The sequence below is a fragment of the Emys orbicularis genome, chromosome 1 (assembly GCF_028017835.1).
Source record: "Emys orbicularis isolate rEmyOrb1 chromosome 1, rEmyOrb1.hap1, whole genome shotgun sequence".
NCBI lineage: Eukaryota > Metazoa > Chordata > Testudines > Emydidae > Emys > Emys orbicularis.
Window position 1 is genome coordinate 93485822 of NC_088683.1, and position 59573 is coordinate 93545394.

Genomic DNA, 59573 nt, shown 5'->3' on the forward strand with positions numbered 1-59573 from the left:
ACTACTCATGGGCTGAGGCTGATGTGCTGAGAGGTGTGACACTGCACCCCATATTCTTCAGAGTGATATGACATAATTATAATGTATTTTATGCAAGATAAGTCATGTGAGATGTCATTGGAAAGGTTATGATTTGCTGAATATGATTATTCTATTTGTACATGTATCATTTTTGTATCTGAAGTTATGAATATTTACTATGTTTCTGCATTTCAAATGTAGTTACACCTGGGGAACGCCCGCTAGACAAGATGGTTTCATTCTAGACAGTGGGTGGGGAATGGGCCAATAGGCCTTAGGAGAAGCTTACATCCCACCTGGGGAGCCTTCCTGAGAATGCTACAGACAGCCTCGGAGTAATGGCTGCTAGGACCCTGCAAGGACATGTGATGAGACCACATGTCTCTAGACTCCATCTTGGGATGTCAGTGTTTTTCCACAGACCAGTCTAGGAACCAAGCATTGAAACAAACGGTTCCTGCCATATGCAAAAGCTATATAAGGCAGGGAGTGACATCATCTGGTGTTCTTCGCACCCCACCCAAGAAGACTCCTGGAAACACCTGAGGAACAAAAACTGAACTGGGGGAACGGCTGGACCCAGGCTAAAGGGATTTCTAGCCTGTGAATGGAACACTTGGGGATTCCGAGCTGTAAACAAGTGCAGCTTGCCCCTTAAGAATCTGCAGCCTGCTTGTATCATCTCTTAGGGTGAGTATCTGCTATTCATATCCAATCTATTTAGTATATTAAGTTTAGTTTGTGTTTTTTGTTTATCTGCTAGCTAATCTGCTTTGATCTGTTTGCTATCACTTATAATCACTTTAACTTTAACTTATTTTTGCTTTATCTAAACCAGTGTGTGGTAATCATAATTCAAGGGCAAAAGGCTGTTGCATATTCCTCTCCACACTGATGGAGGGGGCGAATTTTATGAGCTTACGCTGTACAGTTCTCTGTAGATGACAAGATGGCATAATTTTGAGATTATACTCCAGAGGGGGTGCATGCCTGAGACTGGTAGTTGCCCTAGCTGTAGCCTTCCCTGGCAGGGGCTGGTCAAAGAGTCTGCATGTACTGCACCTGGGTGTGTCTCTACCTGTATGTATGCTGGTGAAAGTGCAGGCTGGAGAGGGCTTTGCAGCTTGTCACAGCAGTACAGTATAAAAGGGAGCCCAGGTTGGTGGGTCAGGGGGGTTCAGTGGTACCCCAGTTCCAGGTGGCACCCCAGAAAGAACCCGTCACAGGAGGAATCTCCCCAGCCTGGATCTGATTGGGGTCTCATGGCTTTCTCCATCAGGTACTTCTTTAGCTGAAGTGTTTGTCCCTCTCGGGAGAGGGAAGGAGCAGCAGATCCTGCACTTGGCAGAGATACGTACCTCCCCAAGGCAGTAAAGACAGTGCTCGTGGTCATTGCTGACCGAGGAGCAAGGACAGGAGACATGATTCTTAAACCTCAGAAATCTGGGTATAGTCCTTCTCTCGAGAGTGGGGAAAACTAATCTACACTAACTGTAAAGAGACTACTAAAAACACTAAGAACCATCTACAGTTATATTTACAGATAAGAAAGCTGGTGCTAAGACAGCTTCAGGCACAGAGGATTCCAACTCAGGCCATGAGGCTGTCAGGAGGAACATGGAGAGGTGGACAGTCCGCACTTCCCCTTATACTCTTCGTGCTGAGCTGGAGGATCTTTAGAGAGCAGCTGTGGACCAATGGACACTACTTGCAAGGTTTTCCGGTCTCAGGCACATGGATACCCATGTGTGGAATACAAATAGGGACCAGCGCTCAAAGAAGAAATAATAGCTACAGCGCTGCTTCTTCACAGATGTTAACGTATCTCACAAAGGAGGATAAGTTCCTATGCCCCATTTTGCAGACTGGACAGAGTCTGAGACTCATACAAGGCCACTGAAAAATTCAATGGATAAGCTGGTAACTAATTCCATATCTCTGGCTGCCCAGTCACATGCCTGTAGGTAGAGAGGAAAATACCTCGCTTTCCACTAAACTATTCCTCTCAGCTATTGGCTGGCGCCAATCTAGCCACAAAACAGCCTGTTTGAGTCCAAAGGTTTCCACAAAGCGTCCCCTCTGCACGTGACTGCCTCTCAGGTGCCAGGGCCGGATTTTTAAAGGCATTTAGGCGTCTGGTGGGAAAATCGCACCAGGTGCCTTTCTGCATCTTTAGGCCCAAAACACAAACTACTGAAAGAATGCACTGTAGACAGGAAGGTTTCCACCCAGCCCTAGTGAGCAGCGCTATCAGAGCCTCATTATGAAGTGGACCTGTTCTGCCTCTAATTTGTAATAATAATATTTAACTCTGCATAGACTTTTCACCCATGGCTCTCAGATGTACCGTACAAAGGGAAAGCAAGCACCATCCCAATTTTACAGATAGAGAAACTCAGGCACAGAGAAGTGAAGTGACTTGCCCAAGGAGCCTCCTCATTCATTGCTGGTTTGTGACATTGTTCTCATTCTTCGACTGCAATCTGTGAATAGCCCGTGGTAGTTACTATGTTCTTATAGGACTGATTAGATGGTGCCTCCCCAAGCCCATTGCCTCACAGAACAAAGCTCTGGAAGCTAGGAAAGCAGAGGGCAGTTAAGGCACAAACACAGGGACTTAAAGGATGTTTTATTTTGTGGGAGAATGAAAGTATTCAAAAAAGGAAAAATATTTTTTCATAAACCCTGATACCAGTTTCACAGGATTGGCCTCATGGTGACGAAGTCAAAGTTGTAGAATTCTGGCAGACCCTGATGCCTGGTCCCATTGAATTGTTTCCAGCTGAAAACAGGAAGCCCATCCTCTACAGGTGGGCCATTGACAGCACAGGCTGCAAACACCGAAGCCATATGGAAATCTGCCACCTGTGAAGGACAGGGCAGGATTTTATAGCTAGAGGATACATTGTTCTATCACATTTTAAGTGTTTAAAAACTATGGAGAGGGAGGGCATTGCTCAGGTTGGTCCAAGTGGGTATACGCAGGAGTAAAGGAAAGAAACTGAGCAGAGGAAAACTTATGCTAGTTCAAGCAACATCCCCCCAAACAGAAAGGTTTTTTAAACCAAGCATTGCCCACACCTTAAGAAACCAAGGACCCAAGGTGACTTACAGCCCCATTGATGTAAAGGCAGCCGATCTGCCCCCTGGGGAATACCCCCAGCGTAAGGGTCTCCCCAGCTGGTGGGGAGGGGACATGGCCAAAACAGTGCTGTGCTCCAGCTGTTCTTGGCTGCTGCAATAGCCCCCTGGGGGATTTGGTGAGAAAATACAGGGAGGTACATGTGGTATAAAGCCTCCTAGCCACCTTCCCACTCACATTTCTGCACCACGTGTAACTGCCAGAACGGAGGCCCCTGGGGTCCCTGCTGAGCCCTGCTATCTGACAAAAGTCAGGCAAGCCAGGGAAGAGTGGAAATCCTCAGAACTGGGTCTGCCAAAGATTTCTGATGCTGCCTGTCCTTGCAGCCTCACACACAATCCCGGAAACGGGCTAGCCCTGACAGGCTAAAACACCTTAGACCTTGTCAGTGTTTTAAGGGTTAGTATTAACTTACCTAGCATTTGTACTAAGAACAAAGCTGCCATAAATCCTGCCTGTAAAAATCAGTCCTTTTTACTGAATCATGGGTTAAAACTAAAAGCTACCTGACCTTTGCCAACTTCGTGCTGAGAATAATTATACAGGTTAAGTCTAGAGCAAAATGACTCACTGAAGAGTAAGGCATTAGCAAACACAGGGGTCACTGGGGGTCAGGAGGAAGAAACATTCCTGCATGGTTCCAGGGAACTGGCCACATGGTTTCCATTAATGAGAGCAGACAGCTGCTTGGCAAATTCCCATTCCCTCTGTGCCACCCTGAAAATAAGATCACTGAGGGCTCCAGGGCCTTTGAGTGACAAGTACACTCCTGAGCCCTACCTACTGCCGGGCTTTAATCGAATTTGGGTATGAACCCTTAGTGCCCTAAGGGTGAGCAGTCTCACCACAGCATTCTGCACCTGGATACATAGGATAAGTATGTACCCACGTACCTCGGGTTCCTGCATCCTCCCACCCACAAAACGTATGGCTCACCTCCCTCTGCCATCTGGTTCCACGCCTCTTGCTCCCTGTGTTTAAGTGAGACTGACCTCACCTCCCTCTGCCATCTGGTTCCACCCCTCTTGCTCCCTGTGTTTAAGTGAGACTGACCTCACCCCAGCTAGCACTGACCCTGGCTCTCCCAGTGAAACCTGGAAGAGAAGGACCGGAATGCAGCTGCAGGGAGTGGAGGCAGCAGGAAGGAGATGGGGCCAACCAAGACTCACAGCAGACAGGTGCTTCCCCTCCACCCCACAGCACTCCCTTGTGGCCTCAGGAAACCCTGGCAATTAGCTGCTTTCCAAAGGATTAGCTATTCCCAGATGGTGCAGAGGATCAGAGATCCTAGAGACCACATAACACTGTACAGAGCAGTCAGTTAGGCTGGCAGGGCCCTGGCTAAGTAGGCAAATACAGCAGCCAGTCTCCCATAACCCTGCCCTGCAGATGCTTTTCTTTAATCGCTGGTAAGAAGTGTTGCCCAGGATAGTGTTTTATTCCTGACTCTCCCCCACTGTCGCAGTTTGGGGGACAGAAGGGGCAGACTGGGAACCATCTTCTGCAGAGTATGAAGACTTGGTTGGCAGGTCCAGAGCAGGCGCCCTGCTTTCACTCAGACAGTATGTAAGGCAGGCCATGGGCTCTAGGGGTCTTTACCTTCGAGTCATAGCAGCCTGCTGGCACTGGGAGAGAAGGGTTCAGGTCTTCGCGGCAGCAGATAGTGTTGCACGGATTGAGCTTGGCATAGGGCTCCTTCATGTAGTCTGGGAAATAAATGGGGAAGAGAAAAGAAATCAAGTCAGTCTACTCCCAGGGCCATCCCCAGTAGGGGCTAAGGGCTCCTCCCTTAGAGTCCTGAATGGAATATTCTGCAAGCTGATGCAACCCTACCTGAGAAGTTGTAATGAGAGCAAGCCAACTCGTACAAGAGAATGGGGGAGGGATCAGGAGAGAAAAGGTAGTGAGCAGCTCTGGTCTTAATATTTTAGTCTAGAACAGAAGAAAAAAGTTTACAAAACAAGAAACTAAAAATGAAGATGGCAAGGAGCAAGGTCTAGCAATACCCCCTGCAATTGCAGGAAATCGGGGAGTGGGAGAAAACTATGCCCATCTGATTGCAATAGTGTATTGCTACTCAGGCTAGGTCTACACTGCAGCGGGGGTCCGACCTAAGATACGCAACTTCAGCTACGTGAATACCGTAGCTGAAGTTGCGTATTTTAGGTCGGCTTACCTAGCGGTGAGGACGCGGGAAAGTCGACCGCTGCCGCGCTGCCGCCGACTCCGCTGCCGCCTCCTGCCGAGGTGGATTTCCGGAGTCGACGGCAGAGCGATCAGGGATCGATTTTACCGCGTCTTCACTAGACGCGGTAAGTCGATCCCCAAAAAACCGATTGCATTGAAGCACATTCCTTCTGAGAGGGGAAAGTTAAAGGAGTCTTTTAAAAAGATGTTATGCTAAATCCTCTATGTTAGTATTATAGACACATTGCCTGGTACTTAAGGCTTTGCAAGACCCTTTCCTTGCTCCAACTGTGCTCAAGAACAGTTCTCCCCAGAGAGCCTTAGCAAGTCTCCTAATTCTGTTGGTGCACGGGGTTTAAAAAACAAAAAAAACAAAAAAAGATTTTCAAGTCTTATCTCATACCTAGATTGTAAGCACCTCAGGGCAGGGACTGTCTCTTTGTCCTATGTTTGTACAACACTGAGCACAATGTGGTCCTGAGCCATAACTGGGGCTGCTAGGCAACACCATAATACAAACAATAAATAATAAAAATCAGATCAAAGGAAAACAAATGGGCTTCTTACTGTTATATCTCATTATATACTTCATGGACTCCAAGTCAGTCACTTTCCCTTGGTCCCGTCGGAAGATTTTTGCTCTGGGAGCCAGCTCATAAGAAAAGTCCAAGCCGTATTTCTCAACGTACTTTGCATACCCGCTGAGGTTGTAGATGGTTTCATGGAAAGGGATGTTGTAAGAAGGCCAGTAGCCTGCAAGGGAGACAACCCATTCTGTTGTTTAATTAAACAAACTGTGCACTCGTTTAAAAAAATGTTTCAATTGCTATGTTGCCTTAACAATGCCAGCTAGGGAACAGGAGCTAGATCCAGTCTGACAGCAGCACAACATATCAGTCGCCATTGGGAGCAGGTGAGTTAATTCACAAGTAATTCCACTGGAGAGACGGTGCTAACAGAGTCTCAGGCCTCAGGTTTCCACTTTGAAGGCTTATCCCACAAAGCAAGTTTGAGCCAGTTGCAGGCTAGACTTACAGAAGTATCTTGTGGTGCTTCGAGGGGAGGTCTGAGAGGTTCAGGTCTAAATAGTGCCCACAGGCAGAGCTGACCACCTGTGCACCCTCATGATCTGCTGAAACAGAGGATGCAGCAATAGTGCTCATCCACAGTAACATGTGTCTCCTGCAAGCACATCTTGAAGCCAGTGAGCTTCTTTCTTGAAAGAAAAAATGATTCCTAAAATGAAAAGCCCACCAACCTCGCACACCAAATAGATGCATCAAAGCGGCATGCTGGAAAGTTGAGAAATGTGCCAAAGCACCAAACAAACTCAGAAGTGAGGAAAAAATCATGTGCCAAGGCACTGAACCAACAGGCACCCAAGACATCAGGGATACAATTAAGGCCCTGAAACAACAAGCAGAAAGAGAGGTCACAGCAAAACAAACCATGAAACCAAAGAGGCCAGCAGCCTTCGACTCAAGTAACCCAGAAAGGAGCCACAGAACTAACTGTTATTATAGACCTGACCGGAAAGCAGATCAACAAAAAAGGATACCCAGAGAAACAGGTGAGAGCCAGAGTGGAGAAGGCTAGAAGGTTGTGGTAGCTGATGGTGCATATTGATCAATAAGAGAGAGAAAGGGAATCTTGCACTTGCCACCACCATCATTGCCTCAGCGAGCCCAAAGCCAAAAGACTTAGAGCCAGGAGAGTTCTGTCCTATCTCACATAAGACAAAGGTCAAGACAATCCTGTCATGAAAGTACCTTTAAAGATTAGTGTATCCAACTGAAATTACAGGGAGATTATTAGGTAGGCAGAATGCAATTGTCTGTAGTACAAATAAGTTAGGATGCTCCTAAGTTTGCAAAAAAAATGCCATGGGATCATTCAGGACCATAAATAGACAGGACCTGGCTCTGAAGTGTAATCCTAGGAGAATTAAAACGTGATCCTTTTCTGTCAATTAAAAATGTACAGTAATGTAGTCTTTTCCCCCATGGGGGAAGGGGGAGGTAATGGGATGGCATATGCTGAAATGTGGCACCTAGAGCTACACAGCAACCTTTATCACCAGCCAAGGGCACTGGTTTGCTACTGACAAAGGGAGATTGCCACCTACTGAGTCATCAACACCCAGGGTTTTGCTTGGAGGTCTCTCACCTAAATACTGACTGATGTATCACCCCTTGTTCTGAGGAGTTGGAGTGGGGGAATCTGATTGGTTGATGCTCAAATAATAAGTTGGGGCTCATTAGGCAACTGTTACAAAAATACAAACCAAGCGTTTAGACATATAAAGTTTTGAACTAGTGGCCAATATGTCAAAGCCATGCACTTCTCTGAGTAGGTGATTTGCAGTCTTATGTCTCAATACATACGTGGCACAGAAGTGGGTGTCCTGTATAACTGTACAGCCTGCATTGGCTGACATGACACGTAACTTAGTTGAAGGGAACATCCAGTGTCACATGTTTCTCTGCGCAGTAAAAGAGAGATGTCCTCCGTAGATTAATGCACTTGAGCCATCCTCCAAAGAAGCAGCTGGCAAGATACGGGCAGGCCAGCTTTCAGGCACGTTCATTTCCAAACAGAAGGGAGTTAATTATTATTTAGCAATAAATTCTACAGTTGTACTGTCTCAAAGGAAGGCAAAGAATGCAGATGCCTCTGCATCCCCACCCAGAAAGCACTATATTTAAAAACTACAGCAAAGTAACCCACGTTAAGTTCTCCTCGAGTAAAGCCTCTCCTCACCATTCCCTGCTTTTGCAAGGCTGTAAATCCCACCTACACAGTGCAATGCCCTCATGTACCAGCTCCCGGGTGAGTTTCTGCTCCAGATAGAGGCCTGCCGTTGCTGCAGGCTAGGCCATGCAGAGCGCACAATGAGCACTATGTAGAGCTGGGAGTATGGGGGGAGGCTGGCCCATGCGTAGAGCAGGGACTCTGCTGGGTCTCTAGGAGGAACTTTCTTTTTTACTCTTCCTGATTGTGAAGCAGCAAGGGACTGTACTGAGTGTTGTGTGGGGAGCCAAGGACTGTCTTGTGGTTAATGCACAAGACTCAAGAGTCCAGAAATCTTGGCTCTATTCCTGGCTTTAATACCAACATGCTTTCTGACTGCAGGCAGACAACCTCTTGGGACTCTGTTTTCCCATCTATAAAATGGGGATAATACTTGCCAACCTCGCACAGGTGCTGGAAGGCTTAATTCATTACTATTTGCAAAGTGCTGTGAGATCTTTGGATGGAAGGGGCTATGTAGATGCAAAGTAAGAGGTTCACAATCTCGGTGTCTTACCTGACTCATCTTTGCTCCAGAGGCCAAAGACAGCGGCAGTGGCCAGCAAATCCTTCTGCATTTAAGGCTGGCTAAGAAATTGCATCCTTTTCTCTCAGATATGAACCTCGCCTCAACAATTCGTGTCTTTGTCACCTTAAGGTCTCCATTACTGCTACCTGATGTACCTAGGGCTACCCCTGAAGGTCACCTAGGAGCTTAAGCTAGTACAAACACAGCTGCCTGACTTTTGAGTAGGACAGGGAGGTTAGAGCATATTGCCCCTTTGCTCTGAGCTCGGCACTGGCTGCCAGTTCACTTGTAACTAAAACTCAAGGTGCTTGTTGCTATCTGGATCTTGGCTTTCAGAGACCGCCTCTCCACCTTTACTCTGCAGCATCACCTGTGTTTTGCGGGAGCACGTCATCTGCCTGTCCCATAGGTGATGCTCAGAGGAGACAAGTGTTGGTTGCAATGGAGAAATACACTTAGAAATGTGTCTAAGCCCAAGTCTGGACAACTTTAATGAACACTGCAAGATTCTCCTCTTTGCTCCAGCTTTCCCTTAAAATAAGTCTTGAGTCCCTTGTCATTCAGCTCACTCGCGCTGCAAGAATGCTTTGAGGACTATTATTTTGATGCTGCAGTGTATATATTGTTCTCTTGACACCACCTTTCATTGTTGAGTCTCTTCTTTCCAGAACTTTTGCTTGTCCAATCTTTGTGATTTCTTCACTGCTTTGGGCAACTACAACACTTATTTTTCCACTTTCCCATCAATCTTGGCTTGTTTACACTTTTCCTGTAACGTTCTTGTTTCATGGCATGTCCAGTTTTTCCTTGTTTGTTTACGTCTTCCAATAACTTCCTCCACTGTATTTTGTATCACTTCCTTGAATATTTCCCATTCAGTCTGTAGTGAGATTTCTTCATCAAACACAAATTAATGAAACGCCTCGCAAGCATCAACTTGTACGCCTCTCTCACATAGCCAGCTTTATCAAGATCAAATGTGGCTCCAGTTACACCCCTCTGTTTCTTGGATTTTAACTTACTACTAATTTTTCCCCTTAGTCATTCATGATCACAGCCACATCCTGCACCTCTATAGACTAACATTCAAAGGTGCCCTTTTATGCATTTTACGGATAATAATGTGGTCAGTCTGGTTTTTAGTTTGACCATCTGCTGAATTGCACATAATCTTGTGCATATCTTCAGGAAAAAAACAAGTACCAGCAATAATCAGATTGTGTATCTCACAGCAAGTTCGTTTGCCATCCTGATACCATGTGGTCCCAACTTTATTAATTTGCTTACCATGTCCACTACTAACCTTTGCATTCATATTTCCCATTATAAAAATCATATCATGATCAGGAATCTCAACTACAATGCTATCCCCCTGTTGTAACAATCCATCCTTCTCTTCCACTTCTGCTGCTTCTGGTGGTGCATAACAACAGGTTACAGTTATGCATAGTTTATTGTAGGCAGTAGTAAACCTTGCTATGACAATCTGCTCAGACACTGGTTTCCAGCTATTATTTGAAGTAACTATTCTCTTGTGCACTGCTATTGCAACCCCATCCCTATGCTTTGCTTGTCCACCTGAGTGTCCTGAATAAAGGAAAGTATAATGTCCAATTGTGAACTCTCCTGTACCCGGCCAACGTGTCTCCTGTTTGGCAGCAAAGGTAATGTGTAACTTCCTTAAGTCCTCCACTACTAGCTCAGTCTGGCCGGAAGCAAACAGTTCTAACATTCCAGATTGCACTATGTATAATATATTTAGCTGTTAACCAAAATCCATGACCATTTCCATTTGTTAGGCCATATAAATCAGTCTGGCTTGTAGTATTGTTTCTATAACAAATCAATTTCAGATGTAATGGCTTGTTAGCACATTCTACCCTGTGCAGCTCATGGAAGCACAATGTGATAGCCTGCTGGCCTGCTAGGAACAGGCACAATCAGCAGTTCCACCTTACTTGCCCTTCAAGGCTAACAAGCTTGGACCGCTTGGATTTGAAATCAGTTTTCCTTCTCCGAGACAGACTTGCCTAAAGAGGTGAAATGAGCCCTATCTGCCCTGGTCTGAAATCAGAGTTCCCATCTATATACAAAAAGGTTAAATTGTACAGAAACACAATCAAGTCAACGATGCAAGTAGTAAGAAATGCTACCAGTGAACCAACAACAAATATCGAAGAGTTCCTGGAAGTATGGAAGGAGCATTTTGACAAAGTGCTAAACAGTGTAATTTTTCCAGATGCAAGCATTCTAGACATGCCAGAGGAACAGGGCAGAATGGATATAAGCACTGAACCACCACCTGAAAAAGAAATAGAAAGAGCAATGAAGCAGTTAAAAATGGGAACGCTGAAGGAATAGATAACATAACAGCTGAGCTGCTAAAAGCTGGTGGAATAAGTGCTATCAAAGCATTAGAAAAATATATAAGGTCTGGAAGCAGGAGAAAGTACCTGATCATTGGGTAAAGGCAATAGTTGTACCAATCCTGAAGAAAGGAGATCCTGCCAATTTGAATAATTGAAGAGGTATAAGCTTATTATCAGTACTGGAAAAATCATGATGAAAGTAATTGTCAACTGATTGTGGCCAGTTTTAGAAGTAGCAGCAGGCAAGGAACAGTGTAGCTTCATACCAGGCCAAAGTTGAATTGATCCGACACACACTCCAACAGCTGATGGAAAAAAAGCGAGAATGGGGATTAAAGATGTTTGCTCTTTTCATCGACTTCATGAAGAAATTTGATTTGGTTTGGAGGGAAGCATTATGGAAAGTAATAAAATCATATGCAGTTCCAGATAGAATAACTGCAATTATAAAAGTTATGTACGAAGATTCCTGTAGTGCCATAAGAACTGGTGGAAAATTAAGCAACTGGTTCAAGTCAAAGTTTGGTGTAAGACAAGGGGGCATGGAATCACCATCACTTTTCATCATGTTCTTAAATTGGACGTTAAAAATGGTATATAAGTTGGAGGGCATGACGCTCGGTGATCTAAAGTTAAGCTCTTTAGCTCATGCAAACAACACTGTACAACTAGCAGACATGTTTGAATTGAAGATGACACTCTTCACTACCTTGGAAAATTGGTGTAGTCGACTTGAACTTACAATAAATGCCAAGATGATGAAGTGGTTGCATCTTGGAAAAGGGACAATATATAAAGTGTTGAAATGCAGCAGTGGTGAAGTCATAGAACAAGTAAAACCTTATATGTACTGAGGAAGATTGATCAGTGCCAACAGTTCCATCAAGGATGAGGTTAAAAGGACATGCTACAACAGCTACACAGAAGTTGATGAAATTATGGACTGATAAAAACATTGTTTGGCACCAAAATGAATCAAACCAATGTACTAGCAGTATTACACTGTGGTCTGGAAGCAGCTGCGTTAAATGCAACAGACATCAGAAGGCAGCTGGAAGTAACAGAGATGAGAGTTCTTTGGAAGATGGCAGGTTACTGTGGAATGATATTATGACAACTGAAGAAGTTAGAAGGAGCAGGATGTGAAGTGATGGTATAGGATTGGCTGCAATCAGAAAGATTACAATAATGACGACATCTTAGAAGACAAACAGGATGCCAAGGAAAATAACGCAAACACAACCACAGTCAGTCAGACCTGAAGGCTGGCCACCAACTACATGGCAGGAAATCGTATGCAGAGACATGACCAGGCTGGGCTTAATGGAGGGACAGGCCACAGACAGGAATGAATGCCGGTGCTGGACTGCTCCCCAGGCTTTGGGATGAGAAGAAGAAGTGGTGTATGTATTTCAGACTCCAGGAAATGGTTGATTTGTACTGTGCTTGATCCAACATATGCAAAACATGATACTTGGGAAATGGCCATGTTATCAAAGCACGTAATGTAAAATGTTATTTATTCCAACATTTAAACACACAAACATTTTCCCAAAGCAGTAGGTTGTTTAAGCCTCACAATTCATTTCATTTTCCACTCCTGCATATTCTCTCCTCTAAAGCCTCCAATCCTTTTAAACTTAGCCATAAACAACAGCTAAAAAACTTCTTTTAAAAAATTACATGCTTTTAGTTTTCCCAAGTGCTTCTGAATTGCACAATGAAACCATCTTTTGGCTCTGCCTCTACCATTCCCTAAAATCTGCTACATGTGGTACAAGAAACATTCAAATACAGAGTTGATCTTTCTGTTTTTTGCAAAAATTTCAGTTTGTGGGTTGTTTTTGTAAATGCACTAGCCGTGACTTGTTCCTCTTCCTGCTCTGATTTCCTTTACCTCTTTAGTCCTCACTGCACATTTTCTATCTTCCTCTCTCACACCTGCTGTGTGGCCACTCATGGACCACCAGCTTGGATGACACCAGGATTTCCTCAATGACTTCTGATGTTACCCATCACTTTTCAGGCCCTTAACTGACCAGAGCCATTGCTAGCCCTGACAACCTGAGGGGAGGAGCCAATTGGCAGCACTGGATCCACCCTCTCTCAGTTGCTCTTTCTGGTGGGCAGGAAGATAGCCACTGAGATCAGCTGCCTGAAGCTGCTAAACAGAGGGATTCTGGGTTCTGCTCATCTGGAGACAAGGGACAAGCCATGAGTCTATTTGCTTGGCTCTCAGGCAAATGTTTAGGCCAGACCTTAAAAAGGATCCCCCTAGGCCCGGCTTAGGGCAGAACATTCTGTACAAACTATGGGGAGGAGTGACTGCAGATCCTGGAGTGAGGGATAGGTCAGGTCCAAATACAGCCTGACTATAGACAGGCTCTGGGAAGTAGCTATAGGTGGGGGACGAGGCCAGCAGCTTCCCTGACTGTAGCTCAACTGCGTAAGTCAGGAAAGACTTAGGGCTTGGAAACACATAGAACAGCTTAAACCATCCCCAGCCAGCAGACGACCTGAATCAGACTTCCCCAGGTTCTCTTGAACTGAACACATGGTGCAAGTGAATGGCCAGGCCAGGGGGCCTGGAGACAGAAGCATAGTCAGAGAACACACCTTAATCTGGTCCAGAGACAGAGGGACTTGACTAGGAAAAACACAGATCATCAACCAAATGGGCTGGAGGGATAATACTGGGCAGGCAACTGGCCTCACAAATGAGGACTTGGCAGAAGCAGGCCAAAAATGAATGTGCCAAGTACAAGTCCAAAATGCAACTGCACAACAGCAGTTCCAGCTCAGTCTAAGAAAGGCTTGGACCAATCACGCAGGGCAGATGGTCTGGTCCCAGTCACTGATGCATCCTCTGCCATCACCACCTGGCACCGTACTCAGGTATCTGTCACAATCCCAGAGCAAGGGGAAGGAGGAACCACCTCTCTAAAGACCTCTCTCCTGCTACCCCACTTGAGATTAGCTATTAGACTCCTTCATTTCTAGCCCCTCGCAAGAGCCACTGGAGTAGTGATGCTAAGCCCATCCACTCAGCAGCAGGAACAACCAGATGCCATGTAAGTAGCCATGTTTCAGATCCTCAGTGAGGATCTGGGAGAAGCAATTGTCCACAATGGCCAACATCAGATTCACTAGTTGGCAAACTTCACTAACTGCAATGAGCTCCCCCAGTCGGAGGGGACTAATGAGGCCTCAATTTGTTAGTCTGTTCCCAATTAAGCCATTTTGACAAGTGAGAAACATAAGGAGAAAAACCACTTATTTTGCAGCTTCAGCGGATTAGAGGTACACAAAACGTAAGATGGATGAAGAAATTTTATAGATTATTCATGATAAGCATCCCCCCCCAAAAGCATTATTTATATTGTGATAGCACCAAAAATCTTCTAGACTCTTCCATTGAATTAGAGAAGAGGGCAGGAATCCAAAACAGAACCACCACAGTTATGATTGATACATCTTCATGAATGTTATTGTATGTGGGTCAATTCTGCAACTCATCACATCTTCAGCTGTGCAACTGCACAATAGAACAATGGAAATAAAAGAGTGAAGTCTGTGGACAGAGCTCAAACTTCCCGCTAAAGACACAAGTGCCTGGAAAATGCTTGTGAATGTGCCCTGATTGCTGATACTGGCTGCTAGCATGATTTCTTACGATGCCTTTGGGTTCAATTTTCAGTCAACCTGTTACTAGCTTTGCTGTGGGCTTAAGGCATCTTCTGGAGAGCAAATATTTGCTAGATGACACAGCCCCATGAATGCTCAGCTCAGAGACTGAGTCTGGCTATCGGAGTCATTTTTTTCTTTTAAACCCATTTCCCTCTGGGGTGACAATCACAAAAAGGTTCAAGTGACTCTCAATGTCACAATAATTCAGCACTAATTAAAAATGCTTCCTCTCTCCTCTGAGAAAAAATAAAGGCGCTCCAGTACAGAGGGAAACCATGCAGGAGAAAGCTAAGTCAGGGAAAGAAGAACAAATCACCAATTCTTACCTTCAGCACATCCTAAAAAGATGCTCATGGTAGCCATTTGCATTCAGGTGCAGCAGGTGGGAGCCAGTTTCATATGGAACAGCAAGGTGCACACAAGAAATGACTGCCAGTGGGATCTAGGTGACATTTACACAAAAAGCTTCCCAACTTGGAGTCCCAGTGCAAGTACCCAACGTAAACCGTTCCCAGATGTAAAATAACACTCCTGTCAGCTTGCGCAAATGGTTGAATTTTCCTAACCCTAAAGCTATCAAAGCAGTGATTACCTTTACGGAGAACACTTGTCTGATCAGAATACTCCACGAGTGTTGGGATCTGCTCAATGATATAGAGTGCTCCATCATCCAGGCTCCCTTGCAGCTTAACCTTCTTCATATCCAGGACCATGTATTGATTGTTATAGGTTCCTAGGGGGCAATTAGGAGGAGGTTAGATCTTTCACCAATGCCTGGAGAAGCTGGGTGGGGAAAAAAAGTAGGGAGTGCTTTCTTTAGTCAGAGGTTCATATAAACTTACTTACCAGAGTTGCATCTTAAGAAAGTTTGTGCCCAGGTTTTGCCACTGTCTGCCATCATGTTGGCAATACGGACTCTCTGCCAAGCAAAGAGAGATTTGGGCACCACTTGTTTAAGTAGAGTTTGGTTAAACACATTGTTTGTGGTCTGCAACATTACCAAGCCACTGCCAAGTAAGTAAAAGTCATCCAGAGACATCAAAAAACCTTAAACAAAACAGAAGACTTCCTGTTATCTTTGTGGGCTCTTAACATGGACCCCAGCTCTGCCTCACAGTCCTATGCTTTAACCAAAAGATGGTCCTTTCTCAAACAAAGAAGGCATATAACATGCATCAGGCATACGTGCTCCAATAGAGCCAGAGCGATTTTGAAGGCTCAAGCCATTATCCTCTCTCATAAAACAGGATTCCTTGGCTTTTCTCAGATTAGAGTACACCTAGAAGAGAATTACTCTACAAATAATTGTTCTCTGAACATACAGCGGTAACAGGTTTTTGCAAGCACAAAACAGGCAGGGAACACTCATAGCTAGAGCTTGAAGTTCTGAGTAGTTAGTTCCAAAAAACAAAATGCAGCAACAAATAAAACCTACCCCAAGCACAGCTTTCTATCATCAGATATGGCAGAAGAGCTAGAGATGCCAAAAAGGTCAGAAGAGACTTCTCTCTTGCTAGTCTATTTTACACAGAAGACACTTGGATACTCCAGTGATGAGAGGCAGTACAAAATGCTTAGGACTTGTCTGTAGTTGTAATTAACACCCTGAGTTATTTGGGAGCAAGCCTGTGTGTGGACACTTATTTGGAATAAAAGTAGATTTTACCAATTTAAATTATATCGGAATAGGACATTCTTACTCTGAAATAAGTGTCCACACACAGGCTTGCACCAAAATAACTCAAGCTGTTAATTACAAACCAACTTAGTTATGTTGGTTTCAATTTCTATGTAGACAAGCCTTAGATATCTATATTCAGGCCCTGTAATGGAGTAATAGCCCCTACCATGTGACTGCAAAGGCCAGTTCCTGTTCCTCCTTGAAGACATAGTGGTCTGATGGACCTGACTCAAACAAGCCATCTTTTAGGATAACATGTCTTTCAAGGATCTTAAGAGTGTGTGGTTGTTTGTAGTGTGTGGTCTGGCTGGCTGGGTCCCCCCTCCAAGGCAGGTCAGATCTTCTGTTATTTTTGATTTTATTCTTAATTTATACAATAAATTGTTATTTAAAAGTGGAATTTTTAATTACAAAAACGTCAAAATCCAGGTAAGCCAGAAAGGATTATTTCTTCCTGGGTTTTCATATTCACTGATTTTTATCCTCCAATTCTTTTTCAATAAACTATCACCTGTCATCCTTTTCCAGTCTAATTACACAGGTGCATATATGCCAGTGTGGCCTGGAATATATCAATATCCTGAGAAAAGAAAAAGTTAAATGCAAGCTACAAATTCAACCAGGGGAAAAATCCCTCAGAAATAAGCACAAGTGAAAACTAGAGATATCAGCAGATGGCTGGAGTTCCATTCATTCATCCTTGTCTTTTGCTCTATGTTTAAGGATGCATGAGAGCTTGATGTAACTGAAATTGCCTTTTTTTGGTCAATTGTTGCCTCTCTGTACAATTCATCTACTTTATCTGTAAACCAGTCTCCCATCGTTATCAGCATCTCTCAAACAAACTTCTCAAATGAACTCTGTCACTCCTGTATCAAAGCCAACACAAGCAATCTGATTACATCTTCTGGATCAGCGCCATTTAGCTTATCTCCAAACAATGTAGGAAACTGAAGTTTCCAGGACCTGGAGCCTCATTCATCATGGCACTATTAATTGCTGAGCAAAGTGAGGCCCTACACTTAACTTGATGGCATTTCTCGGTTTGTCTGCATGTAATGCAATAACTTTTGACCACTGCATCCCATAAATTCCAGAATTACAGGAATGTTCTAGACATCATTTAGAATACACAGGTGAGGCAGCGACTTTAAAAAGGCCTGTAACAGGGGAGCAGAGCCACTCTGGATATAGGGGTGAGGAAGAAATCTCAAGGTTAGGGAAAGGGTAAGAATTGGGTATGAGTTTAGTGGCCCCCGCACTCTATTCCAGCCAGACTCTTCACCCCAACTCCAGCCTGCCCCCTCAACCGGGGCGCTTGTTCCCACTTCAGCCAGAACCCCCCAGCAGGGCCACTCCCCACTCCCCCCCAGCAGGGCCACTCACATTCCTGCTCCCTCCAGGCCCCTCGCCCCTCACATTCTAGGCAGAACCTATTGGTTTTGGTGATGTGACTAATGCTTCTCTGCTCCATGTCCTGGCAAAAGCCTGACCAGGAAGGGTCCAGGATTATTGTCAGTAGACCGGTATAGTTAGAGGTGGCTCTCAATTAGTTTGCTTAAATGGAAGGTTAGATATCAATAAGTAACTGGCTCAATTCACAGGGTCCAGAAATGGCTACTCGACAGCTGGCTAATGTAATGTGTGCTTTAGTTTGGAGGGTACATTTTCTTCTTCAAAGATGCCTATAATTATCTCTTTCAGAAGGGGGGCCCAAGTGATTCTGAGTGGGGATTCCATTAGCGGGAGTCTTTCCAAAGGAAGCAGGCATATTATGCAAGTCTTCTTCACCAAGAAAGCAGTCTCTGTTTTGATCTTTCACACTGAAGGCCTTCTTTGAATTCTTGAACAGAGCTGCACACAGCAAACACATTGAAGAGTCCATGCTGAAGCCACTTCTTGCCTGGCTGTCTTTGTGCTTTTGCTAGACATGCTGGGTGTCACATCCAATGGAACATGATAGCTCCAGGCTCTGGTTCCTGCCTGAGGCTTGGCTCCATGGTCCATGGCTTCCCACAGCAGCTGCAGAAATCAGGTCCTGGCCTGTGGAATTTTTAATTTTATTGGCTGTATTTAGATTCATGTGGTATTCTCCACAGGGGTAACCCAGTGGCTAAAGCATCATTTATTTAGAACATAAGAATGGCCATAGTGGCTCAGACCAAAGGTCCATCCAGCTCAGTATCCTGTCTGCCGACAGTGGCCAATGCCCGGTGCCCCAGAGGGAGTGAACCTAACAGGTAATAATCAAGTGATCTCTCTTCTGCCATCCATCTCCATCCTCTGACAAACAGAGGCTAGGGACACCATTCCTTACCCATCCTGGCTAATAGCCATTAATGGACTTAACCACCATGAATTTATCCAGTTCTCTTTTAAACCCTGTTATAGTCCTAGCCTTCACATCCTCCTCAGGTGTGTGAAGAAGAACTTCCTTTTATTTGTTTTAAACCTACTGCCCATTAATTTCATTTGGTGGCCCCTAGTTCTTATATTATGGGAACAAGTAAATAACTTTTCCTTATTCACTTTCTCCACACCACTCATGATTTATATACCTCTATCATATCCCCCCTACTCTCCTCTTTTCTAAGCTGAAAAGTTCTAGCCTCTTTAATCTCTCCTCATATGGGACCTGTTCCAAACCCCTAACCATTTTAGTTGCCCTTCTCTGAACCTTTTCTAATGCCAGTATATCTTTTTTTAGATTAATACTGCGTACAGATGTGGTCTCCTCAAGATGGATTTATATAAGGGCAATAAGATTTTCTCCGTCTTTTTCTCTATTCCTTTTTTAATGATTCCTAACATCCTGTTTGCTTTTTTGACTGCCTCTGCACACTGCGTGGACGTCTTCAGAGAACTATCCACGATGACTCCAAGATCTCTTTCCTGATTTGGTGTAGCTAAATTAGCCCCCATCATATTGTATGTATAGTTTGGGTTATTTTTTCCAATGTGCATTACTTTAAATGTATCCACATTAAATTTCATTTGCCATTTTGTTGCCCAATCACTTAGTTTTGTGAGATGTTTTTGAAGTTCTTCACAGAACTTATTTTATTTCAGCCTGGCTTTGAAATCTTAATTGGCCGAGCAAAGCCAGGCCTTACACTCAACTCAATGGCATTTCTCTGTGTGTCTGTTGTCACAATGCTCCTCTGTGTGCAGTGTCACATGGGCAGTGTCCAGGGGAGAGAGAACCAATACGGGCAGCATGGTTAGAGTTAAGGTCACTGAAGGGAGTGAGTGATAACTGGCTGAGTTACCACTGATGTCACAATGGTACTGCTCAGGCTCCTCTGCCTGCAGCACCAAATGGGCACCGTCAAGGAGAAATGGTTGTTGATATGAAACGGATAAATCAACAAAGAGACAAAGAGGAGCGGCTGAGACAAACTGACAATAAAATGTAGGTTTTGTGGCAGTATCCTGTAAAACTGCTACAGTTTCAGAGATGAAGAGTACATTGCTACCTCTCCCCACCCCTATTTGTCAGCTCGGCCTATATAAGCAATGAAGTGTACGACCCTCTAGTTGTATCTATTGCTAACTACAAAATAAAGGGTGCTTAATCAAAAACATAATATGTGCTGTGATCCAATGTTAACTAACAACCTATTTACCAGACTGCAAAAGACAGGGTGCTATAATCAAAAAAAGAGTATTTATTGCAACTCAATGTGGAGGATCTGCTATCTTGGGCAACTTGACTTGTGTTGGGGTCAAACAGTACACTAACTGGGGAGGAGGTATATTTTTTTTCTGGGAGGACACCTCACTTCTTACAAAGGATGTGAAGCAGCTTTGGAAAGTAGAAGAACCAAGACTTTTCTGTCATGAGGTAGGCCAGATATAATCTAGAATTACTTTGTAAACTAATTATCAGGGCTGGCTTGGAGGGATGTCTGTCTCTGTTTTATGCCTTTAATGCCTTCTCTTTCTGTGAAATGTCAATTAATACTTATATTTACTCTAAGCTGATTTGGGTTTCCAATTACAGTAGATTCCGCTTATTGCTATTATCCAGCAGTTACTAATAAGCAGAAGGCAGGATTGTGAAGAAACAGCCAGAGAAGGAAGTCCTGGGATTTGCCTTCCATAGCTGCAGCCCTGCAAATCTGTCTAGGGGGAGGGGAGCACTGGGTCCCACGGAGCTACACGGCACCTTTCCCTGTGCTCTCCAGGGGTCGGAGCTCAGCATGTCCCAGTGCTTCCTTCTGTGTGTGCAGTCCCCCAGAGAGCACAGAGAGAGGTACTGTGCAGCTCCAACATCCGGGCTGCAGTTCCCCTCCCTGCTACTGCGCTGCCCATACCTCCCCCCCAGCCTGCAGGTCTTTATCTCCTGGGGTCCTTGTGTGCAGGCAAGTTTGCTGGGATGTAGCCCCAGAAGGAAGTGGCTGGGACATGCTAAGCACTGGCCGCAGGCAAGTTTGCACATCCCAGTGCTTCCTTCTGCAGGCACGTTTGCAAGGCTGCAGCCCCAGGTGGCCCTTTCTTCCAAAAAAAGCTGTTAATAAGCGGCATGCTGTTGCTAATATCCAAATCCCATTAACATTGATGTTAATGAGATGGGACTGGTTCCCAACAATATGTTGCCATTAACCAGAAGTTGCTAATAGCAGGATTGCAACTAGGCAGAATATAGTGTATTTTATCAAGACAGTTTGCTGGCTGGCTCTCTCAGGTCAAAGTTATCTTGGCTCAGGGGAAAAAGTAATAGCCTGGTGTGGGTCATGTACATGGAAAAGGTTGCAGTCTTCATTTGGAGCCGTGACATGGGACCTGTGGGTTCCACTGTAGACCCCAGAGGGCTAAATAACCGAAAGGTACAAGACAGGGCCGCCCGGGGGGGGGGAGGGGGCAATTTGCCCCGGGCCCTGCTGGGGCCCCCACAAGAATATAGTATTCTATAGTATTGCAACCTTTTTTTATGGAAGGGGCCCCCAAAATTGCTTTGCCCCAGGCCCCCTGAATCCTCTGGGCGGCCCTGGTACAAGACTCCATCACATTACTGCAACTTGCAGCAGAAGATTTTGGAAGTTTTCCTTATTGCAGGATGTCCCTAGACTGCCACCAAGCCTGCGTCTCAGTTGTTGTCCATCATTTGGAAAAGTGCAAGAGTCTGTGAGCCATACTGTCAGCTAGTGCAAACTGATGAAGTCACTGGATCTGGCTCTCTTAGTGGCATGTGATACTACACCATAATTCAGAGTCCGCTGAATTTCTCTCATGTAGACACATACCCTGGGTGCCAGGAACCTCACTGTGGCCATGACACCTAACTTTTGTAGCATGGTCTTTGCTGAAATTTGCTGGTAATGGCAAATCCTACCAGATCGTTGTATCAGAGTCTGTCCTGGGACAAGAAAGCTTTAAGAGGAGCCATGTCTACAACATTTCTTGGCGATTTTGACTGTCTCTGGGGAACAAGTTGAGACTTCGGGTCTTCTAGAATGAAGCCTAGTTATACCAGCACCTCGGTGGCTGATTCTTTGATATCTTCCAAGGTGAAGCTTGACAAGCCAATTGGTCAAATCAGGGAAGACTCACATTTCTGTCTTGTGTGAAGAGGCCACAAAGATTGCAAAGCATTTTGTAACACTTGGCACATATGCCAGCCCAAATGGCAACACTTTAAATTGGTAGTTCTGGTCCCATATCTGAAGCACAGAGAGTATGTCTGTACACATGTAAGCTCCATCTCCCCTTCTAAAGGGTGCAATGGTTCTCAACAACATCTTTTCAGAGAGATCTCAGATCCAGGTTGGGCCTTAGCCTTCTGTCTGTTTGGGTACCTAGACAGTACCTTTCCTTCACAACAGGTGACACAGACTGGGTGCCATTCTTTGCCAGTGGGGATTGGAATTACTGTAGAGACTTTCTTCCTAATACTGCTAGAGTGCACTACTGAAAGGAGATAATTTGGTGGAAATTTTCTAATCTGACTTCAGTAGCCCCTCAAAGATGAGAGCCCAAATCTCTAAGAGAAGGTGGTGCTTAAGGACCATTGGGGAAGAGAGAGGACCCACAAGACAAGCAGTCCCTCAACCTCAATTTCATTCAAATGTCATTAAAAAAAAACAACCCACCCCAGGGTTATTGATGTTTGTAGGTAGAGACATTGAGGACCCTTCAGTTTCTGTTGCAAGGGAAACACACCAACTAACCGGAGTGAGTACTGAAATCCTCAGCTAAACAAATTGATGGCCACAGTTCTCTCAGAATTAGATAGCCTCCGCCTGTGTACCCATTTCCACCATTGTTTTTTAAATCATTTTTTTAAGTTTTGAATTTCAGCTTCAAACGTGTGGGATACGAACACAAACAGCTTTGCATTTTGTTTACTTTTTCAAGTCCTGAAGTTTAGAATCATTCCCACCACCCATCCATCTGAACCCCCACCCATTTTTTTTAAACCAAGAGTCCACATTTTAACATTAACTGGCACTTTCTAACATTGCTCTAGAATGAGGAGAATGAGATGTGCTGCCAAACCTTTCTGTGGTAGTTTATAAGTAGTTTTAGCTACATAACTAAAACATGAAGCACACAAAAAGAACAAGAAAAAAAGTCCATCCTCTGAAGGGAGAGTAAGTTTAAAGTTCGTTGGTCAGGTAAAACCGCCCTCCCCCAACACGCACCCCACCTCCACAAATCAAAAAGGAGATTGAAAAATCAATTTGACAACTGGCAACCAAATGTCAAAGATAATGTCAATTTGATACTCTCTAGTAATCCCATTAGTATCAGTCAAGCCACTAAAGTGAAGTGTTCAAAACTGTATTATCACCAGAGACACACTAGTACTGTAGGGCTACGCTTGGGTAGGGTGGGGAAAATATCAGCAATACAGACGAACATGTACCAAGCAAGTAGAATTCAAACTCTTTCATAAGGAACCATATTTGCGCCAGGGGGTTGCAGAATATTTAACAAGTACTCTTCAGAACACCATCCCAGACAATTTGTTTTTTAAAGGATACATTCAAAACGATAAATCTGCAAGAAATTTTCCTCTATTGGCTTCTAAGATATTAAGGTAGGTCAGCCTCGGTGCCTATAGTAACAGTGTCCTGTCTATAAGAGTCCACAAGTCAATGAGATGTGGAGAAGGCACATACAGACATGGATGCATTTATGAACGCAGAGTATGAGGTTTCCTATTCTCACCCCAGTTACCTGGGTAACTGCTGAATGACATCCGACCAGTAACCGTCTTTGGATCAGTGATGTTGAAGTCCCAATGTTTATATATTCTCAACGTAGCTGCATATGTAAACCAGCTGGAATGAGCAAAATAGATGTTCTCATATCCAGGGAGAACCTAGAAAACAGAAGCAGAACAGTGAGTAATCCTGATCATTGTAACACTCTCTATTCTACACCAGTAGAGGTGGAAGAACAATTTGTTGCAAATAACCCATCGGATGGATTTTGCCTTTGTTCAAGAATCATCAGACTATCAAGTTTGAATCTATTGTTATAATGGGACATACTGGCCCATTAAAGCCAGAGATGGGATGCCTGGGAGACCAGGAATTCTGGAGCAGATAAGGGCCCAGGAAATGATGGATGCAGCTGCTGGGAGAGAAGAAGTGGTCCAAAGATGATAGTGTCTCGGGAAACTTAGGCTACAGTTTCTTTAAGGGCCTAGGATCAGGAGCTTTGCAGTGTAAGGTGGGACAAGGCTCCCCTCTCTTTCAGCCATCCAGAATAAGTTCTGGGAAAAAGCATGGCATACAACCTGACTCTTGCCTCACTCTGAGAGAAACATGAGCAGGGGAAGCACTGGTTGCCTGCTGACCTCTCCCAGCCCACAGGAGAAAAGATTGAGGTGGTGTGACCTGGCCTCCAAGTTGGGGAGGAAGGCTGAAGCCTTCACCCCAGACAAGGCACCTGCGAGGAAAGGATTTTTGTTACGAAGGTTTTGTTTTGTGTTCTGTTTGCTTTTTTTTTAAAAAGAATTTGTTGCCAACCTGGGTGGAACCAGCTAAGAGAAATTTACAGAGGTCAGCTGGGAGAAGCTGCCCTACAGTGGCAGCCGGCTACAGCTGTTAAAAATTAGTCACTGACGTTTCTGGGAATAATCCTTGGTCAATTGGCTGTTTACAAGCAATTAGTAGTAAATATTTGAAATTAGTTAGTTTAGTTTTTATTGGACACATGTATTATGATATGTTTCAGTTCTCTGAGTGCTACTTAGAATCAAGTTTCCTGCTTAAATACTTTTTTTTAGAATGCAAAATTTGCTTACTACAAATATTCTTCAATATTAGCTGAAAATATGCTGGTTTTGTGTATGTTCCTCTTGGTGACCTGGTTAAATAGAAAGTACAGAAGGCAAAAACAAGGGACCTTGTCAGTAAAAGCAAATTTGTTTAAAAATTTAAATGTATATTGACATAACATTCTTTTAAAGTATTCACTCAGCTCTAATATCCAGTGTTCATCCAGGAGCCAGTTACAATAAGTAAATATCTGACTCTTCTCCAGGTTAAGCTAAGGTTCCTGAGTTGCGACATTCCCCACACCAAAAGGGAGTGTCCCAGAAGTCTTCAGATCCCAATTGGAACCCTGAGAATTCCCCATTTTGTCACCTTCAACTTTGAAGCACCATCTTGAAGCAAGAGGAAGACCAAAGACAGGGTAGGCCCACTGCTCAGTGAAGAGGGAGAAACAGTAACAGGAAACTTGGAAATGGCAAAGATGCTTAATGACTTCTTTGTTTCGGTCTTCACCGAGAAGTCTGAAGGAATGCCTAACCTAGTGAATGCTAATGGGAAGGGGGTAGGTTTAGCAGATAAAATAAAAAAAGAACAAGTTAAAAATCACTTAGAAAAGTTAGATGCCTGCAAGTCACCACGGCCTGATGAAATGCATCCTAAAATACTCAAGGAGCTAATAGAGGAGGTATCTGAGCCTCTAGCTATTGTCTTTGGAAAATCATGGGAGACGGGAGAGATTCCAGAAGACTGGAAAAGGGCAAATATAGTGCCCATCTATAAAAAGGGAAATAAAAACAACCCAGAAAACTACAGACCAGTTAGTTTAACTTCTGTGCCAGGGAAGATAATGGCGCAAGTAATTAAGGAAATCATCTGCAAACACTTGGAAGGTGGTAAGGTGATAGGGAATAGCCAGCATGGATTTGTAAAGAACAAATCGTGTCAAACCAATCTGATAGCTTTCTTTGATAGGATAACGAGACTTGTGGATAAGGGAGAAGCTGTGAATGTGGTATACCTAGACTTTAGTAAGGCATTTGATACGGTCTCGCATGATATTCTTATCGATAAACTAGGCAAATACAATTTAGATGGGGCTACTATAAGGTGGGTGCATAACTGGCTGGATAACCGTACTCAGAGAGTTGTTATTAATGGTTCCCAATCCTGCTGGAAAGGCATAACGAGTGGGGTTCCGCAGGGGTCTGTTTTGGGACCGGCTCTGTTCAATATCTTCATGAACGACTTAGATATTGACATAGAAAGTACGCTTATTAAGTTTGCGGATGATACCAAACTGGGAGGGATTGCAACTGCTTTGGAGGACAGGGTCATAATTCAAAATGATCTGGACAAATTGGAGAAATGGTCTGAGGTAAACAGGATGAAGTTTAACAAAGACAAATGCAAAGTGCTCCACTTAGGAAGGAACAATCAGTTTCACACATACAGAATGGGAAGAGACTTTTCTAGGAAGGAATACGGCAGAAAGGGATCTAGGGGTTATAGTTGACCACAAACTAAATATGAGTCAACAGTGTGATGCTATTGCAAAAAAAGCAAACGTGATTCTGGGATGCATTAACAGGTGTGTTGTGAGCAAGACACGAGAAGTCATTCTTCCGCTTTACTCTGCGCTGGTTAGGCCTCAACTGGAGTATTGTGTCCAGGTCTGGGCACCGCATTTCAAGAAAGATGTGGAGAAATTGGAGAGGGTCCAGAGAAGAGCAACAAGAATAATTAAAGATCTTGAGAACATGACCTATGAAGGAAGGCTGAAAGAATTGGGTTTGTTTAGTTTGGAAAAGAGAAGACTGAGAGGGGACATGATAGCAGTTTTCAGGTATCTAAAAGGGTGTCATAAGGAGGAGGGAGAAAACTTGTTCACCTTAGCCTCTAAGGATAGAACAAGAAGCAATGGGCTTAAACTGCAGCAAGGGAGGTTTAGGTTGGACATTAGGAAAAAGTTCCTAACTGTCAGGGTGGTTAAACACTGGAATAAACTGCCTAGGGAGGTTGTGGAATCTCCATCTCTGGAGATATTTAAGAGTAGGTTAGATAAATGTCTATCAAGGATGGTCTAGACAGTATTTGGTCCTGCCATGAGGGCAGGGGACTGGACTCGATGATCTCTCGAGGTCCCTTCCAGTCCTCGAATCTATGAATCTTGTGGCCAACATCTACACCATCTAGTGAGATTCCTTCCGAAGGCCAATAACAAAACCTCTCTTAAAAAAAAAAATGAAAATCAAACCAAGACTGCCTGTTGATCTAGATGGCACTCCCTCCTCCTCCTCCTCAGAGCACTGTGCCCACACCTGCAGTGTTCCAACCCCCTACCAGCACAGGGAAGGAGACCACCACTAGAAATGAAAAACCAATTTCTAACCATTTTTATATCACACCCATTGCCATAGTACCATAGTGCTTCTCCTGGATGATAGTGAAAATCACCAGTTGCACAGCCTGCTATAGCATCTTTAACTGCCCAAATTTACACAAAGAGGCTACCTCTAAATCAGATACAGGTATCTCCCGTTCCTCCCCCCAGAAGGCTAAAACGCTGCCTCAACAGTCTTCCTGATCACTACCAGACCAAGGGACAAGAGACTGGGGCTCTGGAAAATCAGATGCTGCCCTTTTCAAAGGTAGCACACTGCAGAGTCACATGATCCACCATTCTGAGATGTATTGTACCCCTTAAAAAATGCATGGGAACTTCTTATCTGTCTCTCCAACATGGCTTTTAGCCATCTTCAGATATTAAACAACTTCAATTTAGAGACAAATGAAAGACCAAATACAAGAGTAACATGATACAAAAGCAAGAACTAGAATGATTTGTTAGAAAACTTATCTATGTACAGTATCAGTTAAAACAAAATGGAATCAAGATTGATGTGTCTGTAGTGCCCAGCATGATAGGGCCCTGACGCCTGATTGAGGCCCCTACATGTTCCTGAAATATAAATAATAATGAGGATTACATCAACATAATCATGATACAAGTCTACTCAGGGGCTGGAAGTTATGAGAAATTGTGTTGCCCTCACCTTGATAAGAGCAGAGCAGTGACCCATGTCCCACTGATATCTCCCAAAGCCTGCTGGGTCACCCTTATACCAACCCACTGCTGAATACGTGAATAATGAAGGAATAAGGTCCAATAGATCTCCAACTGCATTCAGGAAGCGGACATCAAAGACACTCAGGGGCTGGGAGGCAAAGAGACCAAAAAAAAAATAAATTATTTTCAGATGGAGAAGTGAGTGAGTGAGCAACTTCAGCTGTTAATATAAGTTTGTTTTTCTTTCACCCCCAAAGGAATAATTAAGTTATTCCCTTTACATAAAATATTCACATGTTCACATAATGCCTTTGCATTATACTGCTACAGAGAAAACAACTAAGGAAGAAAAGAAGAGGTTAACAAGAATTATTAAAACCTGTTGTATCTGTACAGAAAGCCCGGAGTCAGCAGATACTGTACTATTAGGTTTGAAAACTTAGTCAGTTGTACATTTATCTAAATGCCTTTATTAATGACCCAGATGAGCACTCAGGTCTCACAAAGACTTTGGGCTTGTCTACATGAGAAAAAAAGCTCACAATAGCTAATGTGTTTAGCTATTCCATACTAACTTCCCTGTATATACAAACCCATTGATAAGACACATCCTGAGGTTGGAGAGGATGGAGATAAATGATGCCTGGGGAGTTAGGTAAGCTTAGTGATACTAGCCAAATGTGAAAATCCTTCATGGTTGTTAACACCATACCCTTAGTGTAGACAAGGCTCAATAGGGTGACAGAGTGCTTGTGCCTCGAGGAATAAGACTGGGAGATTTGCAAGGGGAAGCATCTAGGTAGGAAAGAAGTACAGTGCTTCCATGAAGCCTTGTTCCTAACCATGAAGCTGGCCTCCCTTAAGAGAGGTGGAAGAGAAGAGAACAGTATTCTCTCAATTGCTACCTATTTTCACATGGAAGTCAAATAGAGAACTGTATTGCCCACGAGCTATTCAGACCATTCTGCTTTTGCAGTGGAAGTAATCAGCAGAAAGAATGTAATACACTGCTTTGTGCACAATGAGGAAGGGAAAAACTTTCCAAAACTAAAACTTTTGCCAAAAGTTCCAATAATAAGCAAAACTTCCCCACACAGCTAAGATCTTCTATAGCAGGTGACCCTAATATTGGCTGTGATTTAGAGGAGGACGGCTGAGACATACATTTAACTTTTATTATATTGCTTTATCCTCTCACATTTTTTAGTGAAAAGATATGGCAGGGAGGGGCAGGCAAGGTACCTCAGGTCTATAAACAGTGGGATGACTCAAATGTTGATTTTTTTTTAAAACAACTCAACAGTGTGATGTACCCAGAAGAGGGTCCTGTCTGTATATATGACAACTTTAGTTTTTATATTAAATTACACATGAGAAACCACTTTCAAAAATAATCAGGAGTTGGACTGAGAGATTGCAGGGGAGAAGGCCTGAGAGGCTGAGTAGGAAGAAGCCCATGGAGGCAGCAGCAAGAAGTGAGATGGAGCTGTCTTTGGCTGCTGGTTATAGGTTCCCTGGGCTGGGAAGTGGTGTAGTGTGTTTGCCTGGGTTCCCATACCAGCCACTGGTATGATGGCACGAGGCCAGAGAAGGGGAAAGGACCACAGGGCCCAGCACAGGAGCCGGACACCAGATATAAGGACTAGACTTTTATTTTGTTGAACTGCATGTCACCTTGGAATGGGTGGATTTAAATCATGACCTGGCTGTAGGATCATCATAGGAGGAGGCTGACCTCCAGAGGACCAGAGCATCTGTCGGCAGGGGGTGCCAGACAGGGTGAGAGCTGCCATGCCTGACCACAAGGAGCAACTCCAGCGGTGAGTTGACCCCTTCACAGTGATCTACTTAAAAGGGCCATGTTTTTTGGCACTGTGTACAAGGTAAGTGATTGTGATGATGCATACACCATTGCTGACTGGATCAGCACAGTACTTGTATACTGTCTGCATGGGATTTTCAAAAGCGCTCAGTGCTGGTCTAATTCTTTCCCCCACTGATATCAATGGTAAAATTCCAAATGACTTCAATGGGAGCAGGACTAGGCTTTAGAACATCCCCCATCTGGCTCTAAGTCATGACCACCCAGAACCTGGAACAAGCATCCCCCCTAGGGAGACAGGGGAGAGGGAGAAAAGGGGACATCACAAGCATACTCCTACATGTCTAAAGTCTTCTGATGAATCCATTTGCTCAGGAATTAACACGTCGTCTTCAGGATTCTGGGAGAGCCTCAAGACACTGATCGAATTCCTGCAGCAAATCCTTTGAAGTCCAAAGGATGCTGTATAGTTAGGGCCCTACCAAATTCACCATAGGCGCCGACTTCCCCTCTACCCAGGGGGTGCTTGACTCCCACTCCGCCCCAGGCCCACCCCCACTTCACCCCTTCCCTCCAAGCCCCCACCCCGCCTCTTCCCGCCCCTGCTCCGCCCTACCCCCGCCCCCACTCCACCCCTTCCCCCAAGCCCCCACCTCACCTCTTCCCGCCCCTGCTCTGCCCCACCCCTGCCCCCAATCCACCCCTTCCCCCAAGTCCCCACCTCGCATCTTCCCGCCCCTGCTGGGCCCTCAGTCAGCAGCCGCCACTCTTTGGCCGTCCAGCTCTGAAGTCAGCAGCGCAGAAGTAAGGGTGGCGTGGTATGGTATTGCCACCCTTACTTTTGCACTGCTGCTGGCAAGGCGCTGTCTTCAGAGCTGGGTGCCCGGCTAACAGCTGCTGCTCTCCAGCCACCCAGTTCTGAAAGCAGCACAGAAGCAAGTGTGGCAATACTGCGACCCCCCCTTAAAATAACTTTGTGACCCTCCTGCAACTCCCTTTTGGTTCAGGACCCCCAATTTGAGAAACGCTGGTCTCCCCCATGAAAACTGCATAATATAGGCTAAAACCACACAAAAGACCAGATTTCACGGGGGAGACAGATTTCATGGTCCGTGACGCGTTTTTCATGGCCGTGAAATTGGTGGGGCCCTAGTTATGAAAGCTTGTGCACTCTTGTCTGAGAGTCAAGCTTTCTTAACATAATCTCAACAATTCTGGCCTACAAAGAAGTCTCTTTCCATTATTCTGAATGGACACTGTCCTTATTCTCTTTCACTGTCTGGCCTCCTCTGCAATAAAGGCCCAAAGCAAATTCTACAAAAAAAAAAAAAGGTAGGGTTACCATTCGTCCAGATTCTCCCGGACATGTCCGGCTTTTTGAGTTAAAAATAGCGTCCGGGGGGAATTTGTAAATGTCTAAAAATGTCCGGGATTTCCCCCCCCCCATGCAGAGCAGGGCACGGCTGACAGGGCAGCCGGCGGATCCTGCCACTCGCATGGGGCTCTGGCAGCCAGAGCCCCTCCTCCGCTTCCCCCTCCGGCCAGGCTCTAGAGCTCCTTCCCTCCCCTCCTCTGTCTCCCTCCCCCCCACTTATCAGATCGCCGCCTGCCGGGCTGTTCACATCGGCCTCCGGCAGCTCTCGAGCTCCTCCCTCCTCCTCCTCCTCCTCCCCTGCGGCCCAGCGCACCGCACGGTACGGTACGGTAAGGGGGCCAGGGCGTGGAGAAGGGGCAGGGGGGTTCTGGAGGGGGCAGTCAGGGGACAGGGAGTAAGGGGGGGGTTGGATGGGTCGGGAGTTCTGGGGGTCCTGTCAGGGGGCGGGGAGCAGTTGGATAGGGCATGGGAGTCCCGGGGGTCTGTCTGGGGGCGGGGCTGTGAATATGGGGTGGGGGTGTGGATAAGGGTCGGGGCAGTCAGGGGACAGGTAGGGTCCTGGGGGCAGTTAGGGTGGGGGGTTCTCAGGAGGGGGCAGTCAGGGGACAAGAAGCAGGAGGGGGTTGGGGGTTCTGAGGGGGGCAGTCAGGGGGTGGGAAGTGGGAGGGAGTGGATGGGGGCGGGGCAGGGTGGGGGCGGGGCTAGAGCGGGGCTCCCCCCCCCCCCAGTGTCCTCTTTTTTGATTGTGGAAATATGGTAACCCTAAAAAAAGGGCTTTACTATTTTAAATGTTTCTGCTTTGCCATTCACCACCCCCAACCTCCCCACTTCCTTGCAGTTCTTAGGCAAAGATTAAAAAGTCAGTTACTGAAGTCCTTGCTTTCACTGTGTGAAATGCATTAGACATTTTGGGACAGATCCTTAGCCATTGTAAATTATTGTAGCTTTATTGAAGTTCATGGAGCTACACTGTTTTACACCAGCTGATGATCTGGATCTTGGTAATGATACTTCCAATACTAATTCTAATATGAATCACAAACAACTCTGCCATAATACTGTCACACATACTCTAAAATGAAAGACTAATTTAAAAAAAAAAATCCAGGGCTTCAAAGGTTTTTTTTTGAAAGTTACCTTTGAAAATAAAGGTGAAAGCTTTAGTGACCTCCCAGTTTTTTATTCACAATATTCTTGCCACTTTGAACACCCAAGAATTATTTGCCCACAAACCAATTAAGAATGCAATCTTCCAATCTGAGTGTGCGTTCTAAAATCATTCCCAACCCAACCAGCATTCAAGAAGACAGAGTTGCAAATTAGTTTTAGAGAACACTTCTCTGATCTGCACTGAAGATTTGTTTGTTACATCATCCATACCGAACATCCACTAATGTTAATGGAAGCTTTGTATGCTGAATTGGTAAGCAGAGACCCTTGTCTTTAAATATCTTCTATGTCTTTGACTTTGAATTACCCTATCCTTCCCTTCTCCCCCTAGAATCACTTAGAGAGCTTCATCACTCTTACTCTTTGCTTGTGGTGCTTAGCCCATTCTTGGGCTCCCATGTACAGCCCATCCAGCTGTGCAATAACATAGCCAGCATGCCTCCAGAAGGGGTCATCCTTATTATTTTTGATTTGTTGTCTGGTCCATCGATCCTGTTTCCTGAAAAGGAAAAAAATTGGTTTTACAGGGCACTCTTCATATTCCATGTATCCTACAAAGAACACCACTTTATACCGTAATTAACTAAATAATAGAGTGGATTAACCATGGGCAAATGTAGTTGTGATAATGATGCTCAGCAATAGCTGTCTCTCCCCCCTCCACCTCCCAGACAGAGCTTAGAACATAAAACACAATGTTTTGTTAAAACAGGCCAGACCAAATTCTGGCCCCTGCTCCGGCCCCTTTACCCAAGTCTGGTAAGCATACAGGAGTGTAAAATGACTGCAACCGAATTCCCCCGGTGCTGTGCAGGGTAGGGCTGACATAAATGGCTCTATGATGCCCCCATTCTCCGCCCCCCATGGGCTCAGGAATAGTGTGCATCCTGGGAACATTTGGGGGCATGGTCATAGCTCTCAGGGCTACAGGTTTTCTGTACTGTATAGCAGCCTATAAGCAGCCCAGCAAAGGTTGCAGTAAAGCAGATCAGTTCCCACAGCAATCCATAATCTGGGCCATTCAATGGCGATATAAAGCCACTTTCACCCCCATCCACTTCCACTTCTCTGGCCTGCACCTGCTGTGCTGAGTCTCTTTGGAGATGCAGCATAAAACTTCACCTGGAATGTTTGCCAGGGCATAGTGATTTCCTGCTATTCTTTTCATTGAGGAAAGGTGGGCTGGGGGTTAGAGGGGTAGTAAAGAAGCATTGGGATCCTTAACTTCTGCTTGAACCGGCCAAAAAAAATGCCTTTAATGTAGTACCTTATGAGAGGGATCACTACTTATATGTGCAGCAATAACAGCATGAGCAACGCACAAGTCCTAGTGTGGGGTCTAGAACTACTGAAAGCATGCTACCCGTGGAGCCATCGCTTCCTAGCATCAAGATGGGCAAAAGGCACAGCTTACAGAAATGGCTGAGGTTTTGCAGAAATATTTGTAGTCGAAGAAAGAAAACAGAAATTATATCAACACATGAACCTAAGGAAATAAATAAGGTAGGCCAAATGCTGAGCCTCCCAGTTTAGGGCCTGGTTCTTTTCCCATGTGCACCGGTTTTATACTAGTGTAACTCCATTGACTTGAACAAAGTCACTCCTGATTCTCACAGGTGTAAGTGACAGATTCCAGCACTTAGTAACTAACATACAATGTACTTGACCTTATAGAATATACGCTATACAAAATGTCTACAGTTGGAAATATATATGGAAAAATTACAGGTGCCAAGAGATAGTCCAATGTGGTATTCAGTACACAAGCTTGTCCATAAAGTTATTGAATACAGTAAGCTTGTGAGTTAATTGGCATTAATTAAACCTGTTTGCAGTGCTAGTTCAAATGCCTCTTTGAAGGAACAGAATGGGGAACAGGGCATATTCCCTTCTGAATATATGTTTGAACTTCTTATTCTTGTTAGGTATATAATCATAACAGAAGGAGCCTATACTTCCTCTTTAGCATACAAACAAGATCAACAAACTCTGCTGAAAGACCTGAGGATTCCATCATTCTTTTATTTCTAAGCCATGAATGCAAGAATCACATTTCTAGTAACTCAGTACATACCCCATAAACTCCTGAACTCTGCTTAGAACGGTGGGATTCTTAATTAGTTGCGGATACAGGTTTGAAGTATGGTCATACATACGCCTGAAAGAATAATTGTCAAAAGTTATTTTCTGCCATTTTCCTTTCATTTCTTTTAATTCTGGCTTCGTGAATAGTAACAGATAAGCAGCACAGTTTGCAAGTCAGCTGTTTCTTTATCACTGTATTAGCTTCGCATCTCTGGTGCAAGACAAACCATGATGCATGTAATAAGAAGAGACTTTTCAGAGTATAAATGGCATAGCTTACCACCCACTCAAACTGTCTTACAATGGAAAAAGATGAGATTAAAGTATCCCTATAATGAAACTTCTGTTTTCAAGCATACTTTAGGGCAGTAGCATCTTGGATGTCCTAGCACATTAATTGAAAGTATGACACAAATGGTTTACTGGAAGATGATCCCATTTGGGATCAAGAAAGCAATCAGGTGGATGCTGATTTCATAGCTTGTGAAAAACTCAACTGACATCTAACAGTGTTTTACTTACCAATTAACCAAGTGTTTCTTCCTCAATGGATTAGCTAAATATCTATGCAAAAAAGGTATATTTAGAGAGGGAAGAAAGGGTCCTGCACACTTCCAGAGCACCAAAGACTCTCTCTGGCTGTACTGTTTTGAGGAAGAGGAATAGATGGCAATTGCCAGGAGCTTTGCTGGGATCCAGAGTGAGCAGAACTAAGCCACTCATCCGTGTAGGGAGCTCCCGCCTAGCATTGAGAGCAATACATCAGAGCCAAATAGGTAACCTGTGTTGCATATGATCATGCTGAGCACTTGTCACAAGGCCAGACTTCTTTCTGTTAAAGCCTGTGACAATCCTAAGTCATTTCACCATGAGGGCAACCCTCATTGGGAGGAATAGGTTTGCAAGATCTGCAGGCCTTATTCCCAGTTCCTCTCCGAGGGTGAAATGCATTCCTGTGCAGAGGGCCTATGCACCACTTACGTCCCTTGTAAGCAGAAAACTCATCTCTGCTCTGCTCCCATTGTACCACTCAGGCGGCACAAAGGAAACAGAGACTCACCATAACTGCCCTTCTGGGGATTCCCCCAGCAGGCAGAGAACCAGCAGAGTGGGCCCCTACATAGTCCTTCCCCTCAGTCCCCAGCGGAGGGGGCATGCTGGGGACAGGGAAGGGGAATAGCCAGAGTGCAATACCCTCCAGCTGGCAGATGGTCCCTTGGGGATGATAGCCAGATAAGCAAGTTAGAGAAGATCCCAGGTTGCTCTAATAAGTGCTTGGGCCAGGGCAGGTAATCAAGGCGTTGTAACCAGCCCTCTGACAGACCCCTCTATCTGCCACACCCAGTGAATGTCCAGCAACATAGGGCAGACTTTACACCAGTGGCATCTCTAGGCTGCTCACTGACCAAGCCAGTGCAGAATCAGGGACTTGTAGCTTCTTGAGAGGCCCGGCCTCCTTGCACAATCAGAGATCAGATACAAGGGAGGAAGGAGTTCAGGGACTCAAGTGATTTTTTTTTAATTGCCTTGTGATATTTAATGAAACGTCTAAGTCCTTCATGCTTTATAATGGTGTCATACTCAAACATTAGATTAAGTTAAAGCTTTTCTATTCTACCTAGGGCAAAATGTAAGGCAATCATGAAACCGGACTGAGAATCTCAAGGTACACTCCAAAAGAGAATTTCAATTTACCTCTTTAAATCAAGAGGAGCATCACTGACAGGATGCAGGCTGGGTGAGATCACACCAAAGAGACATTTGACCAATGATATTTCATGTTTAAAGTTTCCTCTCTGGGGCCTATCATGTTCCATTGAAATAAATGAGAAATGTAGGTGATCAGTGTGATGGATTTGGAGCTTTTCTGTAATTGGCTGAGCAAAGTGAGGCCTAGCACTCCTCTCAATTTTATTTCTCAGTCTGCCACTGAAAGGAAGTACGAGGAGACCCAAACCCAGTTAGGTCTGCAGGGGTAAGTGCAGCTGATCCACAGATACTAACCCAGGACCGTGTCTAAGCGAGCATTGCAGGATTCCACCCTGGAAAAGATAAGGACATGAGGGCTATTACCTGTGGGGGTGCACTCAGAGACCAGAGAAGGGATCTGAGGTGCAGCCAGCCCAGTAACTGTGACACTCAGTGCCTCTGAAAGTCAGGACATTTATTTAGCTGCCTAAATATGGATTTAGGTGCCTAGCTTCAGGCACCTGCTTTTGAAGATCTGGGCCAATAATTCTCAGTTCGTTTATAAAACAAGGGTTTTCGAAAGAACTCAGAGCCATTTCTGTGCCAAGCAATGACAGATTTTATCCCAGTCTGAATACAACTAGTTAGTATTAAGGAATTTAACAGGTAGTGCCCACCAAATTTGAACTGTGATTATAAAGCGATTATAAAAGAAACTACTTTCCCCCTCCCTCCCTCCCCATAGTACCAGGTAATGCACAGTTTTTGGGCGCAATGCTAAAAAAAAATTGTCCTCATTTTAATCAGTGTCCAGGGTACTAAATGAACACAGGAATAGCCAAATTATTTCCTTTTAAGAGTGGAGGGGTGTGTGAGGGGAAGGGGGGATGAAGTGCTGATTCTCCTTTATTTGTAAGTCATTTTGTTTATAACAAGTTAAACAAGTTAAGAAAAAGCACAGCAGGACACATACTTTCTTAGTCTATACAGTAAAGGATAAGATATAGTAGAAGAGCATCAGCACCTCTGAGTTTATTTCATCATAAACTTTTTTCATAGTTTTCTGAAACATAGAACCTCCCTATGTGCTCCTGAGTGAAATAGAGCATGCGGGTCTATTTAGATTATTTTGCTGTAGCCTGATGCCTGACAGCTGAGCAGTTGTTGTTGATGCAAGTAAAGCCTTCAGCATCTTGGAACAGACCGTTCTGCTTTCCACTTGCTGTTATCGGAAGAGGAGAGCCTTTAAAAGCGGCAGTTAAGCTGCATGGTCACAGCTGTGTGCAAAAGAAGAGAACAAGGGCATAGAGAGACTTACTTATCTCTTATGGGAGAAAATTCAGACAATGCTGGTTCTTGGAGAACAGACCTTCCAAATGCACAGAGATGAATGTGACAGGCAGTTAGATCGGGAAGGAAGTACAGCTTGAGATCAGGGCCGGCTCTATGCACCAGCAAAGCAAGCAGGTGCTTAGGGCGGCACATTTGCAGGGGCAGCATTCGGGCCATCCTTTTTTTTTTTTTTTGGTTTGTTTGGGGGCCGGCCCTGCGGGCGCTCACCCAGATAGATGCTGTCCCAGCCCCCAAGCTGACGCTGAAGTCCAGGTGGAAGAGCCGCAGCAGGTGGCCAAAGCTGGCCCCGGGACTGGGGTCCAGCAGCGCGTCATGCGCGGGGGGCGCCCTGGGGCCACTGTGGTTCATGCTGCCGGCCATGGCTGAGCCATCCGGCGGGCTCCGACACGTGGAGCACAGGACACTTGGGCTGGGGGCCACCCCGCGGGGCGCACGGAGTCGCCTGCAAGTGCCGCAGGGCGGCCGCCCCCCAGCGCTGCAGTCGGGGCTGGGCGAAGCGGCCCGAGCTGCCCAGGGGCTGCGGCAGGGCGGCCAGGAGCAGCAGCGGGGCCATAGAGGGGACCGCTGCCCGGGGCGCTGCCGTGCGGGGCCCGCGGCCCGCTCTCCGGGGCTCCGTTCCCCACCAGCCGCTCCCTCTGAGGCTGCCCTGCCCCGGCTCCTCAGCCCCCTGCCGGGGCGGTCCCCCTGGCTCTGCCCTCCCAATTCCCGGCCGGTCCTGGAGGCAGGAGTCCTGGCTGGAGGGACCCTGGGCTGAGGCGCGGCCCAGGAGCCCCACTGTTTACCCCGACCCTGCCAGCGCCAGACCGGCTGGAGGTGAGGGGGGAGCGGGCTGAGTCAGGGCCCCCCTGGGGCGCCGGGAAGGAGTCGGGTGGATGCAGCCTCCGCCCCTGCTAGTGTCATGAGCGGGATGCTGATGACCCGCCCTGGGAGCGAGTTACCAGTGACCCAGGGCTGGGGCAGCAGGAGGGTGCGGGAGGGGGAGGGAAGAGCCCAGAGCTGGGGCAGCAGGAGGGGTACGGGGGGGGGGGGAGCCCAGGGCTGGGGTGGGGGGCAGCCAAAAAATTTTTTGCTTGGGGCGGCAAAAAACCTAGAGCCGGCCCTGCTTGAGATGCCCCCATTTGTTTTCAGATTTCAACATGGAAGACTTATGCACATGTCCCAAGGGAGAACAACTGCCTTATGTTAACTGGGGTTCTTTCAGCGTTTCAGCAAGGAAAGGAAGGGAAGATGTACGTATCCCTCCATAAGAGCTATTTTTAAAGAATGACTAATTCATCCATTTGTGATCTATTTGGGGGAAATGCAAGACAGGACTCCTGGCTTGCATTCCAATTGTTGAATTCTAGAAAAGTTACTTAATCTCTGTGGTTCAATTCCTTATCAGTAAAATAGGTTTAATACTCATCTCTCTCTCCAAGCTGTTGTGAGACTCTTTGTTAAAAACCAAACTAACTTTGAAATCTTTGGATGGAAGATAAGTGTTAATATTGTAACAAATATTTGAACTTCCACACTTATAGTTAACTTATATGCATCAAAATAGAGAGGGAGAAAAGAGACCTGAAGAAATAGCTGGCAGTATCATGCATTGAAATGAGATACTTACAGAGTAAGCTAACTTGAATGGTACTTACGGAGCTGTGAGATAGCCTTCCAAAAAGCCAGCTGCATACATGAGGCGTTCATTGCCTATGGACTGACTCCCATAGCCTGCTCTGATCTCCAGAATCCCCCACCCTGTTGATTGTATGGTGTCATTGTAAAAGCCATAGGCATCTCCATTCCTGTCCAATATATCTTTGACCTGGATTGTTTTCTCAGTTTTCATCCAATATACAGTTGCATAGTGGATTTCTGCAAACGAAAACCAAGGAGGAGAAAGTTAGAATGTTGTATTACATATCTCCAGCAATAAGAAGTGTGGGGACCTCATTCCACTGAGATACTCTATCCCTCGTGGAGAACTAGATGGATCAGACAATTGGTAGTGAAGTTTATGCAGCCAACCAATTCTAGGTCACTAGTTTCAATCTATAATTAATGACCTAAAATAATTATCATCAGATGCCTGTTTGCTGACTTAAGTAACAGACAACTGGACAGACTGGTTGGCTCACCATATCTGACACCTCTGTTCACAATCTTAAAGGAGGGAAAAAATGAAAAGCTACAAAAACCAGACTACCTACTCAGGCCTAGAAATGGCCCTTGAGGAACAGAGCTAAAGTCAGGCTCATTGGCAGGGCAGAGACAGGGAGAAGCAGCTAATGCTATATCACTTGCAGGAAACTATGTCCATAATCTTTTCAATGCATAGCATCAGCCACAGTTGAGTCCTGATATAGAAAAAAAGATGTTCCCATACCTGACCCAGAAGAAATCCTACAAAGAGCAATTGAAAGCAATTTACAAACAATTGATGATGCCCCAATTCAACCCCCGTTTCCCTCCCCAACCACCATTCACATCCCTGCCTCCTGACCACCACCCCGAACGCCTCTGCCCTCTATCCAACCCCCCCTGCTCCCTGCCCCCTTACCGCGCTGCCTGGAGCACCGGTGGCTGGCGGTGCTACAGCTGCGCCACCCAGCTAGAGCCGGGCCATGCTGCCGCTGCCACCACGCAGCACAGAGCACCAGGTCAGGCCGGGCTCTGCAGCTGCGCTGCCCCAGGAGTTCACAGCCCCGCCTCCCAGAGCATTGCGCCGGCGGCGGAGCGAGCAAGCCGACGCTGCGGGTGAGGGGGAACAGCAGGGGAGGGGCCGGGGGCTAGCCTCCCGGGCCAGGAGCTCGGGGCCCAGGCAGGATGGTCCCGCGGGCCGGATGTGGCCTGCGGGCCGTAGTTTGCCCACCCCTGGATTAGACTATTCTAAATCGCTGGATCAGAGGTTGAAGGTGAAGGCAGCACAGAAACTCAGCTGTACAGAATACAAGAAAAGATGCCAAGAGCACATCACAGTGTTGTTCCATGATCTGTCCCTATTCACTTATTCTACCAATTCAAAATACTGGTCTTCAGCTGGCATTTTCAAAAAGTGCTCAGAATTAGCCTAACTCTGCTCTGTTAGGAAGTCAATGGCAAAAGAGTAATGCTGAATACTTTTGAAAATCCCAACCTTCATCTTTCAGCCCTCAGTGACATGGGACCTGATAACATTAGGTCTCCGTTCACAATCCATCAAGACACCTGGATAGTACCGCAAACACCAAAAGTTCAAAAATCAGGTGTCAGAACCCCCAAAATTATGAGGTTGTCTCATAAATTGTAAGGTTTTTTTAAAATTTTATTTTAATGATTACTGAGCTGTGTTCTGATTTTAACTTCCCCTTTCCGCCTCCAATATGTGTGTGAATTCACATTGCCAATTTACAGTGAGAAATAAAATTTTGGCCATCACAAGTAATTTTATGTCCCAGCCCCCACATCAACGTTGCACTCTCAACCCCAAAACAACTTATTTTGTGACAAATCCCCAGTCCTCACACTTATCCCAGTTACACATCAACTCCACACACCCAGCCACACAATTCTGCACACCTCTTGCCTTGCTACCCCATATGTGCCCCTTACTCCCAGCACACCTCTGCTCCTCCTGTGTAGGTTCTTCATCCCCATCTAGACCTAGTTGGAGGAAAAACTCCAGGGAGAGAGAGAGAGGCACACACGCACACACCTGGGAGGGGGGCAGCTCCAGTGGATCTTCACAAACACCCCCTTGCAGGCCTTGGGAGAGGGCAACTCCAAGAGGGCCGCCTTCTCCTCCATCCCAGGCCTGGTATGGCAGCATTATAGAAGAGGAAAGGGGAGGATAGAGGAGCAGAGAGAAGACTGACCCATTTTTCACAAGAAGGGAGGGAGCAGGGACACCCTGAGCTGCTGGGTAATTTTTGTTCTCTCCTCCCCTTTCTCTCGTAAGAAAATAGTATTGGCTGCTCTCTTTCCCTCCTCCAAAACCTTCTTGGCTCCTGAGGAGAGAAGTTTTTTGCAAGTCTCCTACTGCAGCTGTGATTGAGTGATTGTACAAACAAACTCCCCAGGAGGTGAGGACATGGGGGAAGGCAACTATCAGAGAGGGTTTTCTCCAGACAGTGAAAAAAATCACTTGAAGGATGAGCCTCTCACCTCATGGGTAAGACTGGCTCCCGCAAGGGCCAAATTTGTGTTACTTATGATACATATGTCAGAGTGGGAAACACTGCCTGCATTCCTCTAGGACAATACAGCTAATGGTGCCAAGGACAAAACTTGCAAGAGCTAGAGACAAGGCATTTTTGGTCAAAGACTACTGACCATGGAACTTTATTCTAGAAGAGATAAGACTAAGCCCAAGGCTGAATTTTCAGAACAAAATACATGACTCACCTTTGTGCAAAAGGTTTCCTGCAAGAACTGAAGACAAGGAAAAACAGAGGAGAGAAAAATAAAAGAAACACACCAAGGAAACCTGCCAAGCAGAGAGCTGAATGCAGCATGGACAACCTTGAGAATCTCACCGTATTTAGTATTCATACTATGATGATTGGCACCGTAAAAATAACTAAGAGATGAGTATCAGCACAATATCTAATGCTTTGCAAAGGCAGTAGGTAATAGCATTCATGATTGGATACCTAGCTTGATTTAAAATAAAATGCACCCGTTTTGCTCAGTGCCCTAAAATATCCTGTTAAGAAGTTATTTTTTTCCATCATAAGCTATGAAGTTTTTCAATTAAAAAAAACTATTTTCTGAGTTACTAAGCTCTTGCTCAAGCACTTCTGACACTGTGATAACTCAGTTGCTTTAAGGCCGTTTTCATTCTTTTTACTTAAGCGTTTATTACTTTAAAAGGTTGTAACTTTACAGTCAGAAACACTTTATTGGCTAGTCTAGTGTTCAGTGAGACAGAGCAGTAACTGTTTCTCATCATGTCAGTGTTCATAATGCTCAGCTACATAAGAGGTACAGCTCTCTTGAATCAAAATTTAAAGTCCAGCTCTGGTTATTATTTATCAGTGAACTAAATTTCTCTTTTTCCAGACACAGTGTTATAGGAGTTCTGTGCATATCAGGTACTTTGGGTGTAACACACAAACAAAATGCAAATATGTATATTTGGGAAGGGAACCACTCCAGTACTCCCTCTCAAATGGCAGTTGGGGTAAATGTTTTAAAAGGTGTTGCTTGACTAGTGTGGATGGAGGCTAAATAGAGGGTGCTTTGAGACATGAAAGGCTTGACATTTCTTCAAGCACATATTGCAGAGAAGAAAGTTTAAACCTCCTTAGTTATCATCTAGTAATGCATAATGTATCTGTACTGCTCTAGGTTTAGGAGGAACTGAAATCCCATTGTCAGGTGAGACTCACTCGGGCTGAACGACCATGAAAACAAGAGCTGGTTTCATCAGGCTGGTAAGTAGGTAGTGCTGAAAAGAGTTACAAACAATCCCTGCAAGTCAGGGTGGATTTGATTTAATTTGATTAAATTAAATTGATTTAAATCATGGATTTAAATCACTAGTCAGGAATACTCGATTTAATCATGGATTTCTACACAAAAGTGCATTCTTGTTGGTTGTTATAACCTTAATACATATTCTTCACAACTCAGAGATAGATGCAGGGTTTCATTTTTAGAAGGTACACACTATACATTTTTAAAGTGATTTATTTTGAAAACTTTTCAGATTAGTTTTACAGCTATATCAAAAAATGAATGATTATTTCATTTACCAAAGGTAATTGAAGCAGATATTTATGAAGTCACTGGGAGGTGAATTATCTCCAGTTCAACAAGTTAATCATTAATATTTGGAGAATTTTCTTGCCATGCTGTATTAGGAGGAGAACATCGCCAGACAGACATTTAAATTGTTTTATTTAACTAAAACAACGTTATGTATTCTGGATGTTTTTCTTCAACAGCAAACATATAATATTTTAACAAAACAAGCATATGAATTTTTGAATATAGATAAACATTCAAGTTTTTTAAAATCAGGTTTGTTTTTGTTAAAATTGTTTTTAACTAAAATAGTTAAATGAAATTTTTTTTTAATCAAAAATTAAATTGACTATGTCACCCAGGTCAACATGAGAAACTTAAAATATTGGATTCTGCAGCTAACTCAGTCATCTTCACCTTCATTTTCCTGTTCGTTCATAATCTGGAAAAGAAAAACAAGCTTTCCTGCTTTTTCAGGTCCCAAACAATTTCTCAATTTGGAATGAATTAGTCCAAAGGAACAAAATATTCTTTCTACACCAACAGAAGCAGCTACTGCTGTTAAAAGTGAGATTATCACTTCAACAGTCTCTGAATCCAAGTGCTTAAGTGACTTCCACCAGTTCACCGATGTGACTTTCTTTAAAACATCATCAGCAAACATATTTCTTGAATGGTTCACGCTTAGCTCTGAAGTTTATTATAGTTGGCATTATGGAGGGATGATTGATGGATGTCCATGTCATAGCCAACTCCTCTTCTTCAGCAGTTAAGGTTTGACCCTGGTACTGAGTATTGAGAATATTTGCAAGAAAATGAGCTGGAGATAGTGCTTGTCCCATTCGTTTTTTTAATGCTTGTAATTTAACTCTGTCATTGCGTATTTCTCTTTTTAAGATCTCACTCAGTTCCTTCCAAATTCAACAGCATCAGCAATAAAACAGCTATTTCCCTGCATTTTGTTCAAGGATATAGAAATAGGCTTCAGGGTACTCAGCATGTTTTCAACATTTCTCTTAAGCCCAATGTTAAGAACTTTGGCTGTGACAGTGCCATCTATTTTTTTCACGATTTTGTCCACAAACTGTCATCAGATTAGGCCAGTTCTTGATATATTGCTCAAAACAGTGCACTACTGAGTTCCATTGCATGTCTTGTGGGAGAGTTAGCTTGGTTCCTCCCACTTTTTTCAGAGCAGCTGCTGCAAAGTGGTTGTTACGGAAGTATTTTGCAATTTCAACAACATTAGCCTTTATTTCTGGAACACTGAAGTTTTTGGCTAGGAGGTGTACCACATGAGCACTGCAACCGTATATTATTAGCTTGGGACTCTCTTCACTCTCTTCTAAATAATTTCTTCTCATCTTGGATAGATGTGCAGCATTGTATGTGACCAAGCTGCGTACTAGACAGTTGAATTTTTTTTCACAGTTTGTTATAGTATTCTGCTGTGTGTGCATTTCCTGATGTATTGATTGTTTCTGTAACGAAGACATTCCCTTCTTCTGTTGTCACACAAGCACATACAACAGGATCATTGTGGACATTGCTCCACCCATCAAGACTCAGGTTAACAATTTCACCTTCTAGATCTTTTGCACACTGCTCGATTTCTTTTTCATACACTTTATCCAGCAATTTGCCTGAGACATCTGCTCTGTTGGGTGGACTGTATCCTGGTCTTAATGACTGAACCATGTTAATGAAGTGTGGGTTCTCAATCATACAGAAAGGAGAGTTTGTTGCATAAAAAAACTTTTTTTTTTCAATTTTTTCATCAATTACCTCTTTTTGTAATCTGCTGGTTCTTATCACAAACTCGTCTATGGTTGTTTCTGGATGATGGAGATTTTTTTTTTCTTTTTGCTACAGGTAATATACCATGGCTATCTGACATACATGATGTGACTGAAACATGGGGGGAGGGATAGCTCAGTGGTTTGAGATTGGCCTGCTAAATCCAGGGTTGTGAATTCAATCCTTGAGGGGGCCACTTAGGGATCTGGGGCAAAATCAGTACTTGGTCCTGCTAGTGAAGGCAGGGGGCTGGACTCAATGACCTTTCAGGATCCCTTCCAGTTCCAGGAGATAGGTATATCTCCATATATTATATTAACATTATCATTGGCAGATAACTCTGAAACTATAGAAAATGATGGTGATTTTGAAGGTGGATAGTCTTCAGAATCCTGTATGTTGAGGATGGATTCTCCTAAACAAAATAAGTCAATGCAGTTATTTAATTATTATTACCATACTGCTCATTGAGTATTACTCATTGCATTCACTGACACTCAGTACTACTTTAAAGGTGAAATTATAAAAGGAAGATCTGCCTATTTCAGCTATTTATTTTTTTTATCACAATTGCATCTAAAATGATTGTACCATAGAGTAACAACTATATTTTTTGCTCAAACATGAGAATTCAAGAATAGTCCAGAAGAAAGACAGGCAGTCCTTAAGAAAGGAGTATGAAATAAAAAAGTTTACTAACCTGAAGATTCTGCATGTTCAGACATCTTCAACGCAGCTTCCCCCTGAGAAGGAACACTTCTCATGATGTTGTTTCATGCGGGCGACCAGGCCTTACATTTCTTTATTGCACTGTTTGCATGCATGCCTGTCTTACCCACAGGTAGAGGCACTGTTTGCATGCATGCCTGTCTTACCCACAGGTAGAGGAACTTCATTAAAATATTCCCAAACTGGGTCTCTTTTATGGCCTGCTGCCATTATAGGTTTTCCTTTCTAGGAGAGAATGGTATGGTAGATCTCAAATCAATGAAGGCTACACTCAGAAAGACCTCAAAACTTCTGGAATATGCTGCTCAAACAGTTTCACTTTTGTTTCTACTGCCTGGCCCTCCCTTCTCACGTTTATCTCCAGACTTCTTCACCTTCTCCAGATCTATTCCGCCCCCAACAATCTTCTATTCATTGAACATTTTGAAACTTTGCACTTTTAGAAAGAGGTAAGGGTTTGACTCTGTGTACACAAAGTTGCAGAGGGACAATAGGGTTGAGGTCTGTTATTTCTCACCTGTACATATTATTTATTTAAAAACATTTTTGCTGTTAACAAGCATGTTATCTCTGGAAACACAAATCCACAGTTTGAGAACTGCAAAACTAAGCATCACTGATGGTATCTTCTAGTCTGAGCACTGAGTCCCATTGGGTAGATAGAAAGATTAACCTAAATAATCTATACAGAAGCCCCTGGAACCTCATAAGATTGGGTCCCTAATCCATGAACTATTGGAACTCATTTACAAAACTTTTCTTAAACATTACATGAATATATTGTCTCATACTATAGAATTAGAATTTATAATCCCTATTCCATGATGAGATATCTTTGAGCTATATCTTAATTAAAAATATCTTTAAATGGGTTTTTTCCTCAAAAAGCATTTTATCAAAAAAATCCGATTTAAATAAAAAAAATCCAATTTTTTTGTTTGTTTTTTAAAAAAACTCATTGATTTTTATCCACCCTACTGCAAGCTGAGTTTACAAAAACTGACCATGTGGGAGTGAAGGGTAAGGAAGAGGGAGAGAACAAGAGTTAATAAACATCGGTACAAGCCAGATTCTCCTGAAAACAGATGGTGCAACAGGTCCTTTACAGAGCAGCACTAGTATCTCCATCACTAAGGTAGAAGCTAGCTTCTAATTAGAAGTCTGACTTCCAGTCTTATCCCCAAAGCACATCTTATTCAAAGAAGCTAATACCCTGAATGTCACAACCCAGAACCATTTTTACCCAGGGATGAGAAATTTCTCAAGACTGTTTTGACTCATCATATCTCAAAAATGACTTGGCCTACAAACTCCAAATGTATATCTTTATTTTGTTGGCCTTGCTGAAGAGTAGAATCTTTCAATGTTTGGGTTTTTGTTTTTTTGGGGTTTTTTTTTTTGAGGGATGGAGGAGAGGAAGAGTTAGTGGAGAGCTTGTAAAGATTTGTAATATAAAGAGCTTGTGTGATAGGGTCTCTGTGCTCTGTGCTTCGGTAGGTAGGACAAGCATTAACTAGGAGTGTATAAGAACAGGGATACAAAGAGGAGGAAGTGGAAAACTTGGAGGAGAGGACAGCAAGTACTGTATTCCTGCTTAACCTAGTGAATAAATGGGAAGCAACCAAGAACAACTAGAGAAGTTAATTGTTGTTCTTACACAGAAGGATTAATTTAGTAATTTAAGGATTTGCGTGTTGCAAGATGTTCTCTTCCTTGAAGCAAACCAACTGTTTGCTGTTTTGCCTTTTAAAAAAAAACCCAAAAAACCCACGTTGAAGTAAAACCAGATCCTGACTCCCAATCAGTTAGACTAAGGTGGAGAAACAGTCTGTGCAGAGGTGCTTCAAAATGGCAAGATGCATTATTTTGCTTTACACCCTCCCTTCTTATAAATCCATGGCTCCATTCTGGGCCACACTGGTACAGAGCTGTCTTTATGAGGCTATTATAGTAGGCTTTCAATTTATTTTTAAATGTTTATAAGTATAATCTGACCTGCTGCTGACTGCATGGTTTCCTGAGCCTAAACTAGGGGATGCATGGATAAGGTTGAGGGCAGAAGACCGGGGGATGCATGAAAGGGTAGGATTTGTGGGAACCATGGAGAGCTGTACTCCCTGGTCTCAAAATGGGGGCCAGGGGCAATAAGGGAGGAAAGAGGCTTTGTGAAGAACTGCTTTGAACTATGGCTGAAAAGAGCTAATTAACTGTTCAATATTATTAAGGGGAGAAGGTATGCATGTATGTGCGGGCATGTCTGTAGAATCTGGGAGCACAAAAGAGGAACATCAAAAGTAGGTATGGAATGGGGAAAGCTGGAGGTTTTTAAAAACTACACACTAACATTTTCTAAATATAAACATCTTTTAAGTACATAAAGTTTTTGGTGTGAATAGAAGACTCTCCCCCTCTGTCATCCACTACTCTCACATCCCAAGCGGGTATAATTTTCTTCCTCCATCCCCAACTCACCCCTCCCCTTTTATGACTTACTACAATCTGCAGAAGGGGAGACAAGCTTTGATGTGCTCACAAGAACTGCCAGAAAAGTGCTCTCCTCTCACAGGCCTTATAAGCCAACCCAAGTTAAACTTTTGCTGTTTGTTTTCTTTCTTTGATTTTTTTTTTAAATGAAGGAAATTCCCAACAAAAATCTCCATTCAAAACAAAGTTAAGTTTGTTTCAGCAGAGTCCAGCTAACTTCCAAAAACAATATTATACTTTTTAAAAAACCCAAATACTACTACTAGAGTATGAAAAAGTACATTTAAGGGATCCATCCAGTCCTTCTTAACTCACTCCACCTGGCTTGCAGTCAACCCATTCAGCCTTAGCTCTGCCCTGTAACACTTCTAAACACATGAAACTATAAAGGTCTGAATGCACTTACATAAACTTACATCGCAATATAATCCAAACTTTTTGAACAAATAGACCATTCCAATTTTTCTATACTACTAGCATTTCACTCTGTAAGCAAACACACAGAACTGACACATCGTGATGGACCTTGTGATTATTGTTCTTCTGAACCTTGTCACATTAATAAACCTTCTATAAAAATCAATAGCATACACAGGACTTGAGAAAACTTGCAAGGGAGACCTGGAATCTTTCCCAGGTGAATAATATCAACTTCTGCAGAGTCTACAGTGTCTTAAAAATAAATAAAAAAATTAAATTTCTACACATGGTATTTGCAAAGATAAATAGGAACCAAGTGTAAGTGATGCAAACAGTTTCAGTGCCACAGCTGCTCATAGATTTGCTAGACTGCAGCAGAGTGAAAGCTGGCCACTGTCTTGTCAGCGTCCACTGCAGTCCACAGGATTCTGAATAACAGCAGTGACATTGATAATAATTGGGTCAGTTTCTGTTCTGCTGCTGCTTGGGAAGGTCTGAGTAGCAGTCAGAGGCGAACATTGGAGCTATTCACTGAGGATGAGTCAAAAAAACCCCTGCGGACAGGGTAGTTTGTGAAGACACCTCCTACCGCACCCTACAGCAGCCAAGACACTATGGGGGTGGGAAAGCAAATGAAACAAGAATACACCTCCTCCCTTCCAGTAGTCATTGAGGGTTAGAAGGGGGACTTCAAATTTAGCAAATACATACTGGCTGGAGGCTGATATGAAAGATTGATTTCCCCAAGGAAAGATCCAGAGACAGCACTCTAGTATTAATCCTAGCACCCTCCCCTGCCCCAAAAGCTAAGTGATGTTTGCCTTTCATCTAATGAGACCCTACACAGTGGAAGCCATTACCCATCTTTGCATTGGTCTGTGTCTGGTAGGTGGTGGTCCTCTGTTATCAGTTGCTGGTAAAATTCCCAAGCCCTATGTCTGCATGTGTGGTTAGGTATGGGAGTCAGAATGAGAGAGAGGGAGAGATTAATGGAATATGCTAAAAATGAGATGCTCTTTTATTTGGTGGTGTAGAAAAAAGAAGAGATATACAATGGATGGTAGACAGTGGAGCACACAATGAAGAGAAATAAGGAGAGAACAGATTGAGGGAGAATGAAGGAAAAGAGGAGACACACACTGCTGCTGATGTCCAGAAAAAAAAATCACAATCTACTATAAGAAATAAAAGTAAGTAGAGAGAAAAGCCAAGAAAGCAGGTCCAACAGTATTCAGTAAATGTTATTTGACAAATGTAATTAATATTCATCAAAGAAGTTAAAGACCTTCTCCCCCCCCCGCCCCCCCCCCCCCCCCCCCAGCATTCAACCAGCTCCACAGCTACTCAAATACCATTTGGCACATCTCACAATAGCAGTAAAATTCTTCAAGTGTTGCTTAATTACTATTTTTTTCTTGCTGCTCAGCCAGTCGTAGGTTAGATTTACATATTTTAAAAAGCTTATTAAATAATGGACCTTATCTTAAAATTAGACATACTAAACAACTGATTTATTCCTTAAAACTGCAGGAGTTGCAACTTTGGGGGAGTGATATCACCAGTATTTTTTGCCCAAGGTAGCAGGCTTAGTCCTCAGTGTAGTTGTAAGTAGGTGTTCGGCGTATTCTTCAAGTGCTTTGAATATACTAAATAGCATATTTTAATTACAAAAAGTATCTACAAATAAGTTTGATGGACAGTATAAATTAGTTACAAGGATTAATTGTACAACACCGTACCTACCACTTCCGTGAAAATGATTTCTGCACAACTTGGCAACCACAAATGCAGAACTTGTACAAATTTGTACCTCTTTCATTTTCAGCCCACAAACACATTGCTCAATAGTTAGATGTCAAGCTTAATATTTCAATTCAACCACAGTGAGGAACTTATGGTGTTTTTCCAATTTTTTTATTTGTATTTTGATACTGCTTTTACTATCTGCCTAATATGATTTCAGAAACCCCCTCCCAAAAATAGGAAGTTTACACTCTTTCAAAAGTACATTTAAGATTGAAATATGTATCAAATGTTAAATCTCTAGTACTTGTTTATAGAGTTCCTTATACTGCACATATATTAGAGAAGAAACCTCATCCTTTCCAAATTAAGAAACAAATCATAAGAACATAAGAACATAAGAAAGGCCGTACTGGGTCAGACCAAAGGTCCATCTAGCCCAGTATCTGTCTACCGACAGTGGCCAATGCCAGGTGCCCCAGAGGGAGTGAACCTAACAGGCAATGATCAAGTGATCTCTCTCCTGCCATCCATCTCCATCCTCTGACGAACAGAGGCTAGGGACACCATTCTTACCCATCCTGGCTAATAGCCATTTATGGACTTAGCCACCATGAATTTATCCAGTCCCCTTTTAAACATTGTTATAGTCCTAGCCTTCACAACCTCCTCAGGTAAGGAGTTCCACAAGTTGACTGTGCGCTGCGTGAAGAACTTCCTTTTATTTGTTTTAAACCTGCTGCCTATTAATTTCATTTGGTGACCCCTAGTTCTTGTATTATGGGAATAAGTAAATAACTTTTCCTTATCCACTTTCTCAACATCACTCATGATTTTATATACCTCTATCATGTCCCCCCTTAGTCTTCTCTTTTCCAAACTGAAGAGTCCTAGCCTCTTTAATCTTTCCTCATATGGGACCCTCTCTAAACCCTTAATCATTTTAGTTGCTCTTTTCTGAACCTTTTCTAGTGCTAGAATATCTTTTTTGAGGTGAGGAGACCACATCTGTACACAGTATTCGAGATGTGGGCGAACCATGGATTTATATAAGGGCAATAATATATTCTCAGTCTTATTCTCTATCCCCTTTTTTTAAATCTAAGGACAATACCTTCTGTTTTATTTGGTTATACACTACTTGGGTTTTCCTTCTTCCAGTAGGGAGACTTACTTACTGGCCCAAACTCATGTTTATTCCCCCCAGACTATCATGTCAAAGCAAGATATCTCATCTCACTACACTTGCCATTATCTGAAACTAGTTACTTGATATGTGCAAATGGTGGGAAGGTGTGAGGGGGGAAAACATTCAAACCCTATGTGAATTATGTACTGCATTTTGAATCTTCCATACATGATTTTTACAAACATACATACAAGCATAAGCTGCGGAGCCAGGGGCACCAGGGCCACAGCCTCACCACTTTTTTGGCTAGGCCAAACCTAAGTGGTACTACAACCCCATGCACTAGGTCTCAAGGCCACTCACTCAAATTTGGAGGGGCTGGGCATAGGGGTTCATGGGCCAGGGGAATCAGGCTCTTGGGGGACGGGGGAAATGCCTAAGAGGCCCACACACACTTTAAATGGCTTTCCGCAGCCCCTGCATACCAGTTAAGTTTTGTTTGTACAAAAATTTGTCAAAAACAGTTATGTCACCCAAAAAAGGGAACAAAAACAATACCAGTTGATTTAAGTGACATTGCTAATCAGAGATCTTAAATTGCTAATTTCAAATACAGAGTAATCAATTGAATACTCCCTATAAACAGCACTCAAATTGTGGAGTGACATTTATCAAACTACTTCAACCCATATTGAATAGTGAACCAATTCATAAAAAATCCATGTTCTATTTAGACAAGTCACTTTAAAAAAAAAAAAAAGGCCTATATTTATTGTTCAAACAACAATTTGACCAGCTCTACTAGCTACTCGGTAATCCTGCAGTCACTGCCTACACTTCAGTACAAAGCTGTTGAGGCAGTCAGATATTATCTATAACACTTTATCCATATCTCAAGTTTCTTTTTGAGTTTCCTTACCTTTCCATTGACTGCTGAATCTCACAAATGTAATAATACATGTTCTTTTAAAAACAGGTCTTTGAGATAAGGTAGGACAGCTTCACCTCTCTTCCCATCGCCACCCCTCCCACAAAATTGGACTCTCATCCATTTTATAGCAAAGTGTCTTGATTTTTTTCACTGTTCTGTGGCAAGAAAGAAACTAGTTTAGGACAATTCTGGAAAACGCGTGGTAAAGCCAGGTTCCTGGGCACCCCAGCGACAGCTGGGAGAAGATCAGGTAGGAGTTTCTACCTCCCACCCTGATATATTTCTATTGTTCCTGTGCTGCGGGAGATGTCAGACTACTTCTTGCAAATTTGAACTCTGAATAGTATTTTCTATACCATGGGCTATTTGCCTTAACTTCCTCCTCCTCTCCTCACTATCCCTCCACAGCCATGACCTCCCTCTCATTGTCCTCTATGCTATTCTCCATCAGTCTCTCACTCCCTTCTCTTACAGTCTTTCCTTTTAGTTTCTCTTTCCTCCTTCCTTCAAGTTGCTGAATAATCCTGCTGTTCTCATCACTACGTTTCATATTTCCATTGAGATTAATAGGACTGTTCACACTTCTCAGGACTATTTTTTTTCTAGCTGCATACAATTAGACCCACAGCATTCATTCGTATCTGCAAGGTTTCTCAAATAAAATAAGTGGGAAATTAATTTTTAAAATAGAAGCTCCAGTTCTACTGAAAATTGTACACCAAAACTGTACATATCAGTTAAATCCAACCCTTGGCTTTGAAGTGTGGTGACAATAGACAGAATAAATTGGAGGCAGAAAAATCAAAGCAATCCATGAAGAAGTTTGAAAGTGCTACAGCACCTTTAGTTATTAAATTAACCTAATTTTAACCTTACAGTTTTGGCTACAAATATCTTATGCAGATATAAAATGAAAAGCAGCTCTGTGCAGGATCTCTTCTCTTCTTTGTAATATCGACAAGGAACTTTTTAAAAATAACCTGATATTTTCCCACTGACCACAGTAAAAGCAACAAACAGGAGGCAATAAGTTAATATACAGACACAAAACCCCAGATCTGTAATATATGTAGCACTTCTGGGGCTAAAAGGACAATATTTATTATACGCCCACAAATCAGAACTTTCAAATTAATTAAAGTTACAAATTGTAACATTGTATCATATTCTTTACTATAATATTCCTTGCCTACAGATACTATCCTCCACTGGGTATGATAGCTATACACAAGGAACTATGGGCACCTAAATAAACTTTTTTGTACTGACTTCCCTCCTGACTGCAGGGCATGACCTGCTCTGGAAGTAGTGCTGCATCTTTTCTTACCTACCAATCGGCTATCATTAGTTCCTACCAGAACTGAAGGGCTTGACCAAGGGGAAGTTTGTTTTAAATCCCTTTATAATGCGTGCTGGCTGCCTCAAACATCCCTTTCATGGCCAGACCCTGGACTTCATGCCAATTCAACTCCACTGATCCTTCTGGGCAGCAAGGGTCACAGTTATCGGCTCACTGGGGAATGGACCTGGTGCACAACACAATCACAGAATTTGCACCTGCTTCCACTTTGAAGGGTTTATTATGGAAAATAAGAAGAAGATTAAGAAGAGTAACTCCGCAAGCAGCAAGAAGGGTTTGTAGCTATGGTCAGGTCAGTGACAGACACAACCACCTCCAGCTGCCTTTCTGATACAACGTGACTCGCTGCGAAGATCCAGAGGGGAAAATCAGGACTGTCCCTATAAAATCAGGACACCTGGTCACCCTAAGGCGGACCAAGGAACTGATCAGCCCTTTGCCCGGCGAGGCCGCGCTGCGCTCAGGGAGTGGAGGGGGAGCCCTGGGGGGGGTCTATGTCTGTCACGGCGCTGGGAAGCCACCCTGGGTGCCTGGCACAGACCCCGCCCGACAGGCTGTGGGGGCTGCAGTGTCTGTCTGGCCCCCAGACGGACACCATGTCTGTCTCTCTGTCCATCCCCTCTGGGGGTTGTGTACTGTCTCTCTCTCTAGCCCCTGCCCGAGGGGGTCAGTCTGCCCGTCCCCCGGGGCAGCGGCGGTGTCTGTCTGTAGCCAGGGGGCCGCGCTCTGTCAGTCCGTCTGCTGCTCTCACCTGCTCGGGCCGCCGCCCACAGGAGGATGAGCCCCCAGCAGCAGGCTGCGTGGCGGGGTCTGGCCATGCTGCGCCCCTTGTGTCCCGGCCGGGCGGCTGCGGGACTTGGGGAAGTTCGGGACAGCTCAGGGCAGGTCCCGCCGCTACCCCGCCTCCTCCCGGGTCCGGCTCACGCCCCGTCCGCTGAGCCCTGTGCTGGGGGAGAGGCTGCGGCTACAGACTACAGACTCCCCAGGCCCCCTCTGCCCGGGGACCGCCCTCCCGCCCGGGCTGTGCTTGGTCGCGGGGCTTGTCCCGAGGCACACGGCGCCGCCGTAGAGGGGGCGGGCGGCAGCGGCACCTGGACGCTCCCGGGCCCGCGTCGCCAGCATTTCCCGCCAAACACCGGGGCTGTGCAGGCGCTGCCGCCCCCCTGGCTCGCTGCCCTCGTGCCCCGCAGAATCCACCCACACAAGCCCATGAGCGCGGCAACAGCCCCAGGGCTGCGTCACCCACCAGCCCCTGCCCACACTCATGTCTCTCTACCTAGGTGCTGGTGTGTTCCTCAGACCTGACGCTCACAAAGGACTTATCCTCACAGGGGGCGGAACTACTCCTATTTTAAAGGGGGGAGCTGGGTGAATCGACTTGCCCAAGGTCACAGGGGAAGCCCCTGACCTGGGAAATGAACCAAGATCACCTGTCTTTAGTTTCCCCCACTTCCCCCCCATGCCCTATTGTCTATACCAGTGGTTCACTATCTGGGGTCTGGTGCCCCTTTGGGGGGCCATGAACAGCTTTCAGGGGATCCATCAAAATAAACCAGAGAGCAGGACTGGCATTGGAATCGCTGGAGCCTAGGACAGAGCCCCGTGGTGCAGGGCTGATGCCACAGTCTGAGCAACAAAGCTTCACAGGGCCCCCTGTGGTATGGGGCTCCAGGCAGTTGTCCTTGCTATCCCCTAATGCCGGCCCTGGTTTTTAAGCTACTGGATATGCAGAAAAACAGTTGTGGCACAGGCGGACCAAGGAATTTTTATAGCATTTGAGGGGCCTCAGGAAGAAAAAGGTTGAGCACACCTTCTCTATACCATTCCTCCCACTGCTGGGATCAGGGCTGGCCTCTCCAGCTTCCTCTATGGATGCTTGTCTTCCACTCCTAAATCCTTGCTCTTCCTGCCAGAGGCAGGTTCATCACAGCAGCAATTTCCTGTATGTTGCTGGGGTCATGCTATTATGCCTCAGACTTGCTGCTTCATCCAATGGCCCATAGCGTCTAGTTCCAACTGGTGCCATTTTAACCAATAGTTTCCAGGTATGTTCAAGAATCACAAAGTGGCTGTTTGTCAGAAAAGCACTCCATAAAACAATGTATTTATTACAAGAATGAGGCCATTCTTGAGACCACACATTTTGCATCAAAGAAAGACCGGTTCCTTATGTTGCTGAAAAAATATGTCCAACAAGCTCATGTCTCACAAGCCGAGATGATAAAGCATCATCATCCCTCCTTTGCCCCCTGCAATCCAGATTACTTGTAAATTATGTAGATTTCTTGTCCTATTTTGGGTATTCCTCCTGATGTTCTAAAGCAGCTGTATATGCATGGTATGCCCACACCTTGAATACTGCATGCAGTTCTGATTGCCCCCATTTCAAAAAAAGATATATTAGAATTGGAAAAAGTATAGCGAAGGGCAACATAAATTATCAGGGGTATGGAACAGTTTCCATGTGAGGAGAGATTTAAAAGATTGGGACTGTTCAGTTTAGAAAAGAGATGACTGAAGGGCATATGATAGAGGTCTATAAAATCATAAATGGTGTGGAGAATGTGAATAAGGAAGTGTTATTTACTCCTTTGCATAATACACAAACCAGAGGTCACCCCATGAAATTAAGAGGCAGGAGGTTTAAAGTCAACTTGTGGAACTCATTGCCAGGGGATGCTGTGACAGTCTAAAGTATAACTGGGTTTAAAAAAGAGAGAAGTTCATGGAGGATAGGTCCATCAATGGCTATTAGTCAAAATGGTCAGGGATGCAACCCCATACTCTGGGAGTCCATAAACCTCTAACTGCTACAAGCTGGCACTGGAATGTCAGGAGATGGATCACGTCATAAATTGCCCTGTTCTGTTCACTCCGTCTGAAGCATCTGGCACTGGCCACTAGATGGACCATTGGTCTGAACCAGTATTGCCATTCTTACCAGGACTCTTTTAAAGGCTGTCACTGTAGTTTGTGCGGTAGCTCTTTCATATCAGATGATCTCTCGTTCAAGTCACACGCCAAGGCTTTGGCTCATGCCCAAAGCTCATATTGCAGTGCTGTAGCAGTAGCAGGGATGCAGCACTACTAAATATACCATCCTTGTGCAAAACTGTTTTGTCCTTGTTGCTATTCTAGTTGAAAAGTAAAGGTCCCAGGGTACTTCTTAAAAAGAGGTGAGGATAAACCGCAGTGCGGTAGCTAACTATTCCTCCTTCAATAAAATGAGTTCTAATGTCTAAGGCTGAATGCATAAGTGTTAGGTTTGCCTGAAAACAAATATTTCATGATTTTTCATTTATGAAACATGCTTCATAAAATTCACTTTTATCACATGCTCTCTCCATTTGACATTACTGGCAAGGAAGGGATATTGAAATGAGTTAAATATATATCTATATTTAGCTCCAATATGTGATTTACAACTGATTGTCATAGCAGAAAAGTTTTTAAACATGGTTGGAACTATTGTCAGGGTGATAAAGGACCCTCTGAGTCTAGCTGCTCTTTCCTTTCAACACCTCTCTCTGCATTCCTCTCAGATGGTCACACAAGAGGTTATTGCAGTTCTATTAACAAGGAAAACATTTCAAATTTTAGTCTTTCCTTTGGTTTCCCTATATTTTCTAGCATCTCCAAGTGAAGATCCTGTAGTGCTGCCTTGGGTGCAGGATATTCATTTGTTCCTCATTTACTCTAATCAAACCCATAGTAAGGTATTATGTTTAAGAAGCCACTGTGTTCTAACATTAGTTGTGCTGAGATATGTTTGGAATCAATTACCTATAGAGCTACATACCACCACCACAGACTATCTTCAATCCATGAAGATATGCCATAACACAGAATGTATGCAGAGATGCACATGGCCAACGGGATTGCAGGCACATGCACAAACGGAAAGGGAATACAGACAAGCAGTGCGGTTATGAACAGGAAGTGCAGATGTACAAACTCAATAGGAGGAAACATAGATGCTCATTAACCAAAACACAAGGCTCTCACTCTGATCAAAGACAGCTTTAAGTTATATTTGGTGAGATGACTTAAAATGAGCAAGTGAAAGGTGCAACTAAAATCTTCTCCAGTTGGGGGCAGAAGTATGTCTCACTAAGCCATTTGGAATGCAATGCCTTGCAGCTTGTTTTTAAAACAAGCAGGAGAAAATTGGGATTGAAATAGCAGAAGGGGAGAAGATTTCTGATAGTAGAGGGCACTTTGATCTAGCAGACAAAGACATAACAAGATCCAATGGTTGGAAGTTGAAGCTAGACAAACTCAAATTGGAAACAGAGTGCATATTTTTAAGTGAGGGTAAATTAATATGAATTTGCCATGATATATGTGGAAAGGAAATGCACAGGACTGGAATATGTGGACAGGAGACACACAGTAACACATGCCATTCATCCATGGTGTAACTATTTAAATCAAAGGACTTATGCAGGAATTAATGACCCCAACCATGCATGAGAGGAGAGGTCTAATAAAAACTGTATTCAGGGACTGTAAATGTAATACATTGGTGGCTGCACATATGGGGTCTGTGCTAACCTGTACATGAAAGGCATCGGGGATGGAATCCATAATATTTATCTCCAAAAACATAGTCCGTTGCCACTTGAGTTAAGGGAGAATCTCTGTTTAGTATAATAACATTAGACCTTTTCTGTGCTGAGTGATCTAGTCACTAGGGTGTGATTTGGTTATACAGACTTAAGCAGGTCAACTATTCCACCAAGTAGAGTGGTGCCAGATAGCCAGTATATTATACCAGCTTGCAGAAATGTGTGGACATTCAGGGAGTGCAGACATGCACATGAAGATCTGTGGACAGGCAGCAAAATCGGGACAGGGGATAGAGGATGTGTTGTAATTATCTTTGTTAATATTTCAAGACTGAAAAAGATCCAGCTTAGAAAGACAGGGCATTTAAACTACTACGCTAAAGTAAGGGAGCATACCACTTTGCTCACCCACTTAAAACTAATTTAATAAGGAGCCAAACAGAAGTGTAGGGCAATGGTTCTCAATTTTTATTTTTATTATTTTGGTACTATGGACCACTTCTAAAGACAAGCCATCGTTTGGAACTCCTACCGTCTTCCATTCTCATCCAAGTCCTCCCCATTCCCTGTAGTAACTATAATGCTATAATACAGGGAAGAAAAGTAATTTTAAACTAGTAGTCAGAATACAATATTACAATTGATTTAGTTCAATCTGGTCCATATGGTTGCTTGGTTATATACCGAAGTTGTTTCTGTGGTGTTTATTTCTTCTTCCTGAGTGTAGGATTTTACATTAATACTGGTCCGTTGATGCCTGCAGCCCCGGCTACTGCTCTCATTTTTCCAGGAAACTTAGCACTTCAATTCTGTCCTAATGTATGTTTGCTCCTCCTTCAATTTTTATGTTTTAAAAAAATCACTGTTGGATTTAAATCAGAGAAATACATGATCAAGAAAGACACAAAGCAGCTGCTCAAGGAACAAGTTTGGCACTCGTGTTATTGTTTTATTAAGCATTTACTTAGTCAAAGAAGTTTCTGGAAACCATAAGAGTGCTAGACTGAATGACAGCTGAAGCAGTAAGCTTCATTCTTTGACTACTGACCAATGCTTCACCACTGTTCAGAAGCAACCCTGCAGACCACCATTTGCATACAGGTCATTTACAAGTCCGTGGACCACAGTTTGAAAGCCACTTATGCAGAGAAAGTCATTGGCCAAAATCTTGCTTGCTAGTGATTATTTCTTCAGTGAAATGCCAGTTGTCTCCTCTGTTACACATATGTACTTTGGCTCTTTGCTAAAGTGGATAATTGATAGTAAGTGTTGATTTTAGCATATGGTTGAGCCAGCTCAGATAAAATCCAAACAAAATGCTCACCCATGAAACTTCACCCAAAAGTTGAAATGAAACTCTTTGAGTTATGTTATGTTCCATTATGTTTTATTTTTAATTTTTGCAGTGGTCTATGTGCTTCTGGTTTTGGGGCCAGAAGCAGAAGTAGAGAAATATTATGACAGAGCCAATTTTTGCAAGATTTCCAACTTAATTCTGTAGACCCAAGAGA

General features: G+C 44.0%; 1 protein-coding gene and 1 pseudogene across 1 annotated transcript; both read right to left on the bottom strand.

The window, feature by feature from the left end:
* Positions 1 to 2646: 2646 nt before the first annotated feature.
* On the bottom strand, positions 2647 to 54314 carry PLBD1 (phospholipase B domain containing 1). The gene is made up of 11 exons (XM_065417412.1): positions 54246 to 54314; positions 38830 to 39049; positions 34143 to 34226; positions 32429 to 32567; positions 27688 to 27849; positions 23589 to 23733; positions 15572 to 15772; positions 15318 to 15458; positions 5918 to 6103; positions 4763 to 4869; positions 2647 to 2886 (listed from the first exon to the last, which is right to left on the bottom strand). Exons 1-11 carry the CDS (start codon positions 54310 to 54312, stop codon positions 2719 to 2721), a joined length of 1620 nt encoding a protein of 539 aa, XP_065273484.1. The 5' UTR covers positions 54313 to 54314; the 3' UTR covers positions 2647 to 2718.
* LOC135890166 (myosin regulatory light chain 12A-like) lies at positions 17097 to 18413 on the bottom strand (annotated as a pseudogene).
* Positions 54315 to 59573: the final 5259 nt, after the last annotated feature.

Bases quoted from the DNA above. Each gene is read 5' to 3' on its own strand.
- PLBD1 (XM_065417412.1), bottom strand. From the start codon at position 54,312: ATGGCCAGACCCCGCCACGCAGCCTGCTGCTGGGGGCTCATCCTCCTG. The intron at 34,227-38,829 runs GTAAGTACCATT...TTATTCTTTCAG, and splicing joins GAAGGCTATCTCACAGCTCC to GCGTATGTATGACCATACTT. The intron at 23,734-27,687 runs GTGAGGGCAACA...TCTGTTTTCTAG, and splicing joins ACTGCTCTGCTCTTATCAAG to GTTCTCCCTGGATATGAGAA.